Below are 70,701 nucleotides of genomic sequence, written 5' to 3' on the forward strand. Positions count from 1 at the left end.
AAAGAGAACTGGATAAATTCTTGGAGGTTAAGTCCATTAATGGCTATTAGCCAGGATGGGTAAGGAATGGTGTCCCTAGTCTCTGTTTGGCATAGTGTGGAGATGGATGGCAGGAGAGAGATCATTTGATCATTGCCTGTTAGGTTCACTCCCTCTGGGGCACCTGGCATTGGCCGCTGTCAGTAGACAGGATACTGGGCTAGATGGACCTTTGATCTGACTCACTACAGCCATTCTTATGTTCCTATGTAGGCAGAGGCCTATTCATGAAATCCCTTAATGTGGGAGAGCTGGTGCACAGGTGGAAACCTCACAGAACTTGACAGGAAGGACCCAGTGACCTGGAAGTCCAAGACAAACTGCAGAAAAAACTGAGAGTCTCTGGATTAAGTTTAGAAGTGTGAGCAACAAGGGTGATGTCATGGTGGGAGTCTGATATAAACCACCAGACCAGGGGGATGAGGTGGACGAGGCTGTCTTCCGGCAACTAACAGAAGTTACTAGATCACAGGCCCTGGTTCTCAGGTGGGACTTCAGTCACTCCAGTATCTGCTGAGAGAGCAATACAACGGTGCATAGACAATCCAGGAAGTTTTTGGCAAATAAATGTAGAGGACAATTTCCTGGTGCAAGTGCTGGAGGAACCAACTAGGGGCAGAGCTCTTCTAGACCTGCTGTTCTCAAACTGAGAAGAATTAGTAGGGGAAGCAAAAGTGGATGGGAACCTGGGAGGCAGTGACCATGAGATGGTCGAGTTCAGGATCCTGACACAAGGAAGACAGGAGAGCAGCAGAATATGGACCCTGCACTTCAGAAAAGTAGACTTTGACTCCCCCAGGGAGCTGATGGGCAGGATCCCCATGGAAAATAACATGAGAGGGAAAGGAGTCCAGGAGAGCTGGCTGTATTTTAAAGAATCCTTATTGAGGTTGCAGGAAAAAAACATCTCAATGTGTAGGAGGAATAGTAAATATGGCAGGCAACCAGCTTGGCTTAACAGTGAAATCCATGCTGATCTTATATGCAAAAAAGAAGCTTACAAGAAGTGGAAGACTGGACAAATGACTAGGGAGGAGTATAAAAATATTGCTCAGGCATGCAGGAATGAAATCAGGAAGGCCAAATCACACTTGGAGCTGCAGCTAGCCAGAGATGTTATGAGTAACAAGAAGGGTTTCTTCAGGTACCTTAGCAACAAGAAGAAAGTCAAGGGAAGTGTGGGCCCCTTACTGAATGAAGGAGGAAATCTAGTGACAGAGGATTTGGAAAAAGCTAATATACTCAATGATTTTTTTGCCTCTGTCTTCACAGACAAGGTCAGCTCCCAGGCTGCTGCACTGGGCACCACAGTATGGGGAGAAGGTGACCAGCCCTCTGTGGAGAAAGAAGTGGTTCAGGACTATTTAGAAAAACTGGATGAGCACAAGTCCATGGGGCCAGATGCGCTGCATCCAAGGGTGCTAATGGAGTTGGTGGAAGTGATTGCAGAGCCATTGGCCATTATCTTTGAAAACTCATGGCAAACAGGGGAGGTCCCAGATGACTGGAAAAAGGCTAATGTAGTGCCCATCTTTAAAAAAGGGAAGAAGGAGGATCCAGGGAACTACAGGCCAGTCAGCCTCACCTCAGTCCCTGGAAAAATCATGGAGCAGTTCCTCAAGGAATCAATTCTGAAGCACTTAGGGGAGAGGAAAGTGATCAGGAACAGTTAGCATGGATTCACCAAGGGCAAGTCATGCCTGACTAACCTAATTGCCTTCTATGAGGAGATAACTGGCTCTGTGGATGAGGGGAAAGGAGTGGATGTGTTATTCCTTGACTTTAGCAAAGATTTTGATACGGTCTCCCACAGTATTCTTGCCAGCAAGTTAAAGACGTATGGGCTGGATGAATGGACTGTAAGGTGGACAGAAAGCTGGCTAGATCGTCAGGCTCAGCAGGTAGTGATCAACGGCTCCATGTCTAGTTGGCAGCCGGTTTCAAGTGGAGTGCCCCAAGGGTCGGTCCTGGGGCCGGTTTTGTTCAATATCTTCATTAATGATCTGGAGGATGGTGTGGACTGCATCCTTAGCAAGTTTGCAGATGACACTAACTTGGAGGAGTGGTAGATATGCTGGAGGGTAGGGATAGGATACAGAGGGACCTCAACAAATTAGAGGACTGGGCCAAAAGAAATCTGACAAGGTTCAACAAGGACAAGTGCAGAGTCCTGCACTTAGGACAAAAGAATCCCATTCACCGTTACAGACTAGGGACCGAATGGCTAGGAAGCAGTTCTGCTGAAAAGGTCCTAGGGGTTATAGTGGACAAGAAGCTGGATATGAGTCAACAGTGTGTCCTTGTTGCCAAGAAGGCTAACGGCATTTTGGGCTGTATAAGTAGGGGCATTGCCAGCAGATCGAGGGATGTGATCATTCCCCTCTATTCGACATTGGTGAGGCCTCCTCTGGAGTAGTGTGTCCAGTTTTGGGCCCCACTAGAAGGATGTGGAAAAATTGGAAAGAGTCCAGCGGAGGGCAACAAAAATGATTAGGGGGCTGGAGCACATGACTTATGAGGAGAGGCTGAGGGAACTGTGATTGTTTAGTCTGCAGAAGAGAAGAATGAGGGGGGATTTGATAGCTGCTTTCAACTACCTGAAAGGGGGTTCCAAAGAGGATGGATCTAGACTGTTCTCAGTGATACCTGATGACAGAACAAGGAGTAATGGTCTCAAGCTGCAGTGGGGGAGGTTTAGGTTGGATATTAGGAAAAACGTTTTCACTCAGAGAGTGGTGATTCACTGGAATGGGTTACCTAGGGAGGTGGTGGAATCTCCTTCCTTAGAGGTTTTTAAGGTCAGGCTTGACAAAGCCCTGGCTGGGATGATTTAGTTGGGAATTGATCCTGTTTTGAGCAGGGGGTTGGACTAGATGACCTCCTGAGGTCCCTTCCAACCCTGATATTCTATGATTCTATGACAGAGGTATCCATCCTTCTGCAGCCCTCATCTGCCTTCACAGCTGCAGAGAACTGACAAGTCCTTGCATACGCCTGTTCTGCCCTTGTCTTGAGAAGTTTGGACCGTGCTTCGTCTGGAATCTCACCTCAGAGCTGTTCACTGAAGGTGGCCCTACTAGGAGGACAAGACTCTGGACGACATAGTTCTGGGGGAAACATAAGCCTCTCCATCACAACAAAGTTATGGTCCAAAGGCAGGACCAAAGTGGAACACCTTTAACAGGAGAGGCTGAAGGATCCCAACATCAGATTACCTGTAGCTCAGTGGTTAACGCCCTTCTGAACGGTGGGAGACACATGGCTCAAATACTTTCTCCCCCTCTGGCAGAGAGGTGGGATTGAACTTACCCACATTCCAGCTGAGTGCTTTAATGACTGGGCTACAAGTTATAAGATGGGCACCACCACCTCCTCCTCTGGACAGATGGTTGAATGGGACTCAAACTGTAGGAGTGCTGCCAGGACCAGGCCTCACATGGAAGAGCGCAGCTGGATATCGATCTCCCCCTCAGTCCATGACTCACTCTGGGGCTTAGGTGGGAGATCGATACCTACACGCCTAGAATGGGGCAGCAGTGTGCATGGCTGGAGGCAGAAACATAGATGCTGGGACACTTTTATCCTGATAACAGTCACTGAACCAGTTTAGGAGCCTACAGGGTTTGGCAGGAGTTTTGTGGGTTGCGGTAGAACCAAAGCTGGGACTTAGATGTCTCAGGCCATGTCTACACTGGCAAGTTAAAGTGCTCTAACTTGCTGACTCAGGGCTGTGAAATATCACACACACACACACACTCCCGAGTACAGCAAGTTTCAGTGCTAGTGTGGACAGGCCCCGAGAGCTGGGACAACCATGTTGCAGCTGCAGCAATCAGAGCCAGAAGGACCAGAAAAGCAGCCCAGAGTGCCGGAGGCAGAGCAGAAGCAGGGCTGAAGCCAGGTGCAGTGAGCAGCTGGGTAGAGTGAGGGGGGACCCTAGGTAGTAGATAGGTAGATGTCCCCAGCCAAGAGGCGTTGCAGGCCAGATTGTAACCCTGATGGGGAGGGGCTGACTCTGGGAAGAAGGGTCCTGCCACCTAGAGCCTGAAGGCGTATGGCCACTGTCAGATCAAGTGTCCAACCTGCAGCATCCCTGCAGCACAGCCACGGTCTGGGCAGGAGGCCTGGGACATGTGAGGAACAGACTGTGAACTGCCCTTACCTTCCAGAGATGCTGTTTGTGGTTCCCTCTATAGAGCAGGATGATGTGTTTTCCTTTAACCTTTCCCATTTTTTTCCTAATTTTTTAAAATTGATTGCGGTTTAATAAATTCTCTTTGCTTTTAACTGTAATGTAATGATGAGTGAGTCAGGGAAGCATCAAGTGCAGAGAGAGCACCACGCAGTGGGGACACCCCAGCCCCTGCCCTACGTGACCACAACAAAGTTGGGGGTTGAGCCCCCCAGGAATAGTGGGTGCAGCCTTGGTGGGGTTACAAGGATTCTGCCACACAGGAGAGTGGAAGGGGAGCCCTCCAGGTCAGGCAGGCATCTGGGTAAAGGAAGTGGTAGCAAGGGCACAGATCCTTTTGCTAGTCCATTTCACCGGGGTAGTGTATAAGCCAGGAAAGTTCCTCACAATAGCGGGACCATTCCGCCGCTTACACTTAGGAGAAGCAGCAATGGGAGGATGAGAGAAACAAACTATGGGTAGAGGGGTGGGGAAGGACGAGGTAACAGGAAATCTCTCCTACAGAGAGTCTTTCTTAATATGGCTGTGAGCTTTAGTAGCTGTTGATTCAGCAGCTTTGAGGTATCTGAACAAAAGCGGAAACAGAAGTGCAAGGGCTCAAATTAATTTGTATCTGGTCTCTTTAGAAAGCTCACAGTGTAGGACCCTGATCCTGCCAAGAGCCAATGTTTCCATCATGTCAAAGGATCTAATGTGTGTAAAGCTACTTTGCACTGAAGTCTTGGCAAGATCTGGGTCTAGGTTAGGAGAAGCTGCAATGGGAAAATGAGAGAAACAAATGGAGGTTGGGGGAGGGAGTGGATGGTCAGGGTGTGGAGGAGGATGAATGTTTCCCACAGATAATATTTCTCAGGATGGCTGTGAGGTTTAGTGGCTGTTGATTCAGCAGCTTTGAGGTATCTGAATGAAAGAGGAAACAGAAGTGCAAGGGCTCAGATTAATTTGTATCTGTTCTCTTCAGAAACATCTGAGTGTAATGTGCATCCCTCTGTAATAATTAGAACATTATTATGTTAGTTAATGGTGATGATACCATTGTAAATGTCATAGAATTAAATCTCATTGATCCTTTTATTCCCTCCAGACCTTCTGCCATGTGAAATGGAGAAGAATAGTGGGAGATGTCTGGCATGTGGCACCACATATGAAGGGTGGGGTTTCAGGGGGTGTTTTTATTTAAATTAAGAGAAAATTCTCATGGAAACATCTTCATTAAAGAAACGTGAATACCAACTGAAAGACACTAATAACCTGAAACACTGTCACCGACCAGCACCCAAACACCTTATCTCAGCCTAGATGAGTCCCAGATATTTATTAAAGTTCTCTGTATGTGTCTGTCCCTCTCTGTCTTTTTCTGGCTCATAAATAAACACTGTTATATCAATGAAAATATTCAAGGATATTTAAAGCTGAATCCAAGAATCACCTCCATGAGCATTGGTTTGGTTGTGGTGGCTTTCTTAGTAGAGACATATTATTAGGCTGGAAGATCAAGGAATTCCCAAGCATGTTTACCGCGGGGATCACATGGTCGCCAAAAGCTTTGGTGGTGTGATATAGTCACCACTGATGAACATAAACTGAATATCCAACCTGGCCAGATTAAGAACTAAGCAAGAGATTGATCTGGCTGATGCTCGGTTTGCAAGGATTTGCCAAGGCGATACGTCAGTTAAGAGTGGGGATGTCATTAGAAAGACGAAAGCATGAAATCCCATCTTCTCCCTCTCACCCGCCAGACATCCCACCAGCTGAATTGGAGAGAAAAAGGAGCTCGTCAGATCACACAGACATGGTGAGACTCCAGAGGGAGATTTTCTTTATAGGAAGAGAAAATTCCCATGGAAACATTGTCATGAACGTGTAGATAAAGTAACAAGTCAAACACCCCCTTCTAACAAGAAACACATCATGCACAGAGGAGGTCTCCAACTGCAGTCACATAAACAATCCTGACATCAACCTCATTACTCAGTTCATGCCCACGACAAGGAACAGAAACATTTTCATTGTCCAGCATCCAGGCACCCTTAACTCTGCCCAGGAATTCTATGAGGCTTTCACATGCCTGTTGGGTATTAAATCCAGAGGAACGAGTAGAGTGAGGGAGTCTTCCCGTGGTTCTTCTCCAGCGTCCCTCCTTTCCCTTGGGCTGGGCTTTTTTGTTGACCTTTCTCTTCATGCTGTTCACGTCTTCATGAGTTGGGGAACAGCTTTCCCTCCAATGCAGACACTGCCTCTCTTCTCTCTGGCCTGGGGAGGGGCTACCTCACACAATGCCACCTCCTCCTTCGTAGTCCATCTGCCTGGAATGGCTCCTCCTCAATGCCCAGGCTTTCTCAGAGATCCAGAGAGGCCTGGGCCACTTCCAGCTTTTGAGGCCCCTAGCCATAATAAAAGATTTTGTCAGGGACGAGAAGAGAAAGCATGATTATCAGCATCTTGTGGAATGTTACTCGGAATTTCAGAACAACTAATTTGAAGAAAGAATTGCATTTGCACAAGTTGTGAAACATAGAATTCCAAAAAATTAACAATTGTCTAAATTTTAGGCCTTCTTTGAGCTTGAGGCTCAGGCCAAATGGCCCTCCTGGCCCCTCCTCTGATTGGCCCTGCCAATGCAGCATCTTCCCCTTTTCACCCAGGACAAGGCAGGGAGGACCTGCTGTGGGGAGGGGGATTCCCACGTGGGTTAAATCTGTTTCCAGCCTCCTCTCAACTCCTCTCCTGCAGATTCAGTCTCTTTCCTCCATTTCTCTCTACTGATTGGTTTCTGGGAGTGAAACTGAGGAATCAGTCAAGTGCCCAGGAGCTCCCTGGGATCCAGGCCTGTCCCAGCTAGAACAGGGGCTGCTGGGGAGTGTGAGAAATGGTCCCAGCCTCCCCCAGGCTGAGCTCTGCCCCTAACGCTCTGATTGTCTCTTTCTCTCCCCAGCAAATGTGACTCTGGATCCAGACACGGCTCATCCCATTCCTAATTATCCACAGGAGGATACTGTCATTTAAAAAATGGCATTCACTCTAAACTCCGGGTTAGCCATGCAAAGGTATTATTATGATTCCTAATTATCCACAGGAGAATTTTATATTCTGATGAGAAGATGTAAAAGTAATTATTATTTTTGACATTTACTATAGTTCACAAAAAACACAAGAACAAGGGTCTCTTCCAAATCATTGCAGTATTCAGGTAATTTGGGGCACCTGGGTATTTTCATCTGCTAGTCTGACACTTCTATTTTAGCAGGAATGTGGCTGTTTCTTTAAGAGGAGACTAATCTGCCCACATCAGAACAGCTGAAATGATAACAACCTCTCATTTTCTCTAGTACAGGGATCGGTAACCAGGGGCGGCTCTAAACACCAGCGCGCCAAGCAGGCGCTTGGGGCGGCCGTTTCCCGGGGGGGCGGCATTTGGCTCCGGTTGAGCTCCCGCCGGCATGCCTGCGGCAGGTCCACCGGAGCCCGGGACAAGCGGACCTGCAGGCATGACTGCGGCGGGTCCCGTCTTCCCGCGGCTCCGGTTGAGCTCCCGCAGGCATGACTGCGGCAGGTCCGCTGGTCCCGGGCTCCGGTGGACCTGCCGCAGGCATGCCGGCGGGAGCTCCACCGGAGCTGCGGGAAGAGGGGACCCGCCGCGGGACCGGGGAAGGGCGGCGCAGCGCTCCGCGCTGCTTGGGGCAGCCTACTGTCTAGAGCCGCCCCTGTCGGTAACCTTCTGCATGCGGCTCACCAGGGTAAGCACTCTGGCTGGCCGGGCTGGTTTGTTTACCTGCCGCGTTGGCAGTTTCAGCCGATCGCGGCTCCCACTGGCCACGGGTTGCTGCTCCAGGCCAACGGGGGCTGTAGGAAGCGGCGCAGGATGAGGGATGTTCTGGCCGCTGCTTCCCGCAGCCCCCATTGGCCTGGAGTGGCAAACTTCAGCCAGTGGGAGGCGTGATCACCTGAACCTGCCAAAACAAACTGGCCCGGCCTGCCAGGGTGCTTACCCTGGCAAGCCGAATGCCAAAGGTTGCCAATCCCTGCTTTAGTACTTGCAGTTTCAAACTCAGCAGCGCTCAGCTGAAAGAAAGAACACATTTACCAGTTCAGAAGAAAAAGGATTTCTTAAAAAGCCTTTAAGGAAAGGCTACAATAAAACTCTGCAGGTGCATAGGGGAAGCTGCTGTTTTAGAGAATGTAGGGATAGTAAAAGAAAGTCTTTGAACGGTGAAAACGCCTGTAACAGCCAAGCCAGAGCAATAATCAGGCTAAAATAAATCCTTTAAATAAATTTATTGAGGGTAAGTAGCAGGCTATTTTAAAGGGCCATCTTATTGTTAAGGTGAATAGTAAGACAGCTCAAGTAGTAGAGTTGCTGGCACAATGCCTTCAGACCAGAATGGCCGTGGATTTCAATCCCATGGTAAAACATGGCCTGGCACCCTGTGCTAATGCTTGCACTGAAGGAGAGGTGCTGTTCCTCTTTTAGATCAAATATTAAATCTAATTCTTCAACTATTGGCTCCTGGCCAAATGGGAGTTAAAGGTTACACAGGAACCCATTTCAATACTGCTTACATTTAAAAGGAGAGTGATGTAATGTTAACAGTCATCAGACTCCATGAATTAAATATGTTTTAAGCACTCAGCCTGCCTACCTCTTAATGTGCAAAGTCCACATCAAGAAGCAGGATTTTGTTGTTGCTTTTGTTTTTAATGTGATGCTAATCCCAAATCCTTCAACTTTCTCAAACTACAAGACTTGTCAGTTTTAAGGTACTTTTCGCATTCACATGTTTATGTTAATTCTTTCATAAAATGCCACATTAATATAGTTACTAAGCTCAATGTTTAGCTTTTGGATCTATTCAATTATGCTGTTAAATAACACCTTTTGAAGCTTTTTATACTCTTGCTGTGTAGTCATATAGAAGTAAAGTGACAAGTTTATACAAAGTTTTAACTTTCCCTGTTATCATTAGTTGAGATAATGCAATATATTTTCAATTCCTTGCAGGTTCTCACCTCAGCCACTACTGGCAACCAGTGCACTTGTAGTGAAGGTGTTTGTTAATAATTCAAATGAAGTACTGAAGTTTGTTTGTGAAAATAAACTCACAGACAGTTTTCCAAACATTTTTATAGCTCTATGCATTCTTTTAACTTTGCCAGTTTCCATAGCTAGTGGGGAACGTAGCTTCTTAAAGTTAAAATTGATAGAAACATATCATTGTTCAACAATGGTGCAAGAGAGACTTGTTGGACTTGCTGCAATGTCAATAGAGCATGAAATAGCTGGAAAACTGGATCTAAAAGAACTAGTGCCTGAATTTTCAAAACTTAAAGCAAGAAAAGTCATGTTTTAAGAGCACAGAGTGTTTTTTATTCAGAGTGTTTTGTAAATATAGGTTAAAGTTAATTGAATAGTTTTCTTATTTCTTTCTATATTGGATGTGGTGATAATGGCAGTTAAAGCAGGATAGCGTAAGGGATGATTTTGGATTTGTAATCATAAAAATTATAATTAACATTTTTAATGCATTTTTTTTAAATTGGACTGAAATATAATCTAGCTGTCACGTACAAATCTATTCTGAAAATGTCATGTCTCTATTTGATCTCAGAAACATTGGTTGGACAGACGGATGGACGGACAAACTGAATAATTAAGCCTCTGTTTTAAAAAAAAAACACTTAAAAACATTGAAAGGAAAAAGGGCAGAATGTTTCCCAGTTTACAAAAAAACCTCATCCTAGATCTGCCCTTGGAGTCTGGGGGGGGGAGGGCACTGACTGCATGGTTTTCCTAGGGTGCCAGTTGCTAGCAGCTAGTCTAGGGGCGCTCCGGCCTTTTGGTAGCATTATCCAGTGGGGTCATCAGGGCTGGCTCCAGACACCAGCCTACCAAGCATGTGCTTGGGGCAGTACTTTGGGACAGGGCGGCGCTCGGCATTTGTTTTCATTTTTTTTGGTTTGGCCGGGCAGTGCTGGGGGGGAAGGGGCGGGATTTGGGCTGTGCGACTCGCCGCTGGGGTGGGGGTGGGGACTTGGGCGGTGTGGCGCTCGGGGAGGGGTTCGGTGGGGCAGCGCTCGTTGGGGTGGGGTGGCACTCTTTTTGTTTGCTTGGGGCGGCATAAATGTTAGAGCCGGCCCTGGTCAGAACTCAGGATTCCTTAATACTATTCTCTAATTTCTCTTTTCAGCTTCAGACTGAGTCTTGTCCATACAGATGGTCAGAGCTTCAGTCTTCTAATATGACAGTAATAAAAAATTAGGTTCACCCTAAATTCCAGTTTAGCACTGCAAAGGTATAATTAATATTATTTCTAACTATCCACTGGAGAATTTTTATTCTGGTAACATCATGTAAAAAGTAATTATTATTAGTGACAGTTCACACAAAAGCAAGAACAAGTCTCTTCAAAATCACTCTTGTATTCAGGGCATTTGGAGTGCTGGAATATTTGAATCTTCTGGTACTGACAGTTCTACCTCAGCAGCAATGTGACTGTTTCTTTAAGGGGAGAGTCTAAATTACACAGAGCGTTTGAAATTACCCCATTTACAAAATCCCCTGTTACTTTCACTTTCAAACTCAGTAAATGCTGCAAGAGGAAAGCACATTTATCAGTGTGGAACAACAGACTTAAAAAAAAAACTTGCTAGAAAAGGCTGTGATCAAACTGCAGCTATTTTATATCCAGAAGTAGTAGCTGGGCATCTTGAGAAAATGAAATAATTGTTTTTTAAGGTCTATCTGGACAAAGCATGAGGATTTCAGAAGGACAGACCACACCTTAAACACCATGAAACGTCTCAGAAGGATCAATCAGGTAGGTGAACTCTGTCTGTTTGACTTTATAATATTCAGGGCTTTTTCTTGGACAGATTGTTATTAACACAAAGATTTGATAATCCCATGAGAATTTGTTTTGCTCTTTATGGAAACAGTACCTCATATGTGCATTCAAAATACATACCCTCAAACTGCATTTCAGATCAGTTTCCTAGCACTGCTGGATTTTTACAGTACATTCAATAAGTAATTTGTTTCCTCTTTTACTGTGTTTCACTCAAAAACCCTGGGCCCAATCCAGTTTTTAGTGATGTTAAAGGGAGATTTGTAACAAAGTAACTTCCTGTATTTAGAATATAGGAAGAAACATAGGGCTGCAAATTCAACTGCAGTCAGTATAGCTTCCTGGCCTACCTTTTGTCAGTAGTTTTCAACCCGACTCTGGGGCTGAGTCCCTTTGCGTCTGATACTTTAAAGGAAAAAAGGTCAAATTTTGTCCAGAATCAATGGAAACAAATTACAGCCTTTATTCATTTTGAGATCAGTGGGAATTAAGCATGTGCCTAAAATGAAGCACCCTTTGAAATGTATTGCGGAATATCTTGGTATTGGTCTTCTGTATGCATGTCAAGTGATCAACAACCACTGAGTGATCAGTTTGTACACACTGCATGGTTATCCTGTGATAAATTAATGTTGCCTCCTATCTTTGTGGCCACAGAGCTGTAGAAGGGTGGCCAGCAGGGGTGATTTTGATGGTCCTGGGTTTAGGGAAGATTTGATGGCATAATGGCAAGAAAGGCCCATGTTACAAACTATGAGACAGGTTATTCCCTGTGTGAAAAGCGGTCAGTGGGGAGAATTCATGAGGGTATCTCTGGACATGATTTAAAAAGGGGGAAATATTTTTCATCAAAAAATTGTATGATTTTTGTTTGTTTGATATGAAATGTTTATGGCTCTTTCCTTTTTATAAAAAACAGCTTGAAGTCATTTGGAAAAAATGGACACACACACTTTAATGTTGCGGGGAGTGGGTTTGGGAACTTTCCCATTTTCTCGCTCACTCCCTTTTTTTTTTTTTTAAAGAAATGATGCAGGAGAAACATAATAGCAATAATAAAAATAAATCTTTTCATTCCTTTTAGTTTAAACTGGTCATTTTGAAATTTACTTGAAATAAAATTCATGTTGAAATATTTATTTTTAAATTAAATCTCAAAAAACTTTTGTGGTTATTTCTGCATTGTTCTGCATTTTTTTTCATTTATTGTATAATGACATATATTGAACTATTCAAATGTTCTCAGTTCTCTCATAATTTTATCATGAGTCTTGACATATTTGATACTTTCCTTAAAACCCCACCTGTTCTTGTCCTGTGATTAGGAGAGAATTTCAGTTTTAATTTTTAAAGAAAGTTTCTAGCCCTTGTGATTGCAGGAAAAAAGCTTGAGAATATGAAGTGAGTGTGACCTAAAATCTCACATAGCAAAAGGCAACTTAAAAAAAAAAAACAACACATGTATTTTTTTTGCCTGTGTGGAAGAACAGAGCTCCATGAGTGAGGGGATCTCCTACGTGGGCAGAGATCTGGATTTTGTTACATGTTTTGTACAGTGCCTCACTCAATGGGGTCCTGATCAGTGACTACATGCTATGGCAATAAAAACCAAGTATCATAACATGTTCTGTTCCTATCTATTTCCCACCTGCTGTGTTTTATGTACAGCATATTCAATGTTACCTATTACACTGGCTTATTGTTTCCCATGATGGGAACAGAAAAACTGTCGGGGGGGGGGGCGGAGTTATGGGATTGTTGTGAAGAGAAAATTCTAAAGCTGTTGTTTTAATGTTTTAATTACAAAAAGGAAATCTCCTAACACCTGTGATTTTAGGGTCAGATTATTAAAACCTCTCGGTCTTGGTCTAACCTTGCTGCCCCTGTTAGTCATTTCAAGTTTTCCCGTTGACTTCAGTGGGGCACAATTAGTCCAGTGCTCAGTGATTTTCAAAATCCTGCCCTTAATTCTCTTAATTCATATTCAGGGGAGTTTGTTCTCTCTCTCTTTGGGGGGGCGGGTACATGGGACATTAATCTCATTTGACACTGATCTGATCTTTTATGTGCAGACTACGGGATGACTGCTGTCACTGCATAATATGCAAATGAGTTCACATAAAAATGCATTTATCCCTATTTTTATTTAATGGATCCTTTGCAATCTTCTGTTCCTCAAACTCTAATATCCAGCTTATCCTAATCACTGCAGCCTACTCATTAAGTTATACTGTTGTTATGTTCTTTTTACTTTTCCTGTTGTGTGGCTCTAGATGACGTTTCAATGAAGATGAAGGTTCTTTCATTCAGCTCAGGATTCAGCTCCTCTCTGCTTGGCTTTATTATTTATCTGATAACTGTTTATGTTCTCAAGTTGGAACCAGGTAGGAATCCTCACGGCCTCTGCTGCTTCCTAGAGGTTTTTGTTTAGCCCCAGGCCTGCAGTGCCTTACAAATGGGCTGAACTTTATGCACTGTGAGCAGTCCCAGTGAAGTCAATGGAAGTAATCCCAGTGTGTAAATGTGAGCACAGAGCAGGAGCAGGACCTTACTTGAATTTTTTTTTTAGCTGTGTTTCTTTTGTTGCTGGACTACATGATCTGACCTTCGGGTAATTTGCAGTCTGTTTTTACAAAATACATGTATGAACAGATTGCCAAGAAGGCCCAGCTCATTGGATGGACACTCTCTTTTACTGCGGAGTAATACAAACCTAAAGCATTAAAATGATTAGGTTTTATATTGATAAAAAGAGCCCATCACTCTCTCTTTAGTTGCAAATACAAAGGTGAATGGACCAATAGCAGTTTGGTTGGTTGGTTTTGTTTGGTTTGTTTTAAAATCACCTCCTGCCTCCCTAGGCCTTCAGGACTAATAATACTTCAACATACCTTATCTCAGGGTACGTCCAGACTACCTGACAGATCCCTGAAGGAGCGTGCAGGGCGCTGCCCAGAGGGCTGCCCACAAGGCTGTGGGGAAGGGGGAACAGTGAGGGAGACGTCAGGGGCCAGCCTCCCCGGCAGGGAGCTCGGGGTGCGCAGGACGGTCCCGCGGGCCATAGTTTTCCCACCTCTGATCTACATCCTTCTTGGTTTCTTGTTATAATTTTGCACAGCTCCGCTAATGAACTTCTTGAATGCAACACGTTCATCTTTGGTGACTTCTCATGTGTCCAGTACTTCCATTCCTTCAATTGATATGCTCATTAGTTCATTCACATGACCAGGCAGAAGATGACTTCTTTCAGAACACACAATTCTATTCAATGATGAAAAAGAACGCTTAACTGTAGCTTTTGTGACTGGGAGTAGCAAGAGATGAATTCCTACTTCTTTCATCCGAGGAAACATAGCACAAAGATCAGGTTGAGCCACTAGTGATGATAAAAAAAGAAGTTGAAGTCAAATCTTCATTCATTTGTCGTATGATATTCCACTCTGTGTTAAAATTCTCTATTCTGTCCTGAGCACATGGTAGCCCCATTGCTGGTAGTGCCTCACTCCACTCAACTGTCGGTGTTTTATAGGACAGGCATCTGTAAAAGCTACATAGAGGTTGAGTAGAATCTAGAAGTCACTGTTGTACATTTTTAAGAATCAAGTTTGGGTGCTTCAGTTGTCTTAACAAACACTTTGTGTCCTCTTCACTTAAGGATTCAATATAAATGCCTTCATTAGTCAACTTCTGGATGGAAGTCTTTGCTTCTTCCAGTACTTTTCAATGGATAGCTCTCTGGTTGATCCAAATGTAGCTTCTGTTGCTGGACAAAGATCTACTACTGTTGTAGCAGATGCCTGGATCGCATTGTTTAATGACCCAAGTGGTTTAACAGTAGACTTACATGAAAGAGAACGGCAATAGTCTTCTCTGAACATAGTAGCAAAAGTAATCCACCAGCCTCACTACTTAGATCCATCCCATCTTGGTAGATACTGTCTAAAGCCAGTAATAACGGCTGGAGTAATTTTAAGACAACAGCCAAGGATCGCTCATGAGAAAGCCAGAAGGTTTTCCCAGGTTGGAGTAATTTGAACTTCAGTCCCAGTGTATCATCTATATTTTTTCCAAGATATTCAGTGTTTTTGGATTCTTGCTGAAAAAAAGAATATAATGAAGACATTAAATTTATAGCTTTTTTAATGTCTTTTGAAGAGTCTGTAGCTTGTACTAGTGCTAGTAGCACAGATGGCCTCTGCAGTGTGAATAGGAAAGCTTAGGGTTACACTTTTCTCTGCGCAAAGCTTGTACTCCACCATATCTTCCAGAGAAGTTTGCAGCTCCATCAAATGCACAAGCAGCCATCTGTTTGGATCCAACTGACAAGCATTTAATTATTCATAATATGCTCAAATGTCCCTCAGAATCCATACAGTGTCACATGCCCTAAATGCTCCAGGGAAGACACCTGGTAATGATGGTTTGCCTGTTGAGTTTTGCAAGGTCTTTTGGACCCGTTTTGGGACTGATTTGGTCCAGGCTTTTCAGGAGAAGGTCAGAGAGACAATATTACCACTTGTTGTTTGTGGAGAAATTCTCACCCTTTTGCTTAAGAAGGGGTACCTTGGGGAGGTAAAGGATTGGAGATCTGTGTCCCTGCATTGCTCCAGCTATAAACTTTTCTCAAAGGCCTTGGCAGACAGACTGAAAACTGTGATTGGGTTGGTTGTGTACCATGACCAGACCCATTGTATCTTCAATTGATCCACTTCTAACAACCTTTGCCTATTGTGGGATTTAATTTTGTCTAAAAAATATTCGATTTGCACATTGGTTGGTTTCCCTTGATCGGGAGACAGCTTTTGATCAATGCAGGGAGCATTCCATGAACTGTTGGGCTTGATCAGATGCAGTATTCAGAACATTATTGAAAGTTACCTAGAACCAGAGAAATGCAATTAAGTTGAGTGCTGCAGGGTCTTGTTTTGTTTTGCCAGTAATGTATCGTGTTCATAATTTTCCATTTTCTCTGTATCCAGGTTGTCTTCAATCATTGTGACTGTGTTACACTCAATAATTTTTTTTATTTTATTCCCCCGCCCCGTCATCTAGATCAAGTTACACAGAGATGAAGGGTCTTTCAATCTGTCACAGCTCCAGAGCCAGCTCCTCTCTACTTGATTTTATCATTTTCTTCATGACATTTTATATTCACAATCTGGAATCAGGTAGGAATGTCCTTAGCTTTTGCTGCTTCTTACAGAATTTTTTCATTTGCATGATTTCTAAATTGTGATGGGTTCCCTCCTTGGGACTGTCACTTGATGTGCTGAGATACCATTGAACCTAATATTTCTGCCAGCCTGGGCACCCCTTGCCTCTGTCTTGCCAAGCCAGACCCTCCAGGCCTCCTCCAGCACAGGCACAGAGATAGGGCCGCACCCCTCTGCAGAATACGGACACTGAGATCAACTCATCTCTGAAAAGGCTCAGTTAAAAGGGACTTGCCTCAGCACACCAGTGCAGAGCCCCAATGGGACCTGAACCCCAGAGAAATTCATTTTACACTGTATAAAGTTTTATATGTATAAGTTCATATTGTTTGCCCTCTTTCTCGAAGTGAAGAGAGATATGCACAGACTGTTTGCCCCCCAGGTAACAATGATTTACACTGGCTTTATTAATAAACAAAAGTGATTTTATTAAGTACAAAAGGTAGGATTTAAGTGATCATAAGAGGCAACAGATAGAACAAAGTAAGTTACTAAGCAAAATAAAACAAACACACCAGGCTAAGCTTAATACACTAAGAAACTGGTTACATGTAATATCTCACCCTCAAAGATAAGCTTCCAATAAGCTGCTTTCACGGACTAGACTCATTTCTATTCTGGCCCAATCTGTTCAGTCTCTGTCAGTTCCAGCAGGCATCTTGGGTGGTAAGCAGGGGTGTCCTCATGATTCCCTCTTTATCCAGCCTCATACCCTTTTATAGATTTGGCAAAAGGCAGGAATCCTTTGTCTCATTCGTTAAACTTTCCCCCCACTTTGTGGAAAAATATAAAATCCAAGATGGATTCCAGCATCAGCCGACAGACATGTGTCTTGGCAGGGACCCATAGACACTGACTCTGTGGGTGCTGCGGGGCTGGAGCACCCGTAGGGAAAAATTAGCAGATGCTCCACACCCACTGGCAGCCAAGCTCCCCCCACCCCTACCTTGCCTCCTCCCATCTTCCCCCACGTGCCTGTTCCTCCCTCTCCCTCCAAGCGCTTCTCCCACCACCTAACAGCTGTTTGGTGGCACTTAGGACTTTTCAGGAGGAAGGGGGAGGAGTGGGGACACAGCAGGCTTGGGGGAGGAGGCAGAGAAGAGGCAGGGCAGAGGTGGGGACTTGGTGGGAGGGGGCAGGCTGGGGTGAGAAAAGGCAGGGTGGGCAGGGACTTTGTGGAAGGGGGTAGAATTGGGGTGGGGTGAGGGCGATGCAGGGGCAGGGCCATGGGGAGTTAGGCACCCACAGGGCAGAGGGGAAGTCGGCACCTATGCAGGGATCCCCATGACCCCTCCTCCTCACAGGCGTCCCACAGGCTTACAGGAAAACAAATCCATAGACATCCCATCGTTTCTTGCTTAAGAGTCATCAAGTTCCTGAAGTACCTTAATGGCCCTCACTTGGCATAACTACATTAGTAACAGTAACATCGGTTTACACTTCATAGAAATGATACATGCATACAAATAAGATGAACACATTCAGGAGTTTATAACCTTTCCAAAGATATGTCACATAACTGGAAATGCTTTATTCAAACTATGTCATGTTGAATTCATAAGCATATTTCCATAAATAATATGGAGTGTAACGTAACAACAATAACCCTATTTAACTACATTATACAAAAATCAGCACAAATTCCCAAGCGTATCAACATCAGTAAAAATAAATGATTTGCTATGTGCTGGGCAACATCTTGTTCTGGATTGAGTTGACCTTCAAATTGGTGTGTGCATGCACCCTTTCACTTAATACAGCTGTAAAAGAGAGTAAAGTAGCCATACCTAAAACAAGGCTGAGTAGATTCTGTGCAGAGACTAGGGCTATGTCCACACTACAGACCTTAGAGCGGCACAGCTGTAGCACTGCATAATTAAACCACCCCTAATGAGCGGCGGAGGAGACATTCTCTTGTTGACACAGTTCTGTCTACACCGGCACTTTTATCGGTGACACTTATGTCGATCAGGGGGGTGACCTGCCCGACAAAAGTGCTAGTGTAGACCACACCTAGTACTGTGGATGTGCTGGGAGTGTGGAGGAGGTGGCAAAGACAGGGAGGAGGTTTTCCACTGGGTATTGTGACCCAGTGAGTGTGGGAGTGTGAGATTTGAGAGGGGGAACACACAGAACTGACAGCGGACAAGAACAGAGAGAGAGAGGCGGAGACAAAAAAAAGCAAAGAAGCCAAGCAGGAGCCTGTGACCACAGTGTGATGCTGGAAAAAGCTGCAGAGAGAACTTCTGAGTCTGTTGGCTAGAAAGGCTTGGGGGCTGTAAGCTGCAAAACTGCTCCTTTCGCTTTTGGTTCCTCCTGCATTTGGAGAAGGAGGACTTGGTACATTCCTTGTCAATAAAAAAGATTGCAGCAAAGAGAGTATGATGCTGTATCAACGTCAGCTTCTAACAGGTTCCAAAATTGGACTAGCTGCTGAGGTTGAAAGGGGGTAACAATACAGTAAAATGTCTCCCCAGACCTTCAGGATTAATATCTACACCCCATCCATCCAGTTTCTTAATATGGCCCTTCCTGTGTGTCCTCAACATGCCCATTTTCTTCTCAAAAACCTAATCAGCTTGGACTGTGCAGGTGCAGATTCCATAGGAGCCAGAGGGCAAAGGAGTTCTAGTATTTAAGACTCTTCATTGAAGGTCTCCTGGCCACCTATCTATCTCCCATTTTTAAACTGAGGGGAGAGGCAGGGAGGGACATATTAGCTCAAACATCCCAGCTGACTTCACAGAGCTCATGAGCAAGGTACTCCCTGTGAGCATCAAGTCAAGCAAGTGGTTAGCTGTAGGAAACCTTTTCTTTTGCTCTGTTGATGCCAGTTGAGCAGTCTCAGAGTGAAACAGGGGTTCTGTGGAAAGGCCAGTAATGAGGTCCTATAACAGAAGACTGTATCATCCACAAAAGGAGGCAGAAATGAAGTAGCACAGTCTGGCATCTCTTAATATTTAAGTGCTTTGTTTGGCAGCCTTAGCTCCTGATTGAGTAAAGCAGGGATTCTCAGACTAGTGGTCATGATGACCCCTCGGGGGTTGTGAGGTTATTACATGGGGATCGTGTGCTGTCAGTCTCCACGCCAAGCCCCACTTTGCCTCCAGCATTTATAATAGTGTTTAAATACTAGTGTTTAAAAGTTGTGTTTTTAATTTATAAGGGAGGTCACACTCAGAGGCTTGCTGTGTGAAATGGGTCACCAGTACAAAAGTGTGAGAACCACTGGAGTAAAGCATTTAAGCTTATGCTTAAAGTTAAACACATGCAGAAGTTTCCTTCTTGAAAAAAGATTCTTTCCTGAATGGTACCCTAATAATGTTCTTTAACTTAGTTTATATGTTTTTATAACATTCAAAAAACTTAAACTGTTTCAAACAGAACAACAATTTGAAAGGTTTGCAAATGCAAGTTAATTCTGTCTGGAGCTGCTTGTAAGGATAATGGCAGAAAGTATTTCAGCTTCCATTAAAACTAATATAAATTATGGTTATCCAAATGCACTGTTGGTTGTAAAATTCATATATAAATTCAGGACACATCTTAGTCAATGACAGAGCTCTTCAATAGAGGTACAAATTGGGAATACGCACAAAGAGATTCTAATTTATGAATTTTCATGGGTGAATACCCACTTCATTGGATGCATCATGCATCCAACGAAGTGGGTATTCACCCACGAAAGCTCATGCTCCAATACATCTGTTAGTCTATAAGGTGCCACAGGATTCTTTGCTGCTTTTGCAGATCCAGACTAACATGGCTACCCCTCTGATACTTAATTTATTAATGTAATTGTTTAAAAGGGAATATGATGTACATTCACTTTATTTGTTTTATCTTCTTTGTGCCTTTGGCAGCTCGGTTCACAGTGATTGGACCTGATCAGCCTGTCACTGCCATTGTGGGTGAGGACACTGTGTTACTCTGTCACCTGTCCCCCAAGATGAGCGCTGAGAACATGGAGGTGAGATGGTTCCGGTCTGAGTTCACTTGGTTTGTGCACCTGTATCAGCATGGGAAGGATGAGTATGAGCAGCAGATGCCAGAATATCATGAAAGGACAGAGCTTTTGAAAGCTGGCATCATGGATGGGAACGTTGCCTTGAGGATTGTGAATGTCAGACCCTCTGATGAAGGAGAGTACCGCTGTTTTGTTCAAGATGGTGTATTTCATGAAGAAGCAGTATTGGAACTGATGGTAGAAGGTCAGTAAAATGTGTCTGTAAAAGTCCACAAAAGTACTTAGGCACCTAACTTCCCATGTCAGACACCGAAGTCTAAAATTCAGGTGCCCCATAAATCCTCCAATTAGTCATTAAATGAGATCCTAAATTAGTCATTGGGCCAGAGAGAGAGAGAGTGAGAATAATTTGTAGGCCGATGATCAGGGCTCTCACATGTTAGAAGGAGACCCAAGGTCTAATCCTCCTGCTCCAATGACTGCGAATGATTATTTGTCCTAAGTGAAACGGTTTCATCAGGAGAGAATGAGAGAGCCCCACATCAGAATATCACAGAGACCAGTGGTCAGAGCACACTCATGGGCAGTAGGAGGCCCCTGTTCACATCCTTCCCCCCCCCCCTCCATTAAGCAGAGGGGGTAGTTGCTGAAGATGTGGAACACCCCTGGTTCAAGTGCTCTAAAAAGTGGAACGAACATTCTATGGGAGGTACCAGCTCCAGTGCAGATTGTAAAATGTGGCTTAGGTGACTGACTCCAGGAGAGTGTGCCAGGCTGTGAGTCACAAGCAGAGATAGTGGCCTCAATCCAGCCTGGGTTCAGGCTCTGAAATCTGGCACAGAGGACCGCTAGGATATACCACTCTTATCAACATCTGTTCTGGGCTGTTTTAGGCAGCTTCCTCCCCAGATGCTGGATTTTGTGGGTCCCATTCTCAGGCACTGATCTTTCCCCTAACTCAGGCTTTGTGGATTCCAGTGGTTTTCTAAGCGTCTTAAAAGTTAGGCCATTTGGTGCTTGGTGTTGCAACACCAATTCTCTTTGTGGAGTTGGGCCTTAGCGTTTATCATTTTGTTACCCGTAAATCCCCTTTCACTTCCATGTTTCCCCTGTCTGCAGTGCCGGTGTTTGTGCCTTGAAACATTTCAGCCTCTTTACGGGCTTTCTATCCAAATAAGGGAATGGACAATATCCCTAGACATTAGGGAGTTGCTCATCCTCAAAAGACAGAGACACCCACAAATAGTGGGTTTCTTTTTATCCCAGGGGTGAGGGAGATCCTCACTGGGTATTTAGCAATAGCAGCAGCTGGTTCTTAGTTACTGGCCCAAGCTCAGTTTCTTTCAGAAGCCAAATTCTGTCCCTCCTTTAGAATTCAGGAAGAAAATGGAAAATGCCCAACGTGTTTCCTATAGCAATGAGTTAGGTCTCTGAGTCACTTCATACAAAACAGCCAGAAGAGGAGATGATGGTGCCTAAGCCAGCCAATGGGAAATGTCAACCACAGAGGTGTGCCCTAAGCCCCGGCCCCACACTGACAGATGGACGGCTAAGTGCAGGCTGCAGGGAGGTTCCCATCTCAGCTGGTGATCCATGAGTGGGAAACCAGAAGCCAGACAGCACAGGCGCCTAAGTCATTTCTTCAGGGCTGGACTAATGCTGGGGCTTTCGGGGCTGCAGCCCAGGGCCCCAGGCTGAGGGAGGCCCTGCAAAAAGATCTCCGGGCTGCCAAAGTCCAGATCAGTTTGCAGGGGCCACTAAAGCCCCTGTGTTATCCAGCCCTGCCTGGCGGGGGGATGGAGGAGGCTCCACGCACTGCCATTCCTCCCCCTCTGCTGGGCTGGAGCTGCGAGCACTGGCTCACAGCAATCAGGGAGGGAAGCTCTGTCCATGTGCTGCCCTCGCCTGCAGGTGCCTCCCCCCATCTCTCATTGGTCGGGAACCTCATCCAATGGGAGCTGCACGGGCGGAGTCTGTAGGCAAGAGCAGCATGTGGAGCCACCTGCCCCACCCTCTGGGGCCGCAGCCAGGAACATGCCGGCAGCTTCTGGGAGCGGCGCGGGCCAGGACAGGCAGGGAACCTGCCTCAGCCCTGCTGTGCCGCCAAAGGGGAGCTGCCTGAGGTAAGCGTCCTGCATCCCAACCCTCTGCCCCAGCCCTGAGCCCCCTCCAGCACCCCAACTCCCACTCAGACCCCAACCTCCTGCCCTGAACCCCCTCCTGCACCCCAACCCTCTGCCCCAGCCTGGAGTCCCTTCCTGCACTCTGAACCCTTCATTTTGGCCCCACCCCAGAGCCTAGGGGAAGCCCTGAGCCTCTGCCCCCCATGTTCTCATGTTGTTTTAAATTAGGAAGAAGACTTGTATACAGGGAGGGGCCCCAGAAAATCTGATAACTCTTCTGAGGGCCCGGGGCTAATCCGGCCCGGCATTTCTTGCAGGAATTAATTACAGTAACTCCTCACTTAACATTGTCCCAGTTAACGTTGTTTCATTGTTATGTTGCTGCTCTATTAGAGAAAATGCTCGTTTAAAGTTGCACAATGCTCCCTTTCCCTTATAATGTCTTTTGGCAGCTGCCTGCTTTGTCCTCTGCTTGCAGGACTCCCCGGAAGAGCAGCCCCTCCTTGGGGGTATTAGAACCATGGGGGGCTAGAAGCCCCCCCATCAGCGCCTCTAAATTCTCTGTAAGGTATGCGGCTCAGCAGCTGCACAGCAGCAGTTCAGGTGGCCCTCCCCCCACTGCCATGCTGCTCCTGCCCTCTTCCTTGCAGCTGGTCTCAGGAGCTTCCTGCTTGCTGAGGGGTGGGGGGGATGGGAGGAGGGGTGCTGATGTCAAGATGTCCCCCTGCTCCTGTCCTCCCACTCTGTACCCCCTCTCCACAAAGTGGAGGAGGGGGACAGGGCTCTGGGACAGAATGGAGGGAGCTTGCTGGAAGCCAATGCTTCCTGTCTGAACTTCTTTAAAGGCAGCATGCTTGCAGTGGGGTCAGTGTACTTAAAGGGGCAATGCACATCTCTCTCTCTCTCTCACTCATGCGTGCATCCCCCAGAACTTTGGAAAGTCAGTACCTGTGCAGCCATGCATATGCTGCCAGGAGGAGGGAGTGGTGCACTCCAGCTGGATAGTGTGGGCTCATCATCATGTTCAATTTTTGCAGGGAAGTGTTTTTCAGCCACAGCCCTGCATCTATTGTGTTTCCTCCCTCCTGCCTCAGTCCATGCTGCCTTGTAGTGTGGAGGCTACATTAACAGCAGGGTGTTGACCCTTGAGGGCTCAGCCAAATGCTAGTTCATCATTCAGCACTAAGGCATTCCCTGGGAAATATCCCACCCTCTGACTCCTCCACCTCAACCAAGTTTCACATCGTTCATGCTGTGTAAAATATTAAACTGTTTGTTTAAAATTGTTTAAAACTTATACTGTATATGTATTGTGATAAACTCAGGACAGACAGTTGCAAGGGGGGGGGGTAGGAGTCAGTCCCAGACGGTTAAAAGGCCCTCCTCCTTATCAACTGGGAGGCAACTACAGGTCAATCAGGTTCAGCTGAGAAAGGGTGACCAAGGTAGCAAATTAGAATCAGCTGAGGGGGAGCTACCTGAGGGTAATTAGGATCAGCTGATTCCAACTTGGGGCTGCCTGAGACCTTTTTAAATCCCTCCCTGGGAGGAAGGGGGGGGGGAGCAGAGAGAAGGAGCCTGGCTGCCAGGAGTGTTGGAGCAGCAAGGCAGCGAGCCTCACCAGGAGGAGAGGCAGGACGCTCTCCCACAAGGCAGGGTAAAAATACTTTAAACAAGACTGGTGGAGAGACGGGGAGCAGACTTCCCCTGAGTCCTAAGGGGGATTGCGTTACCCAAGCCTGTCTCACCAGGGCTAAAAATAGCAGAGGCTGAGGAGACTGAGAAGGTACTTTGCCACAGTATATAATGGCTTTTGTCTGGCAAAAAAAAAAAGTCCCTGGAATCTCCCCTCCCCCCAAATTTACATTAATTCTTATGGGAAATTGGATTAGCTTAACATCATTTTGCCTAAAGTTGCATTTTACAGGAACAGAACTACAACATTAAGTGAGGAGTTACTGTAGGTGCCTGCCCCACTCCACGCAAAATAACCAGAGGAGGAGGTGCCCACCTTATAACTTTTAGTCCAGTGGTTAGAGCACTCAGCTAGGCTGTGGAAAACCCAGCTTCAATTCCTCTTTCTGCAGGGTGGAGAAAGGAATCAAACAGGGTCACCCATCTCTAAGGAGCGTGCTCTAAACACTGAGCTATGGGAAATTCTAATGTGAGGCTCCCTCAGTCTCTGCTGTTGAAGTTGTTCCAGGTTGGATAAATAATGAAAGAGTGACTGGAGCAGGGGGACTGGACCCAGGGTTTCCTACCTCCTGGGGGGTGCACTAACCTCTGGCTAATGGATCCTGTCTCTCTGGCCCAGCAACTATTTAAATATTTGTACATAATAGAACAGTCATTGGAAAGGAGAGAGAGAGGCAAGATTTTTCTGTGTCATAATCCTTCACTTTATCTGTTCATGCTAAGAAGTTAGAGGTTAAATACTCAATGCCACTCTTCACTGCAGGTATAAGTTGATCTCGGGTGGGACAGTAGTGAAAAAAACACATTTTCCTCACCTCAATTACAATCAAAACAAAATCTTTGTTCAGTGAGAGTTACAATTGCACCAGGACCCACTGCACCAGCTTGAACACCTCTGGTGAAAAGGGGTGTGCGAGGTCAGCCACAGCTTTTGGACTTGAATTAATTCATGGAAGACATATTGCCTCTGTGATCCAGGAGGTCAGACTGGATGATCACAGTGGTCCTCTCTGGTCTTAAAAATCTATTGAATCAGTGAACAAAAAACCTTCAAAGCCTAGAAATCAGAAATCTTTTGCATTCCTTGCCAACTTCACATCACCTACTAAGCTGCTGATTACACATTCCCATGCTCTGTAAGACTTTCACTTCCATCTCTGAGGCCGCAGGACTGCAAAATGCTTAACAAGTACTTAAGTCTCATTAAAGTCAAGTTTCCTGTTTCTACGAATATCCGTCATAAAGTGTATTCAATCAATTTACTGAAAATGTAAACTTTTGTACGCTAGGCTGTATATGTATATCATTAACACTGATTCATTTTACTCTAGCTTCAGGCTCTGCACCTCAAATCTCTGTTGAGGGTTATCAGGATGGAGGGATCCGAATGGTGTGTCAGTTGGCTGGATGGTACCCAGAGCCCGAGGTGCTGTGGCGAGATCGCAGTGGGCAGCTTTTATCTTCCTCGACTAAAACAAAATCCAAAGATGGACGTGGGCTCTTTGAAATAAAAAGTTCTATCATTATAACAGAAAATTCAAACCAGAATTTATCCTGTTCTATAAGGAACTCTTACTTCAGCCTAGAAAAGGAACCCTCAACTTTTTATATATCAGGTGAGTTACCACCAAAACCAAACACTGATATCCCAAACTGGGGAGGGGGGAGAAGAAATAAAATCTAGGTTGCTAAATAATACAAAAGTTAAAATATTTCCTCACCAAAAACTACATTAAGTTAAGGTTCAGAACACAATTTAGGTTAAAATACATTCCAGGGATACAGTAATTATCCCAGAAACAAGCAGTTTTGACACAGGAAATTCAGAATTAAGGTTAAATTTAAAAGAAATCCAAATGTATTTCTGCCTAGAAATGCTCTATGGGTATGATTGTAATAAAAAACAAGATGGTTGGTATTTGAAATCCCATATAAGAATAAACTGGTCTTTTATTTACATCTCTTTTTATAAATGTATGTTTAAGCTGAAATTCGATTTCTTTTTCTCGTACAGCCATCACAGGGCAGTGTTAAGGTATATTGGGGGTCCTACTGATTGGTTGGACTTTCCACCTCCTGGTGGTCTGCTGGATCAAGGACTAGGCTTCTTGCCCCAATGACTATGGAGAGGGAGATGTGATATGCTGTGATCTCTTCAACATGGAGGAAATTTGTGACTGTTGAGACTCTGGCTCATGAAGGGTCAGAAGCAAGGCAGGGCCAAGAAAGTCTGGAGCCCTGGGAACAGTCATGTGAGTGTGTCACTCACTACAAGGTCCACGTTTTAATATGAAATTTGGTTTCTCACCCTCTAGCAAACTTCACACAGGGAAGGGTGTTGCCATAACAACAAAATGTTGTGGGCCTGATCCAAAGCCCATTAAAGACGTTAATAGGATTTGGATCAGTTCCTACACACCCATTTAGCAGATCAGCTGCTATCCCAGCTGAAGTGAAGAGTATTTTAATATTTATCTGCCCTCCATTCATTATTTATTTCCACTCTTAAATCATCAGCTTTTCTTTTACTATGGAAGTTTCTTGCTGTTACAAAAGTTTTAATTTTACTTAAATATAAGATTTCTGTTGGGAAATGTAATGATTATCTACAATTTCTCTTCCTACATGTTTTAACTGTAGCATTAATTTCATGAAAAGAAGGAGGCACTTTCCCCTGAGTTGGCTCCTGGGTTGGATCTCAGGGGTTCAGAAGCCCGGTTATCCAACAGCATGAAGACTGTGCAAAAGGACAACCAGAATTAAAATATAAACAGACAAACCCACTATTCATACACATTGTCAGAGAAAAACAAAGTTTTTACTTTTTTGTTGGGTGCAGCAAAGTCAGATATTTTATTTTTAAGCAATTGCATAGAGGGAGAGAGTGCACTAGGACATGGGGGGGGTTTAGGCAGGTCTTTTTATAGGTAAACAATTACAGCAGCATTTACACCTTTTGTTACATACAATAATGAGCAACAGCTGCATTTTGTTTATACATAGGTCATTCTGATATTTTATTTTTTACATTTATTTAGACTTTAGTCTACATTTTATACTTATTTGCACAAGGTCGCAACAACTTCTCACACAGTTCTTTCCCATTCGCCTCACACAATCCTCGCTTCTACAAATCAGCTAGCCTGACTCTTGCTCACAGAGGTGACTGTTTTCATTGAAATCCCCTTCAAATCCCTGTCAGTTCTTGCTCTACTTCCACACACACACCTTTTGTACTTCTAGTACAACTAACGTTTTTAAACCTTCATTTGCATTAAGCTTTGGATTTTAGATTAAATGCTTTAACCTTAGGGGTTTTGATTGGATGCAATGACAATGCATTATTAGCATGGGCATGAAAGGTATTACTATTATGTTTTTTTACAATAACAATAACATAATTTAAAACCAAATAACAAAAAAAGCAATAACTTTTTTACAGTAATAATATGATGGGGTTGTTGTACAGTTTTAGTTACAAAGCACAATACGTTATACTTAGTACGTAAAGTAGACACTTTATAAGCTATATGAAAGGCATTTTTTTTACTTGATAAATATTTTGAAGCATATGAATTTGCTTTTGTAATTTAGAGATTTTTTTTGAACATTTGGTAACAGTGAATGCAAATTTTGAAATTGATTAGGCACTAAACTAGTTCAATTAAAGGGTATTCGAAACCTAAGGGCTACTTATAAGATTTTATTTGCAGGCCAGTAAATAATATGATTGCCTGCAGCAGAAGTGAGATTAAAATGTGTATGTTGCAACATGATGGTTTTAACACACACATAGCTATTATTAGCTTGAAAAAGTAGGTGTTCTGTTAGGGTAGGGTTTTTTTGTTTTTTTTTGAGCAAATATTGTTATGAACAGTGACAACTATTTTTGGCTTCAGTTTACGTATACACTGAAGCTGCGGAGGTTTTAACGGCCAAAATGTTTATTGACATTTTTATTTAAATGTTGGGTGTTATTCCAGGAGCACTAACAACAAATTGGCTAGGCATACCAGGTGGTTTAATTTTTTAGATATTACGGTGACTAATTCAGTCCCATATGCATCCTCCCCATGGACCCGGCAGGGTTCGGTATGTGGGAGCCCATACGCCTCCTATATGCTTGGGAGGAGCACTGTGAGTATATACAACTTTATTTTGAAAAATTGTAAGTATGTTTTTATGGCTACACATTAGATGGCATTTTTGAGGTATTTGTAAGGGCAGTAGGCTATGCCTCGTGCTCGAGATTACTCCGAATGGTCATTAGCTGGTCATTTAGGAAATTTTGAATTTTGAACATGCCAAATTTCACTGCAATTTTTTTTACTCTTAGTGATTTTTAATACAATTTTTGTTAATAGCTTTTGGTTATTAACTAAGAGTAAAAATAACATGTAATTTACCAACTTTAGCTTGCACCTAGGTCAGCTGTGCTCCAGTAATAAGACCAGTGCCCTTTGCTAGTTGCCCCAATTTTTTTTTGTTTTTCGCTTTTAAAAATATTTTAAATTGCTGCTGCACTATTGGCCCCATTTCATAAAGATTTGTTTACATCCCCCCTTCTTTTTTTTTTTTTTTTTTAAAAGAGGAACTAACCCAGGCTGTTTGTTGTGCTCATTTAATGGCAGCTTTATGTGAGCAACTTGGGTATGTAGAGGTGATTTGGAAACTGGATAAGGGCAATGTAAATTTGACAGTTTTTAGTGTAGTATTAATTACAGTTTATTGATATTTTAATACTTTTTTTGGTGGTGTACTATATTACATTTGTTGATTGTACAACTTTATATACTTTTGGGGGCATTAATGTTAATGTATAAGATGGGGGTATATTGCAATAGAGCTACATTATCAGTCACTGGAATAATTTTAATACAGGTAAAATTTGTGGTGGCAGAACAAACTTTTTGGGTATTTGTTTAATTATTTACTAATTGGGTGACCAAATAATAATAAGGGCCTTTTAAATTTAACACATTGCAAACTTTAGAGACAGCCATCATATTTATATTACTATAGATTTTATTAATTTTAATTACAAATTTTGGGGTTTATTTGTAGTGATATTATATACTTATTTATTATTATTTTTTTTTACTTAATTGTTTGCTTACATGGGATATTTTGAACCTTAAAAATATTTTTTTAACAATATTTAAATAAATTACTAAAGTGTGAAGGCCTTGGCCATTGGTTTTATTGAATATATGGCATTGTTTGTATTTGGATGTATTACAGGGGTAATAGTGTAATGGAGGAGATGGCAGGGGCAGTGGCAACAAGGTGCCTTTGGTACTTGTTGTTTAAAATTTAACTAGGGAGAGCAATACGTGCTGAAGGACTTATTTAAACCACAGGGCACAGCCTGTAGAATAAACCCCAAAATTCAATTAATACCACATTTTTAAGCATGGGTTCCATACGGGTTTTTTTGACAGTGTATACTTTTTTGTTTTTTTATTAGGGTTAGTTTTTAATTTTTTTTGTAGGCAGGAATTTTTGGAGTTTGGTGGTTTTAATGGAGTGAGTTGTTTTTTGTTTGTATGTTTTTGAAACAGTTGTGGTTTAGCATCATAGAGGGGAGAGGTTACTAGCACATCAGCCTGTAATGGTTTTGCTTTTTTTAGAAAAATTTAAAGGCACAGTAGATTTGTCAGTGGACAAGGGAGAGGTTACTAGCACTTTACCTTGTTGGTTTTTTTTTTCCTGTTTAGAAGGCACAGCAGAGCTAGAAGGAGAAATAGGCTAATTATAAGTAGGAGAATTTTTCTGAGGTGGAGGGGTTTTTTTTTGTTTTTTTTTTTGCAGTGAGAATCATGGGTCCAGGCAGTCAGTCCTTGGCACTTTACGGCAGTGTTGGTGGTTAACAGGACTTGGAAAGGGCCCTTCCAGCGTGGAGCCAGGGCAGTCTTTTGCTGATAGACCTTTTACATAGATTTAATTTTTTAGTTCCAAGGAGTGGCAGGGCCGCTAGGGTTTTTTGATAGCACTTTTTTACCTGTGAGAAAAGAAACCTGACACATTTCATTAATGCCTGGCAGTGTTTTGCAAATCTTATAGCTGCTTGGGTACATTCAGGCCCCCCCTTTTCTTGGTTGTCAGCCAAGTCTTAGCTGTGAGCAGTGTCTTTGAATGGGGCCAGCATTTTATTTTTGGGCTGAGCTTGCTAGCTTTTTTTTTTTTTTTTAGTTAATTTGTTTTGGGGTTTTTTGGCTTTTTTTAACCTACAAAGGAAACCTTTTTTACTTTTTACTTATACATTTTTTTAAATCAATGAACACATACACATTGCCATTATACAGTACATTAGTTTTATTATTTAATGTATGCCACATATATTTTTTCAGTAAAATAACTTCATTACAGAGCTTTGGAGCAACAAGCCAGGACAAGCACATCCACATTTGAGGAGTCCACTCAGTACAACCTTTGGTGTTTAATAGCTTTCCTTTTTTTTCAGCCCTCTGGCTAGAAATTTGAGGTAGCCAGAAGGATCCCATGTGCTATATGGGGAGTGGGTTAACCTTTCATGTCCTTGCTTTGAAAGACTGTTGGTGTGCAAATTTTAACAACAATTTTTTAATTAAAAGATTTGGCCAATGAAGTTTTTTTTTTAATGCAAATGTATTAGACTTTAGTATATTATATTTTTTTCATTTATTCAAACACTTCGTATTTCAAGTTGAATAAAACAAGTATTTGCTTTTTGATTTAACTCTTTTATTTAATTTTGAACTAGACTATTTTATGAAAATATTAAACAGAACAATTTTGGCCACGAGTCAAACACCACAAGACAGGACATAAAACACAGAACATAATTCCTATTGTGCCAGTAAATGCATGGTACGTTGAATGCTGTTCAGCTGGCATCCGTTTTTTTGTTGGTTTTTTTTTATTATTTGAAAGACAAAAGAACAGAAGTTTACCCCTCCTGAGCAGTCAGTTATTGCTTAAAATATTTTTTTATATACAAATACTCTTGTTGATTTTAGGCAAAACAGAGGAATTACCCATATTTTACTGTATTTGTCAGTTCTTGCTCTACTTCCACAACATGCTCCGCCATGTGCACACATACAAAACACCTTCAATGAAAATTGGATTCAAAAGTTAGGAAATACCAGAATTCAGGTTCCATGTGCGTTCTAAATTCGGACCCCCTTTTTTTATGCACTATGATACAGTTTCTAATGCCATGATCACATACTATTTCCCCTTGCCTCCAAAAGGGCCACTGAACTGCCATACCCATGAGACCTTCCTTTCTCTTCCTGGAATTCCCTGCCTCGTTCTTTCCACACTTTCCAACTTTTGAAAGAAATGAGGCCCGGGTCCTACAAGCAACACCCTCCTTCACTGCACAACCCAGATTCATCCCCAGAGCAGGTGCCTCCAGTGCACTGAATGAGGCAAGAGTTCTGATGTGGGGGAGGGGGAAATAGCATGTGATCATTTAATTAAAGATTGTGTCATAAGGCATATGCACAAAGGGACCAAATTAAGGTTAACATAAGAATGGCCATATTGGGTCAGACTAAAGGTCCATCTAGCCCAGTATCCTGTCTTCTGACATTGGCCAGTGCCAGGTGCCCCAGAGGGAATGAACAGAACAGGGAATCATCAAGTGATCCATCCTCTGTTGCTCATTCCCAGCTTCTGTCAAACAGAGGCTAAGGACACCATTCCTGCCCATCCTGGCTAATAGCCATTGATGGACCTATCCTTCATGAATTTATCTAGTTCTTTTTTCAACCCTGTTATGGTCTTGGCCTTCACAACATCTTCTGACAAGGAGTTCCACAGGTTGACTGTGCGTTGTGTGAAGAAATACTTCCTTTTATTTGTTTTAAACTTGTTGCCTATTAATTTCATTTGGTGACTCCTAGTTCTTGTGTTATGAGAAATAGTAAACAACACTTATCTACTTTCTCTACACCAGTAATAATTTTATAAACCTCAATCATATCTCCCCTTAGCAGTCTCTTTTCCAAGCTGAAAAGTCCTTGTCTTATTAATCTCTCCACATACGGAAACTGTTCCATACTCCTAATAATTTTTATTGCCCTTTCCTGAACCTTTTCCAATTCCAATCTATCTTTTTTGAGATGGCGTGACCTCATCTGCATGCAGTATTCAAGATGTGGGCATACCATGGATTTATATAGAGGCAATATGATATTTTCAGTCTATTATCTGTCCCTTTCTTAATTATTCCCAACATTACGTTCGCTTTTTCGACTGCCGCTGCACATTAAGTGGCTGTTTTCAGAGAACTATCCGCAATGACTCCAAGATCTCTTTCTTGAGTGGTAACAGCTCATTTAGACCCCATCATTTTATATGTATAGTTGAGATTATGCTTTCCAATGTGCATTACTTTGCATTTATCAACATTAAATTTCATCTGCCATTTTGTTGCCCAGTCACCCAGTTTTGGTAGCTCTTTGCAGTCTGCCTGGGGCTTAACTATCTTTAGTAATTTTGTATCATCTGCAAATTTGGTACTTCACTGTTTACCCCTTTTTCCAGATCATTTATGAATATGTTGAATAGGACTGCTCCTAAACAGACCCCTGGGGGACACCACTGTTGACCTCTCTTCATTCTGAAAGCTGGTTGCACTGTCTCTTTGTCCAACCAGCCTCAGATGTAACCCCACACTCCAGCTCCTTGTCAGATTTGACTCCCCTTCCTCTTCCTCATTCCCCTACTGGTTCCCAGTCCCAGTCTCCTTGTCAGGCCTTGTTCTAGTCTGTCCCTTTGCTCCCGTTCCTCATCTGGTCTCAGTTCTCACGTTCAGTCCTCCCATTTCCCACACTAGTTCCCAGTCTTCTTACCCAGTATCCAGCTCCACCTCATTCCCAGTCAGTTTTTCTCTCACTCCAGAACCAGCCTCACCAAGCACTTTGTTCTAATCTATTCCTTAACCACCTTCCAGGTCTAGCTCCCCTCCCTCCCCGTCTTATATTCAAGTCAGTCACCTACCTCCGTTCTGCCTAGACACCAGCAGAGTGAGCACTGAGAGCACAGGAGAGACAGGCCCCCTGCTGTCCATTCTAGTGCCCAACCCCACACCAGCTTGGAGTAGCAATTGCAGGGAAAGCTCAGCTTTGCCCTTTTATCCTTGACCTGGAGTGTGGGGATGTCACTTGTGAAGTCTGGTCAGTAGTAAGGGCTGTGAGGGGATGGAGCATGCTCTGTAAGGACAAAACCTTCAGAGAATTTAGCGGCTAAACTCTAAGAACTCTGAGTGTGCACAAATGAAAATTTTTCAGAGGCTTATCACTTGGCCAATTATTGGATGGATTTTCACAGGGAAAAGGCACATCCCTGACACAAAGGTCACACCCTGCTGAATATCAAGTTTCTGCTCAAAAGCCTGGGGCACTAAAGCTTCTCCTAGAAAAGGTCATCAGACTTTTTTTTTTTTTTTTTTTTAGAATGTCAAAACAATGTTATTCTCTGACCTCATTCTTAAGGCTAGTCTACACTTACGAGCCGGGTCGACGCGGTGAGTTCGACTTCTCGGAGTTCGAACTATCGCGGCTAATCTGGACGCGAGAGTTCGAACTCGAAGCGATAGTTCGACTCGTACTCCACCACTGCAAAAGGCGGTGGCGGAGTCGACCTTGGAGCCGCGGACTTCGATTCCGCGGCGTCTGGACGGGTGAGTAGTTCGAACTAGGGTACTTCGAATTCAGCTACGCTATTCATGTCGCTGAATTTGCGTACCCTAGTTCGACCCCGCTTCTTAGTGTGGACCAGCCCTTAGGAACAGTGGAACCATTTTGGCTGAAACTTGTTTAAAAAAAAAATCCGCCTGAGGCAGATACTCAGCATGGAACTTTTCTGCCCAGATGGCTAAAGTTTGGCAAAGTAGTGAGCAACTGAAAAGAAGGTCCTATAATGGGAAGGCTGGAGCCACCTTAATAACAGGTCATGTGACCAGGTCCACCTATATATGCTGTCAGAGGCGGGGGGGTGACGTGGGTCACGTGAAGCCCTCGCATCAGCGTGGCATGGCCCATGCAGGCCCCTCCCCTTTTCCCCCGTGGCCCATGCTCCCCCCCTCCCACTTTTCTGGTGGTGCCCTCCAGGCCCTTTTTTCTACTGGTGCCTCTGTGTGCTGGAGAGAGGAAGACGGAGACAGGGAGAGGCTGGTAGCATGTCACAAAGTATTGAATGGTGTATTAAATACTATCAAAAGTGTGTGAGCAGAACCTCTCTTTAAAATTGGTTTCTGCCAATTTTTATCTTTCAGGGAGCATTTTTCCCCACACTTGTTTCATACAAACCCTGATGTAATACATTTTTCTAGAATAAAAGTACACATTATTTGTCATTCCAAACTGTAGTATGGTGTTTATTATTTCCAAACTAATTTGGACTTTATGTTTCAGATTTCTTTTTCCCAAGAATGTCTCCTTGGCCGGTGGTTTGCAGTGTGACTCTGGTGATTTTGTTGGTGTTCATCAGCCTTACTCTTTTTCTCTTCAAATTAAGAGGTAAAGCTCTAATGGGGAAAATGCAGTGTAATCAGAATGAGATTTTCTCCTTAGAAAGACCATTTAGAGTTTTCTACATGGAAAAGTTACATCAGCTTAAAGTGTGAAATTAAATGGATTTTGTTAAACCAAGGCAAACCTCTGTGTGGACACATCTATTTAAGTGGAGTTTATTTCAGGTTAACTTAAACCTGTTCCTATTCATCTTAAAATAAGCCTAACACTTGGTTTGCAGCAGTTTAATTAGATTGTCAATGGAGCCTGAGGGAGTTAGGTTCCCAACTCCCCCTGTAATTCAGTGTAGTTCGGGTTTTTAAGTACCCTTGGCTCAAACGAAAATCCTTGTCTTATGGAATTTCTGCTGTTTAATTCTAGTGTGTTCAAAAGATTATTACAGTATTAAGGAATGGCTTGTTATTTTTGTTATTATGGAAGGCTCAATCCAGGAATGCTAGTACACAGTCTTCCAAGTTTTTCTTTCTTTTTACTTTGTTTTAGTGTATGAGCAAATGTTCAGTCTTGGGGAAGACAGGCTGTGTAGTTGTTGTTGTTAGTTTCGGGTTCTGCAAAGTTTCAGGAAGAGGGAGCTGAACAAGAAACAGGAGAGTTTGCTCATTGTCTTGATCTCAAGTTAGTCAATTCTTGAGGTATTAATTCTTGAGATTCTGTAGGAACCAAATGTCACGGATCCACACTTCAGCTCTTAAACAGTCTCTTGGAGGAACCTCTTCAGTCTGCCACACATCCAAAGGATCTCACTCTTTCTTCACAGTAAGCCTCATGGCCTGATCACCTCCTTAACTGAACCTCTGGACTCCAGCACTCGGGTTTTCACACCAAGAGCTCTCTCCAGCTAGTCTACACTTAGATTCCTGAACAGAGGCTTGTATGCTCTTCAGGGACTTATGTGCCACAGCAAGTTTTTGCAGTGACACGAAACAGCCCTTTCAAAACAGAGTAGGATTTATTAGTCAACTGGCATCAATTCTTGGTGTTCCCTGGGAACCAAGCCCTGGTGTTCGGTGAAGTTCTTGAGAGACAGTATTGCCTGTGTGCTGTTTGTGACCATCACTGTTCTAGGACAGGTCTATGTGTGTAAATAAATCAAATTACACTTAGAAAGTACCCAATTTCTCCTCCACTGGGCACCTAACCTGCAAGTTCCTGGAGAGCTGCAATGGCTTGGTAGAGCAGTGTCATTATTATTATTATACAAGGACTCATAATGAAAAGATCCTTTTAAATCTAGAGTCACTGAAAAAGTCCTCGCATAATTTTATTTATATTTTCTTTTTTAGGGAAACATCTTGACACTATCAGTAAGTTCCATTTTCTCCTGGTAGAACCAATGATATGCTCTGAAAGATTTTTGAATGAATGTGACAATGTCAACTTGAAAATCATAAGTAATATTAATTGCATAACTTGTTATATCGGTAATGGGTCGGAAGCCAGTATTGGACTTGTCTCTTCAGGAGGCAGCATGGAGTGGGTGACCAGGGGGACTGTGCACTTGATGCCCATGGCAAAAATGACTCCAGGCCAGCTCCATAAAAAGAACTTCCGAGAGGGGCTGGTGGCAGCCCAGGATCAAAGTGAGGATGTGGTCACCTGGGTCAGGATTCTGTGCACTGAGTGCCCACAGCCCAGGCACATAGGTGAGGCATGTGAGTTATAAGTGTGACCTTTCATTCAGCTCGAGGCTGGCATAAAAACCACTGAGAGTTTTGGGCTGCCTTCTGCTTTCCTTATAGAGCTGCACCTGGTCAGACCCCTAATGCAGCTACACCAGTGTGAAAAGTGACATGCACTGGTGTGGCTTATCCTGTGTCCAATCCCTAGGATTGTACTGATGTAAAACAATGCACAGTAGACAGGCCAATAGATCAATGATTGGGGGGCAGGCAGTGGTTAATTCCACCCAGGAGAAGCTTTTACAGGATGTCCTTTTTATTTCTGTTTGTTATTTAGGTAAACTTCAAGTAGATCTAGGTAAGGGCATTTTGGTTTGGTTTTGTTTCTCTCTCTGATGCAGCCTTTTCTGTGATAATGAATCCTATTGATGCTGAATTTGTCTGGCTTAATTCTCATCCCTATCTATGTGTTTGCTTCCAGAGTGGAGGAGATCCCTAAGCAATGCAGGTAATTACAACTCAGATTTAATCAATGGGAAATCCTGCTCCCTTTGACTGCACACAAAAAAACAAGGAAGAAAGTGTAGTATAATATTGTCCCTGTTCAGAGAAGACAGAGTCCTGAGGTTCAAATGAGGGAGAGGAAAGGACTAACGCAACATGCCCTCCTTACACATTTCTCCCATATTTCTGCTCCAAGTGACTGAGCAGTTATTGTCCGTTAGGATCCCAGCCCTGGTGTCAGGTACAGGAACAAGGGTGACCAGTCTCCAGAGTTCAAACCAAGGAGTAACTCTACTCAGACTTCAAATTCTGTATCTTTTGTCTTCGTTCCTTTTTCCTCTCTCCACCAAATCCCAACTTTCTGCTGTTTTTAACCATCTTTGCCACCTTCTCCTTCATGGAGTAAATTCCAAACCCTCTTTCTCCTCTCCCCACCCCTAACATGCGTCTCTTGGAGAAGGTACTTGCTTCTAAATCAAAATCCCAATTTTAAAAACTGAAATCTGGACTGATCATTCTCATTGGCTGGCCCTGATGACTAGCTACAGAATTTTAGTTAGGGATCTATTGAATCTTGTCATTATCTACAGAGCTCAGATATGTGGCAGGATGGAGCAGGCATCATGCTGGCATCAACCAGAGATCCAAACTCCAAGGTTTTAAAATGAAGTGGGGGAGGGCACATCAGGGAAAAGGTAATTGTGACCATGTGAATGATATGAGTGGAAATCTGCTGGGGCTTCCCTATGATTCCCGGGTCTCTAGTCGCCATCAGGGGAAGAGCAGGATGAGAAACATTTGGAGTCTCAGTCTCGGATCAGAAAATCTTCTTGCTCTATCACCTCCCTCAAGAGTGACTCTCCCCTGTACTGTGCTGACATCTCAGAGCTGCTCCCCATTCTGAGCAGGGTACATCCTGGAAGGAGATTCTCTGAGTCACTCCCCAGCTGGGGCAGATTCTGTCATTGACGCCATCAAACCCTCCCCCAGGACTGAGCTCTGCCCCTAACGCTCTGATTCTCTCTCCCCCCAGTGAATGTGACTCTGGATCCAGACACGGCTCATCCCGACCTCGTCCTGTCTGAGGGAGGGAAATGTGTGAGATGGGGAGACACGTGGCAGCGACTGTCCAACAACCCTGAGAGATTTAACTATTGGGAATGTGTGCTGGGCTGTGAGGGATTCACCTCAGGGAGACATTGCTGGGAGGTGGAGGTGGGGGGTGGGGGATGCTGGGCTGTGGGTGTGGCCAGAGAGTCTGTGAGGAGGAAGGGAGGGATCAGCCTCAGCCCTGAGGGGGGGATCTGGGCTGTGGAGTGGGATTGGTGGAAGGATCAGTTCCGGGCTCTCACCTCCCCTGTGACCCCCCTGCCCGTGAGCCGGGCCCCCAGCAGGATCCAGGTTTGTCTGGACTGTGACCGGGGGCAGGTGACATTTATCGATGCTGGTGACGAGGCCTCGATCTTCACTTTCCCGCCGGGCTCCATCCCTGGGGAGAGAATCCGACCCTGGCTCTGGCTGGGGTCACTGGGATCCCAGCTCAGACTGTGTCCCTGAGACACGCAGCAGAGGAGGGAATCGGAAATCAGCCTCTCTAGCCTCATGGACCCCAGTCTCTATGATCTTGGAGGACTCCCATCTGCCCAGCCTCTGGTGCCTCATCTCTATGGCCCCTGAAGCACCTCCCCCTCCCTGCAGTCCCAGGAGACAGAGGGGGAAGAACCCCTGGGGTTGCAGGGAGACATGCTGGATGGGGGTAGCACTAACAGCTGAGCAGGAGACAGGCAGATGTGGGGGTGGCAGGGACACAGAATTAATCAATCAGGGTTGGGGGAGCTGGGGAGAAGCTGGAAGCTCCGCAGCAGCAAGGAGCATTTTGTGCAGATCTGTGGATTAGATCTCACTGACGCAGCAAGAGGGGAAAGGATAATGAATGGAGGGGAATGAATGGAGCAGCCAAGAGGGATGATCTGTGACAGGGAGGGGAGGAGAGTGAAAGAGACACAGGAAAATAAAATAAACAGGGATCACAAGTGAGGGCTAGAAAAATGCTGAGTAGAAAAGGACAGTGAGGGAGGAGAACGAAAGGGAACGTGAGCAGGATGGAGAGATTTATTAGTGAAAGTGAGACTGTGACTCATTAATTCCCTATATTAATTCCTGGACATTGGTGCTATTTTAGTGCCATTAAGCAAACTGCTCTGAGTAGCTGTGTGGATCTCCTTACAATATGCTGTGGTCATTAAACTCTCTTAGCTCCTTTTACTTTCCTGCTTTCCACCTACTTACTGTAAAATAAAAACATTACAAACAATTCTTCTTGTTTCCTTCACCTTAATGTCCCAGCTCTAATTGTTGTGTGCAGCTCAAGAACATGAGGTCCAACCTCAGGGCAGTTACAAAGCAGAGCACAAACCTCACACGGGTTGGAATCCTGTGGCACCTTATAGACTAACAGACGTTTTGCAGCATGAGCTTTCGTGGGTGAATACCCACTTCTTCGGATGCAAGTCCACTTCTTCGGATGCTTGCATCCGAAGAAGTGGGTATTCACCCACGAAAGCTCATGCTGCAAAACGTCTGTTAGCCTATAAGGTGCCACAGGATTCTTTGCTGCTTCTACAGAACCAGACTAACACGGCTACCCCTCTGATACCTCACACGGGTTGTGAGTTCTGTGTTTAGATTTCACTCGCCAGGTATCAAGTGTGATCCCCTCAAGCACTAAAACTGCCTTAACATGGGCAGTGGGCGCAGGGCCGGCTCTAGGTACCAGCCCTCCAAGAATGTGCTTGGGGCGGCACTTTCTAAGGGGCGGCAACCCCCCCCCCTTTTCTTTTTCTTTTTTGCTTGGAGTGGCAAAAAGCCACTCACCCTGTCAGCGCACAAGCCAGGATCCGCGCCCCCTGCCCAGCCTAGTGGCGCCCTGCACAGCCCACTCAGGTGGGGAAATGCCGCGCTGCCCTGGGGAGACTCAGAGCGACAGCGGCTGCAGGACCCCTCCCCCCTTCCTGCATCCCAGGCCCCGCTTCCCTCCCTCCCACTCTCCGGGAGCCCCTCTCACCACCGCCGCAGCCCGTGCTTGGCTCCAGTGCCTGGGCTGTGGCAGTGAGAGGGGCTCCGAGAGTGTGTGAGGAGCTGGGGAGGGAGGGAAGCGGGGTCCCCTGGAGCCAAGCCCGGGGGTTCACCTCGGCCACCAACAGCTCTGCGAAGCCCAGGGAGGGGGCCGTGTTCTCTGTGTCGCCCCGCAGCTGCACTGCCACCTGGGGGCCGTGTTCTCTGTTCCGCTCCGCGCTGCCCAGCAGCTCCACCCGCATGGGGACGGAGTCGCGGCTGGGCCAGAGCTCAGGCGCTATGCGCTGGTAGCAGAGCCTATGTTTGGGGGGGGGGAGCCTAGAACATGGGAGGCTGGGGTGAAAGTGGGGGTGAGACAGAGCACAGAGCTGTGGGGGGGGGGGGAGCGCACTGCTGGGTGAGGGGAGCCCAGGGATGGGGTGGCGGGGGGTAACCAAAATTTTTTTTTGCTTGGGGTGGCAAAAAACCTAGAGCCGGCCTTGGGTGGGCAAAGCTTCCCCTGAGGGAGGCTAGGTCCCTGTCCCACTTCTTGCATCCACATTCCACCCCCACTTCACCCCAGGCCCTGCCCCCTCCCTGCTCAGCCGCCACCACTCTCTGCGTCACTCTCCTGCCAGTGTGAGGGCAAGCTTGGACACAGCAGTGGGGGGGTCATAGGCACCAACTTTCCCCACCACCGGTGGGTGCTTGTACTGCCCCTGGCCCTGCCCTGATTCCACCCTTTCCCTTCCCCTGCACCACCCCCATTTCTTCCCCTTCCCCAAATCCCCACCCCAGCCCTGCCTCTTCCCCAAGCACACCATGTTCTCCCACCTCCCTCCCAGCACTTGCCACTCGAAACAGCTGTTTCACAGCACAAGCGTTCTGAGCTGGGGGAAAAAGAGGGCATATGGCGCGCTCAGGGGAGGAGGTGGAGCAGAGGCAGAGGTGAGCTGGGGCAGGGCGGGGAGCTGCCGGTACCGGAGTGCAGAGCACTCACCAATTTTTCCCTGGAGCACCCATGGAGTCGGCGCCTATGGGTCTCACAGGGAAGTGGAGTAGAGGAGGGACATAATGAGCGATGTTTGGGGGGTCTCACAGGCAAGGGGATGGAGGAGAGGAGGAACACAGTGAGTGATGGGCAGAGGCATCTCGCGGGTAGGCGGGTGGATGAGAGGAGGGGCAAGGTGTGTGGGGCGGTCTTGCAGGGATGGTGGAGGAGAGCAGGGACATGGAGAGCAGTGGAGGAGGATCTCAGGGGAGGGGTGGAGGTGAGGAGGCACACAGCGAGCAGCATGTGGGTGTTTCACAGGGGCAAGTGGTGAGTAAGGATATTGCGAGTGGCAGGTGGAGGGGGTCTCATGGGGGTGAGGAGGAATGTGGCAGGCAGGGCCCTCTGCATGAGATACCCATGTGGAAAGTTGGGGGTAGTTAATTCAGATAGGAAAGCAAGACGTGATATGGATAGTATCTGATACCACCACTGGTAGCTAAACCTGATGGCTAAATCTGAAAGATGGCTGTTTTTCACACAACCCCTGGCGAGGAGCTATGAAAATTTGGGGGGCTGGGGAACCAAGATTGGAGAGGCACCTGCCCACCGCAAATAATGCCCCCATTTGGAAGGGAAAATAAGTAAACTTGTCAGAATGAAGGACAGCGCTGAAATGTATCTTAATGAAAATATTTACCAAAGAGAAAAGGCTTTGAAATAGGGTTGCCACCTCTGAGGTACAAAAAATCAGGACGTCCTCAGCCCATAAGCCTGGCAGCATCTACTGAACACCTTACAGATGTCCCAGGGCAACTACCTCCAAAAAGCATGCGCTTCAGTGTTCGTAGAATGGGAGAATTAGTTACAGACATTGGGTTTATTATTTTTAATTAAAAGGTATGAAAAGTTCATAATATTGGAAGTCCAAAATGGTATTAATTGTCATTGGAACATACGGCCATTTTGGAGATCTAACAATCAATCAATGACTGCAATTTCAGCTTGCAAACTAAGGCCTGTATCTAGAAAAAAAATGTTACTGTGTCCTTAGCTGTATTCAGTGCAATTGTCATTGATACCGATGTCATGTGTGTCTAGATAGCCAAACACAAATAACCAGTGTTACCAACTCTTACAATTTTACCATGGGGTGCCAGCATTTGGTGTTTTTATTCTGAAAACACAAGCTTCTGGGGTCAAATGATTGCTCAAGAATCAGAGTTTTCACTAAGTATAGCAATAAAAAAATGTAACTTGTGGTTTTGGAAAAAAAGTGAAAAAATGAATCTCATGCATCCCTAAAGGCTCAGAAACAAAAAATAAAAAGAACCCCAAATATATCTGGTTTTAAATCATAATTCTTTGGTGCATGATGTACCATATGATTTATTGGGGTTATCACTACTGTATATCTATGTTTAGTCAAAATTACAGTAGAAATTTGCCTCTGAGAGAGATTTCATACAAGAGAGTCAGTGCCATCCCTACGCATACACAAAGTATGCAGCTGCATGCCCCAGAGGGAGTGAACCTAACAGGTAATGATCAAGTGAGCTCTCTCCTGCCATCCATCTCCACCTTCTGACAAACAGAGGCTAGGGACACCATCCCTTACCCATCATGACTAATAGCCATTAATGGACTTAACCTCCATGCATTTATCTGTTTCCTAGAGACTGGCTCCATGGGGTCCCTCACAAACTGGAGACGGTTACTGTGGGTTTGTCTTTACTATAGCTTATGTACATACTCCACAAACTGAGCATTTGAGCTTGTTCCAGAATCTGGGATGAGCCTATGTTGTGAAAACTGAAATGCTCAAAATAGCACATGCATGTGAATGGACACAGAGTGCTAAAATTAAATTAACACAGGGGTTCTCAAACTAGGGGTTGGGACCCCTCAGGGGGTCACCATATTATTACCAGGGGTCGCGAGCTGTCAGCCTCCACCTCAAACCCCGCTTTGCCTCCAGCATTTATAATAGTGTTAAAGATATTAAAAAGTGTTTTCAATTTATAAGGGGGGGGTCACACTCAGAGGTTTGCTATGTTAAAGGGGTCACCAGTACAAAAGTTTGAGAACCGCTGAATTAACCCCTCTAAAGCCTCAGGGAATGCAAGGGGGGCGGGTCTCCCTTGGTAGGGTTGGGAAAGAGATAGGTGGTGTAGGATATTGCTCTTCTCATGTGATCCCTCCCCCAGTGGCTAATTTTAAATGAAGCTACCCTCCCCTGACATGAATCTCCCTATGGCACTGAAATTAAATGTAAATTATAATTTGGCATTTGAGAAGTGAAAGGGATGGTAGTCCTAATGGAAAAGCTAACAGCTTGGCTCTTCTGCAAGCCTCAAACTGCTGAATGAGCTTTAGGGTAGGGAAGGCTGTGCCTCCCAAACAGCCTGGCCCTGCCCCCTATCTGAACCCCACCCACTTCCTGCCCCCCAGCTGCCCACCCCCCCTCAGAATCCCCGACCCATCCTGCTCCTTGCCCCCTCACCGTCCCCCAGAGAAACCACCCAACCACCATCCTGGGACCCCAACCCTGCTCCCTGTCCCCTGACTGCCCCGACCCCATCCACCTCCTCGCTGAGTCCTGACAGACCAGGAGTGGGTGGGAAGCACTCGATGGAGGGGATCTAGGGGGACGGGGCAGAGCAGGGGCAGGAGCAGGTGGAGTGGGGTGAAGTGGGGGCTTGGCCTTGGGGAGGGGGGCAGACCTGGAATGGGGCATCCACTAGGAAAAGCAAAAGTCAGCACCTATGGTGCGTGAGGTGGTACCGGCAGTGACAGCAGTGAAGGCAGCTGGGTGGGCATGTGCAAGCCTTGGCCATGCTGGAAGACCACACCCAGCAGGGCAGCTCGCTGAGCACCAGCCAGCGCAGGCGCAGCACCGCCCTAATGTCAGGTGGACGGAGTCCACATGGGCGCAGCTTGCACATGCAGGCACCAGTGGGGGCCCATTGACAGTTCTGCCCTGGGGCTCGGAATTGCTGTTGTTAGGCTGGGGGGGGACTCTGCTCATGTCCTGCTTGGGGCCCACAGCACAGCTCTTTTTGCGTTCCCATAGCTTGTCCTCGGTGTCCGTTTCCCTTTCTGTTCACTGTGCTGTGTTAGATCAATGATGACACGCATTTAGGGGGCTTCCCTTGGGTAACTGATAGAGATTTATGGTTTGAATTCTCACTGGCACAGCACTGCCAACCCCAGGCATTTAAAAATCTTAAATCAGGCCAGCCCCTCAAAATAATGAGTTTTAATAATAATAAATAGTAAATAGAAGCATTCTTTTATTTGCCTTTTGGTGTCTACAGGGCCGGCTCTAGGTTTTTTTGCCACCCCAAGCAAAAGAAAATTTGGCTGCCCCCCCAACCCCAACCCTGAGCTCCCCCTCCCTGCCCCTGCTGCCCCAGCACTGGGCTCTCTCTTCCCCCCCCCCCACCCACACACTGCCACCCCGGCCCGGGGCGCCCCACCAAACATGGGATCCGCTACCAGCACATGGCAGCCGAGCCCTGGCCCAGCTGTGACTCCATCCCCATGCGGGTGGAGCTGCTGGGCAGCATGGAGCGGAAGTACTTTCAGGTGGTGGTGCGGCTGCAGGGAGGCATGGAGAACACGGGTCCCTCCCTCGGCTTCGTGGCGCTGCTGGTGTCTGAGGTGGATCAGTTTGTGCTCACCGCCCTCACCCCCGACATGCTGGCGGCCGAGGACCTGGAGAGCCCCCAGGTCCTGCTGATCTTCAGCCTCACGGTGCCCTGGCCCAGGCCCGGCGGGCAGGAAGGTGAGGATCTCCGGCTGCAGGGCTACGGGCTCAGCACTGACGAGCCCAGCCGGCCACTCACCTCCTCACACACTCCGGGAGCCTCTCTCGCCGCTGCCACAGCCCGGGCTCGGCTCCAGGGGACCCCGCTTCCCTCCCCTGCCCCGGCTTCTCACACACTCTGGGCAGGGCCGCCCAGAAGATTCAGGGGGCCTGGGGCAAAGCAATTTCAGGGGCCCCTTCCATTAAAAAAAGTTGCAATACTATAGTAACGTATTTGGAAATGTAAAAAATAACTAGTGAAATACATTCAAAACTTAATTTGTAATAATTTGAAAATACACTATTTAAAAACATTTAATGCTTTAATAGTATGTATACATTTGCAGTTACATAATGGGCTGTTGCTGGGTGATGGTGATGGTTGGTGCCAATGGGCTGCCGCTGCCTGGGGGTGGTGCTGCTGTTGCCCAGGGCTGGGTGGGAAGCTGGGTTGGAGGGTGCCTGGCTCACAGGGGCTGGGCTCAGTGCTCTGCAGAGATGGGGTCGGGGGCTAGGTTCGGAGCTGGGGGTCAGGGCTGTGAGGGGGATGATGTTGGGGGGTGGCCGGCTCAGAGGGGCTGGGCTCACAGCTGGGGGTCATGGCTGTGGGGGATGGGGTTGGGGGGGTGCCCAGCTCAGAGGGGCAGGGCTCAGAGCTGGGGGTCAGGGCTGTGGGGGATGGGGTCGGGGGGTTGCCCGGCTCAGAGGGGCTGGGCTCGGAGCTGGGAGGGATGGGGTCGGGGGGGCCAGCTCCGGCCCCGGCCCCGGCCCCGGCCCCTTACCATGCCGCCTACCCCTTCTCCCAGACATGTCTCTAGCTGGGCCTGAGTTCCCACCGCTTGGCTGCAGCTCGCAGCCCCGCCCCCTTACCAGCTGAGACACCGGGGGATGGGGGAAGACGGAGGTCGGGGGAGCCTCTGACATACTCGTGGGAGTCCCTGCATGGGCTGGGGCCTGGGGAAAATTGCCCCACTTGCTTTCCCCCCCAGGCGGTGCTGACTCTGGGAGCCCTTCTCATCGCCACCACAGCCTGGGCTCAAGGGGCTCCCAGAATGTGTGAGGAGCCAGGGAGGCAGGGAGGCAGGGCCCGGGATTCAGGGAGGAAGGAGGGGTCCTGCTGCTGCTGCCACTCTGAGTCTCCCCAGGGTGGCGCAGTGTTTCCCCGAGTGGGCTGTGCAGGGCGCCGCTGGGCTGGGCAGGGGGTGCGGATCCTGGCTCGTGCACTGACAGGGCGAGTGGCTGCGCCAGGGCCGGCTCCTGGCAATGCCGCCTCAAGCAAGAAAATAAAAATAAAAAGGTGGGAGGAGGAGTGCTGCCACTTAGTAAGTGCTGCCCCAAGCACATGCTTGGGGGGCTGGTGCCTAAAGCTGGCCCTGGGTGTCTCAGAGCTTTAGACTGCACTGTGGTGAAATTTTTAAGTGTTTCTCTGCAACAAAGAGAACTAGATACTTCCTTTGTTTAGAAAACAATAGCCAAGAGTCTCACCTCCTCACATGCTTCCAGGAGCTGGGGCTTCATCAAACACAACAAATATCACAAGACTCATGATAAAATCATGAAAGTTGGTGATGCTGCAGCCCCTTTCCACTGAGACAAGCAGCGTTAGTGTAAATGAGAATTGGGTCTTGAAAACACTGATTCCAGTTTAACCAAGGTTTTAGCTCTGAGATTTTATTATCACAAGCTTGGAAGAATTCGCTTTTATTCATAAGTGTTGGCAAACGTTGCTTTTGCTGTCTACGCACAGAGCAATGAAAAATATTTCAATTGATAATAAATGATAATTACAGATATGCAAAGTAAGAACAAGGCTGCTTGAGAAGTTATTTGAGTTTGACTGAAGGACAGTGACTCTGCATCTTTTGACAGGTGATGCGACCATCTGTGTTTTCATGGTTATAAAGCTTCAACTTTTTTGAATCTCAGTGTCTGCTGACATTAAATCATTGGGGTCTGACTTGCTATTGATGCATCCCCCCATAATTTCCCACAACTGTGAAAACTGAAATTGAGAACAATTGGAAGGAAATGCTAAACCCCAGATTTATGTGCAATTGTGAACATTTAACTCAATAAATATTGCAAAAAAATGCTTAAAACTGGCAGTGACATAAATTTAATATATCAATGAATTCTGGGTGTCTCTCCTCAGACACACACACACACACTCTGCTCCTTCGAGAGCACCGCGATAAGGGGATGCCCCCCAGCCACAGGGCCCTGGGGCACATGTCACACAAACGCCCGCAGGCTGCAATGTTCCCGGGGGCTCCTCCCCTCCCAGCAGCAGCCGAGTCAGTCCCAGGAAGGGAAACACCCGGCGGCTGCTGCAGGAGCTGCCAAGGCAGAGCCCGGCCGGCCTCACGCGGCTTCTCTCCTGCAGCGAATGTCGCCTGTTCTGGGGCTGCCCCTGGGGGCGGGGCTTCTGCTTTTTTTGGCTGCTTGCTTTTTAATTTCCCTCCTGAGAGCGTGATTGGCTCCCGGTTACCCAATCGGCTTTAAAAAAGCTTTGAAGACTCATTACTGCGTCCGTGCGATGGTTATTTTTTTGTGTTCGGGATCCTCGAGCCGCCCCCCGGTCGCGTTCCCCGCTCCTCCGGCAGCGCCATGTGGCTGCTGCGAGTCTCTGCCTCCAGTGCAGGAGTTTTGTTCGTTTGCTGCAGGGGCTGCTGGCTGCCCCACTCCTGCACCCCACCCACGTGGATGCCCCTGGTTGGGGGGGGGTGTTGTGGTTTGGAGGGGGGGGGTCGACTAGCTGTAGCTGCAGTGGGGCAGCATCAATTTACCTGCCGTTGTCCTGCTTGCCTGGTAGTTGCAGTGCATCAGTGAGGGGGAGACACAGGCTGTGTGTGGGAGGGGAAGGTAGAGGATGGATTTGGGGACTTGGCCCAGCTTGACTGGGGATGGGGGGGTGGCTCCACTAGTCTGGTGGAGAGGGGAGGGGAGTGGCACCCCCTGTCCTGTGCTAATTATTGGTCAGTCTTTGGGCATCTGCGGTGCACCAGCCAGGGATGGGGTCTATTGGGGGTCTGCTGTGGTTGTGTAATAGCTCTGTATGTGGGGATGCTTTATAAATATGGAATTAGGAAAGCTGTCCTCCCAACCCCCATAGAGAATATCCTGCCCCTAGGAGGAGAGTTTGGGGTTTACTGGTATCAGGGCCGGTGCAACCTATTAGGCAACCTAGGGCGCTAGAATTTGGGAGGCGGCATTTTCTTTGACGGCAGCTGGATCTTCGGCTGCCCCGCTCACTGCTGGCCTTTAAGCAGAGGGAGCTGAGGAGGGTCACCTGCAGCAAGTAAGGGGGGGCGGCATGCAGGGGAACTCACTGCCCGAGCTCTCCCCTCCCCCCTGAGCATGCTGTTGCTGCTTCACTTCTCCCGCCTCCCAGGCTTGCAGTGCCTAAGCTGATTGGCCTAAGCTACCTCATGGCTCCCCGGGTCAGAGAGGGGAGCTGCCATGGGGGGGATGCCTCAGTGTGGAAGGCAGGTGGGGAGCTGCTGTGGGGAGGTGCCTCAGGGCAGGGGTGGGGTGGGAAACTGCCGCAGGGCTCAGGGAGGGGGTAGAGCAGAGGTGAGCTGGAGTGGGAAGCTGCCGCATGGCTCCCCAGGGGGAGGAGCTGCCGTGGGGGGGTGCCTCAGGGCAGTGAGAGGGGTGCCTCAGGGCGGTGGGGGGGGGAGCTGCTGCAGGGCTCGGGGATGAGGGAGGGTGCAAGGTAGAAGTTTCGCCTAGGGCGTGAAACATCCTTGCACCAGCCCTGACTGGGATGTGTCACTCTCCAGCCTGTGCAGCTCCTGGCCACAGGTATCTGGTTAACGCCACCAGCCGCTCCATCCTGACCACAGAGAATGGTGGAAGATGTGGAACAGGAGACAGCCTCACCCCAGCCAAGGAAGAACCATTAATAGAAACCTTCCTACCCCGATGCAAAGGGAGCAGGAGGTGGCAGCCCTGGAGGGAGAGCCTCTCCCTAAATACAGAAACAAGGAGAACCATCCAGGAAAGAACCCCCCTCAGCCCAAGGCAAAGGGATGTGACAGCCCTGAGGGAGAGACCTCTCCATTCATGTCTCTGAATTTAATATTTCAGACATTTAGAAATATTCACCAGAACCCACATGGTCAGAGTTAAGGGTGTTTGGATGCTGGGCCATGAGAAGGTTTCTGTTTACTGGTGTATCCCAGATCTGGTTATGTGCTACCGGACTGTTGTAAGGGGAATCCAAGTATCTGAGCCTCAAGACTCTGGCACCAGAACAGAGCCCATCCACTGCTCCAATCTTGGGGCCTGTAGGCACATTCTTTAGGACTCTCTCCCTATCTGAGGTGTGAAACCCACTGCCTAACCCCCTGGTGCAGAGCTGACCCTCCAGACTCCCGCATGCTTAAACACACCGTCTCCCAGAACTCCACGCCAAGGTGAGAGCTTTCCGGTTTTCAGCTGAACTCTCTCTGGAGGCACGCAGTAGTTGTGAAGCATTTCATACATAGAAAGAGACTCTTTGCACACATCCAACACACTATTGCTCTTTCACTTAACCAGATAAAGCACAAGAGAGTTCAGATCACGTAGCACAAAATGACCAACCTAACTGCAGTGCCCCTCACTAGCTCACCCTTCCCTTAGGAGTCCTGGGGCCATTTCAGCTCAGGAAAAGCAGGAAGGGCCCCCCAGCCTCATGAACCTGCTTCATGCTGGGGGACTTTGCTCTCTCCTTCTGAGTTGGAGACAAAGGCCTGGTCTAAACTACGAGTTTAGGTCAAATATAGCAGCGTTAAATCGAATTAACCCTGCTCCCGTCCACACAATGAAGCTATTTACTTCAACATAAAGGGCTCTTAAAATTGATTTCTGTACTCCTCTCCGACGAGGGGAGTAGCACTGAAATCGACATTGCCAGTTCGAATTAGGGTTAGTGTGGACAAAATTTGACAGTATTGGCCTCACAGTGCACCATTGTGACTGCTCTAGACAGCAATCTGAACTCAGATGTACTGGCCAGGTAGACAGGAAAAGCCTTGCGAATTTTTAAATTTTATTTCCTGTTTGCCCAGCGTGGAGAGCACAGGTGACCATGCAGAGCTTATCAGCACAGGTAACTATGCTGTCTGAGAATCGAAAAAGAGCACCAGCATGGACTGTATGGGAGGTACTTGATCTGGTCACTATATGGGGAGATGATTCCGTGCTAGCAGAACTACATTGTAAAAGATGAAATGCCAAAACAATTGAAAAAATCTCCAAAGGCTTGATGGAGAGAGGCCACAATAGGAACTCATATCAGTGCTGCGTGAAAGTTAAGGAGCTCAGACAAGCGTACCAGAAAACTATAGAAGCAACAGAAGGTCTGGGGCAGAGCCGCAGACATGCCATTTCTATGCGGAGCTGCATGCAATTCTGGGGGGGGGGGGCAGCCACCAATACCCTACCCCTGACTGGGGATTTTGATAAGGGGTTACTCTCAGCTATGCCGAGGATTCTGTGGACAGGGAGCTTAGGGGGAGGAGGAGGAGGAGTATGAGCTTGCAGAGAGCACACAACACTCCATTCTCCCCAACAGCCAGGAGCTTTTTCTCACCCTGACTGAAGTACCCTCCCAATCCTCCCAAGGCGGTATCCCAGACAATGAAGCCATGGAAGGGACCTCTGGTGAGTGTACCTTTGTAAATATAAAACATGATTTAAAAGCAAGCGTTTTTTAATGATTAATTTGCCCTGAGGACTTGGGATGCATTCGCGGCCAGTACAGCTACTGGAAAAGTCTCTTAACGTGTCTGGGGATGGAGCAGAAATCCTCCAGGGACATCTCCATGAAGCTCTCCTGGAAGTATTCCAAAAGCCTTTGCAGAAGGTTTCTGGGCACTGCAGCCTTATTCCATCCTCTTTGGTAGGATACTTGAGCATGCCATGCTAGTAGCAAGTAATCTGGTATCATTGCATGACAAAGCCTGGCAGCGTATGGTCCCGGTGTTTGCTGGCATTCAAGCAACATCTGTTCTTTATGTCGCTGTGTTATCTTCAGGAGAGTGATATCATTCATGGTAACCTGGTTGAAATATGGGAATTTAATTAAGGGGACAGAGGTGGCCATTCCTACTGGGCTGTTTGTGGCTGAAAAGAAATCCTTCCCTGCAGTTAGCCAAGCGGTGGGGGATGCGGGGGCGAAAGCATTGGTGCTGAGCTTTTTGCGTTTGGCTAGCAGGGATCTTCCCTGATACAAGCCACACGATGGGGGGAGGGGTAAAGCGATCATCCCACAGAATTGGAGGAGGGGGGGTTAGTTTGGTTTCTGCAGGGATCTTCCCTGATACCAGCCACGTGGTGGAGGGAGGGGTAAATGATCATCCCAGAGAATTGGATGGGGGCGGGGGGGTTAGTTTGGTTTCTGCTGCTGCACATTAACAGGAAAACCGCAGTACTCAATGGGCTTTGCTTGGTATGGGAAAGGAGGGCACTGCTTTTTATGAAGGTTGCAGAAGCCGAAAGACAATGGCTTACCATGGCTGCATGCAAGCCGAATTCTGTTGCCCGGCCCTGCATCTGTGATCTCTAACACCAAAGCCTCAGGCACACAATATTAAGATGCAAAATGCGACCTTGTACTGAAATCACATATGCTATGTAATGTGAATAGTGTTGTTCACCATGAAAGAGTATAACCATTGTTCTGTAAAATATATCTTTTAAAACAGTTCTCTCCCTTTTTTCCCTCCCTCCCGCAGCTGCAAATTTTTCAAGCCTTCCTCCTCCGTCCTGAAGGCTATCTCAGATAAGGTGGCAAAAAAAACGCACACGAGATGACATGTTCTTGGAAATCATGCAATCGACCTGCAATGAAAGAGCTCATCTGAATGAATGTAAGGACACAGTATCAAAGTACAGGAAAGATGCCAGTGAATGTGAGGACAGGAGGGACCAACATGAGGACAGGAGGGATGAACGTGAAGAGATGAGAGGTGGTGGCAGGAAGATCAGAGGAGGCGGGATGCAATACTGGGGCTGCTGCATGAGCAAATGGACATGCTCCGGTGTCTGGTGGAGTTTCTGGAATGGCAGCAGGATCACAGAGTGCCGCTGCAGCCCTGTATAACTGCCCTCCTCCCCAAATTCCATAGCCTCACCCAGACGTGTAAGAACACGGGAGGTGGGGGCTGGAGGCCGTGCACCCTGCCACTCCACCCCAGTGGACATCCCAAGCAAAAGGCTGTCATTATTTTGAACTTTTGAAGTGGCCTGTTCCTCCCCTCCTCCCAAACCCCACCCGGGGACCTTGTCAGTTCTCTTCCTATGTTTATAATCAATTATTAAAGAATACATGATTTTTAAATGATAGTGACTTTATTTCCTTAGAGAGCAAGCTGTGATCAAAGGTGGGAGCGTCGGTTGCTGACAGGGAATGAGTCAATCAAGGGGGTGGGATTTCATCAAGGAGAAACAAACAGAACTTTCACACCGTACCCTGGCTAGTGATGAAACTGATTTTCAAAGCTTCTCTGATGCACAGCGCTTGCTGCTGTGCTCTTCTAATCGCCCTGGTGTCTGGCTGCGAGTAATCAGTGGCCAGGCGATTTGCCTCAGCCTCCCACCCCACCATAAAGGTCTCCCCCTTACTCTCACAGAGATTGTGGAGCACACAGCAAGCAGCAATAACAAAGGGGACATTGGTTTGGTTGAGGTCTGAGCGAGTCAGTAATGTGCGCCAGCGCGCCTTTAAATGGCCAAATGCACATTCTACCACCATTCTGCACTTGCTCAGCCTGTAGTTGAACAGCTCCTGACTACTGTGCAGGCTGCCTGTGTATGGCTTCATGAGCCATGGCATCAAGGGGTAGGCTGGGTCCCCAAGGATAACTATAGGCATCTCAATATCACCAGTGGTTATCTTCTGGTCTGGGAAGTAAATCCCTTGCTGCAGCCGTTTAAACAGATTAGTGCTCCTGAAGACGCACGCATCATGAACCCTTCCCGGCCATCCCACGTTGATGTTGGTGAAACGTCCCTTGTGATCCACCAGTGCTTGCAGCACCATTGAAAAGTACCTCTTGCGGTTTATGTACTGGATGCCCTTGTGCTCCGGTTCCAAGATAGGGATATGGGTTCCATCTATCACTCCCCCACAGTTAGGGAATCCCATTGCAGCAATGCCATCCGCTATGACCTGCATGTTTCCCAGAGTCACAACCTTTCGTAGCAGCAGCTCAGTGATTGCTTTGGCTACTTGCATCACAGCAGCCCCCACAGTAGATTTGCTCACTCCAAATTGATTCCTGACTGACTGGTAGCTGTCTGGCATTGCAAGCTTTCACAGGGCTATTGCCACTCACGTCTCAACTGTGAGGGCTGCTCTCATCTTGGTATTCTGGTGCTTCAACGAAGGGGAAAACAAGTCACAAAGTTCCATGAAAGTGCCATTATGCATGCGAAAGTTTCGCAGCCACTGGGAATTGTCCCACATCTGCAACACTATGCTCCCACCAATCTCTGCTTGTTTTCTGGGCCCAGAATCAGCGTTCCACAGCTATAACCTGCCCCATTAACAACATGATCTCCAAAGCGCTGGGGCCCATGGTTTGAGAGAATTCTGTGTCCATGTCCTCATCACTCTCGTCACTGCGCTTCATCACCGCCTCTTCCTCGCCTGGTTTTGCAGGTTCTGGTTCAGCATAAACTGCACAAGAATATGCGAGGTGTTTCCAATGTTCATGACTGCTGTCTTGAGCTGAGCGGGCTCCATGCTTGCCATGGTATGGCATCTACACAGTTCATCCAGGAAAAAGGCACAAAATGGTTGTCTGCCGTTGCTTTCATGGAGGGAGGGGGGAGGCTGTACCCAGAACCACCCGCAACAATGTGTTTTGCCCCATCAGGCATTGGGTTTCACGTTTCCCTAAGTTTTATTCTAAGTATTGTTTATTAGGTTTTGCTTTTAAGTTTAAGTTAGTTAAGTAAACCCTAAGTAGCATTAGCTTTCTAAGCACTGCATCCCTCACTCAAGAATCGAAACCTGAACCACAAGCCTGGTCCTGTGTCTCTTACCACCAGGTTATCAAGGAAGGGTGTGAGTATATTAACCAAAGCTTTGTTGCATATAATACTATATTATCACATGTATCTTCTGAATAGCAGTAATGCAATTGTAACTTTGTAACTCTGGGTATTTTACCATTTACTTACTATTACTGATTTTAATAAAAAATCTTTAAGGCTAGTTCTGTCTCAGTGTGAGCTTCCTGTCATACCCCTGAGGGTCCTTTCTAAATTCTGTGGCGCCTGATTCGGGACAAGAACTTTTATCTTCTAATCAAACAAACTGGCGAGCCTAGACCCCATACTATTAATATTAAGAATTAATTATTATCAATATTGATAATTAGTTATCATTAATATTATTAATTAAACTTAAATAAAATAAGAAAATAAAATTGATAAATTAAATTATTATCAGTGCACCCTAAATCAGATTCCCCGCCTAGAGAGCTGGCTTTTGTGAATCGTGCTGTAAGGTGCCTGTGATGCCCATGCATTATTATAGGAGTTCAGGCACCTGATTCAGCTTTCCAGAGTTGCAGACTGTGATTTTCTAGTTGCCTACAAATGAAGCCCTGTGATGCTCAGCACTGCAACATCAAGTCATGGATCACACCCTGTGCAACCAGCCTCCTCTCCACAGAACACAGCTGAGCAATTCCTGATTGACGTGGGTGTGCACAGGACAGAGACAGAGCATAGGCTGGAGAGTGACACATCCCAGTAAACCCAAACTCTCCTCCTAGGGGAACAGTATTTCCTGGGTGCTGAGGGGACACAACCAAGTCAGAAAGCAAATCCCAGGACTGTGTCCTCAACAACTGCAGCTGGGACAGTAAACTGGAACAAACATGAAGAATTGTTTGTAATGTTTTATTTACAGTAAGTAACTAAAGGTGGTAAGCAAATGGAGCTGAGAAGGAGCCCTAATAACCACAGCATGGAAAGGAGATTCCCCAGCTACTGAGAACAGTTTTCTTAATGGCACAACAACAGGACAGTCATCCAGGAATAAATATAGGGAATTAATGAGTTACAGTGTCACTTTCAGGAACTTTTAATAAATCTCTGTCCCTCTAATGTTCCCTTTCCTTCCATACTGTTCCTTTCCACTCATTTTTCTAACTCTCACTTCTGATCCCTGTTTATTTTTCTGTCTCTCTCCCACCCTCCTCCCCTCCCTGTCACTGATCTTCCCCCATGGCCGCACCCTTCTTTCCCCTAATTTTATCCCTTCCCCTCTTGCTGCCTCCAGCTGGTTCCCCTGCCAGGGATATTTTCCTGTCCCTCTTTTCATTTCTGTTTTCCATCATTTCTGATCGACTCTCCCTTTATTTTTGTTTTATTTTCATTCACATTTTTCTTCTTGCGTCTAAATCCCTCTTTTTAAACCCGCCCTGTGCCTGCCTCTCCCAGTGCTCCCAACCTCAGGAATTTAAAAGAAAATCAAGAGAATGACACAATGATGATTTTTTTAAGGTTATATAATGTTTTTGGTCAATCTGCACCCATCTATCCATCCCCCCACCTTTTTTGTGACAGTTACAGGGTTACCAGCTCTCCTGTAGTTACAGGGGAAGGAGACTTGGAACCCTGTGGCAGGAGCTCTGGCTGGGAAACACCAGTGAGATCTAATCCCACAGATCTGTACAAACTGCTCCCCACTGCTGCTTCTCCCCAACCCCCCAAACCCTGATTGATTCATGCTGTGTCGCTGCACCCCCACCTCCGCCTGTCCCCAGCCCGGCTGTTAGTTCTGCCCCCCCTGCCCAGCCCCCGCATCTGCCCCCACAGGGCCCCTCTGATCCTTATGCAGCCTCAGGGGTTCTTCATCCCTGCTCCTTCCATCCCTAGGGCTGCAGGGAAGGGGAAGGGTCTCCACAGGGCATAGAGATGAGGTGCCAGGGGCTGGGTAGATGGGAGTCCTCCAAGGTCATAGAGACTGAGGCTAGAGAGGCTGATTTCTGGTTCTCTAGTGGGATATTTCAGCCCATCTCAGGGACACAGTCTGAGCCGGGATTCCCCCACCCCGAGCCAGGGTCGGATTCTCTCCCCAGGGATGGAGCCCGGCGGGAAAGTGAAGATCGGGGCCTCATCACCAGCATCGATAAATGTCACCTGCCCCTGGTCACAGTCCAGACAAACCCGGATCCTGCTGGGGGCCCGGCTCAGGGGCAGGGGGGTCACAGGGGAGGTGAGAGCCTGGAACTGACCTTCCCAGTATGCCACAGCCCAGATCCCCCCCTCAGGGCGAAGGCTGATCTGTCCCTTCCTGCCCACAGACCCTCTGGCCACCCCCATGGCCCAGAATCCCCACCCCCACCTCCCCTCCACCTCCCAGCAATGTCTCCTGAGGTGAATCCCTCACAGCCCAGCACACAGGGCAAATAGTCAAATCTCTCGGGTTGTTGGGCAGTTGCTGCCGTGTGTCTCCCCATCTCACACTGTTCTGATCCTCAGACAGGACGAGTTGGGGATGAGCCGTGTCTGGATCCAGAGTCACAGTCGCTGGGAGAGAGAGAATCAGAGCATTAGGGCAGAGCTCAGCCCTGGGGAGGCTGCAGGTCTGGCTCCAGGCACCAGCCGAGCAAGCTAGTGCTTGGGGCAGCAGATTCCAAGGGTGGCATTCTGTCCTATCCTTTCCTTTTTTGCTCTTTGCCGCTTCCGCCACCCGTGCAGGTTTTTTTTGTTTTTGGTTTGCTGCTCCTGCCGCCCTGTAGGGGGCAGCGGCATGGAGGAGGATACCCCACTGCTGGCTGGCAGGTTTGTTCTCCCCCTCCCCTTCGCCACTCCGGCCCCCATGCAGGTTTTTTTTTTTGCTTGGGGTGGCAAAATAGCCAGAGCCGGACCTGGGAGGCTGGGACCATTTCTCACACTCCCAGCAGCCCCGCCCTGGCTGGGACAGGTCTGGATCCCAGGGAGCTGCCTCTGTCCTGGGCACCTGAGACTGAGCAGAGATGTCACTGCAGCTCCTCAGTCTTTATAATGGGACCCACTTCACTAGTTTTTCATTTGCTTGCTGAGGCTTCAGCTCTCTGCTCCCTCTGCTGGGGCTGCTCCATTCCCAGCACCAGAGACCCAGCAAGGAAGGTTTTAGTGAGGAGGGAGCAGAGGAGGCAGGTACCAGCTTTGATCTCCAGAGGGAAGCTCCCTTCCCTAAATGCAGCCTCCACTCCCCAGCCACAGTAGGAAGAGCCAGTTAAGAAAAGAGAGTAGGAAATGGCATTGGGTGGGGTAGCCTCCATTCAGGGCCAACTCTAGCCATTCTAGAGCCCTACCCAGCCCCCTACACACATCCCCACTGTGGGTGGTGGACCCCCAGGCCTCTGCAGGGTGCAGGCTGGCTTTTGGGGCAGAGGAGAAGTGCCTCCCAGCACTCACCGGTGGTGCGTGAATGCAGGCCCGACATGCAGTAGTCCTCAGGGGAGTGGGGGCAAGGCTGGGACGGAGCAAGAGAGGAAGGAGCGGGGTGGGGGCAGAGCAGGGGTGGGGGCCATGGGAAAGAGGCAGGACAGGGGCAGAGCAGAGGCTGGAGCAGAACTCAGCTGCCTAGGGCACCAGGAAATTTTGTGCCCCAAATTTCCTAGTGCCCTATGCAGCTGCATACTTTGTGTATGGGTAGGAATGGCCCTGCCTCCATTCCCGGGCCAGGGAACAGAGAGGAAGGTGCAGCATTGGGGAAGAGCTGCTTAACATCAGAGAGTAGGAAGTGGCATTAGGTGGAGTAGCCCCATCCCCAGTCTAGAAAGAAGAGAGGAGCTGGCAGCATCACAGGGAGAACATCTCTCCAATCCAGGAAGCAGGGACCAGCTCCAATGGGGGAGCCCAGCCCTGCCCAGAGGAAAGGCAGGATGTTGGAGGAGAGTGAGGGGGAGACCCCCGGCACTGGGGTAAAGCAGAGGGATGTGTCAGCCCTCAGGGCAGAGAGCTCTGTTCACAGGCTGCTCAGGGAGAGATTTTCTGTTCAGCAGTGTGGGGATGAACTCAGCACTAAGGTTGGTGTCAGGAGTGTTTGTGTGACTTCTCCTCGCTGTTCAGTGTCTTGTTTTTAGGGTTGTGTATGTCCTGGTTGGTATTGGTTTGGTTACTTTAGCTACAATCTCATGAAGATGTTTTCTGATCATTGAAAGACAATCTCCAGCTGCAATCTCACCCTGTCTGAATGTTCCTAGGGATCCTCCTCTTTTCATCTCTAGTGCAGATGGCAGAGTGTCTGGAGGGGGGAAGGAGAAAGGAGATGAGATTTCAGCCTTTCATATTTATAACAGTGTCCCCACTCACAATTCATAGAATTGTCTTAATTATGACAGTGAAACACACCAAGAAACACTCAGATATTTAATATAAAAAGGTCTGAAACCGTTTCTTTCCTCTCTCATTCAGGCATCTCCCAGCAATGGAACCAACGTCCCTGCAGCCTCACGACCATCCCAGGACAGACAATCTGTAAGTGAGATTTACTTTTTCCCTCCTCATCCCCTCCCTCCCTTCAGACTCCAGCTGGTTTGTCTCATTCACTTACTGCCTTTTGTCATAACCTAGACCCAGAGCCTGCAAAGACTTTGGCATAAAAGTAACTTTACCCACTTGGGTCCCTTTGACACTAATGGGATGTTGACAGTTTGCGAAATCCTGGCTCTAATTGTGAGTCATTGGGTCTGTTTACTCAGTGTCTCCACAGAGAGCAGCACGATGGGGCCTCGTCCTCCACAGGCAGAAACAGAAATAAAAGTAAAATCATTTTATAAATGTGGAAATTGAGGTGGTGGAAGGTTGAGTTAATGGGATAGATTTACCCTGTACCGGCAAAAGGAGAGAGGAGGGGCCATTTGTGACTCTGCTGTTCAGTGGCTGCAGGGGCCGTGCAGACCTTGGCACAGGTGGAGGAAGTTCTGAAGCCAGCCAGAGCTACATCCCTGTGACAATGGCCTCAATGTCTTGGCCACTGTGCAGAGTGTCAGAGGCCCAGCTTTACACTGCCCACCTCCTCTATCCTCATCCACCCCTCCCTCTTCCACCCGCCCTCACCACCTCACCCCATTCCCAGCCCTCTCAGGAACATGCTTTGTGCCTGCAGCTGCTGGGAAGGAGGCACCAGAGGCCCCTGTGCTGGAGGGATCCCTGATTGTGGGGAAGGGTTTCCTATAGCCCATTTGGCAGAAACTAGCTGCAAACGGGACCTGAGCACAGTGATGGGCTGGATCCACCTTTTTTGAAATGTGCCCCAAGGCTGGTGATGGGCTAGTAGACAGGGAGGGCTCTGAGTTATAGAGAGTTCTTTGCCATGTGTCTGGCTGTTGGGTCTTGCCAAAATGCTCGGTATTCAACTGGAATCGGGAAGGAATTTTCTCCAAAATCAGATTGGCAGAGAGCCTGGAGGATTTCTGCCTTCCTTTATGTGTGGGGCATGGGTCACTTGCAGATTTAAACTCGGTCAGTGGTGGATTCTCTGTAACCTGAAATCTTTAAATCATGATTTGAGGACTCCAGTAACTCAGCCAGAGGTTAGGGTCTATTGTAGGGGGTGGGGGAGGTTCTGTGGCCTGCAATGTGCAGGAGGTCAGAATGGATGATCATGATGGTCCATTTTGGCCTTAAAGTCCATGAGTCTGAGTCATTTCTTTTTTTAACAGTAATTGTCATGGCAAGACATATTTTTGGTAGAAATAAAGGTTTGAATTAATCAACCTGAGTGACTTGGACCCCAAGTGCGTGACATTCTCACCCAACAATTAAATAGAAGCATCACTTAATTGTGAACCAATTGGCCAGAGACACTCTCCTCCTCACTCTCAGAGGCTCATCCCAATTTCCATTCCCAGATCCCTTCTAGATACCTTTGAACTTCCCCAGAATCTGCATTAGCACAATCGTTTTCTGGGAGAAATCACTGACTCGCTTCTTCCAGTTCAGGAGAAATCTCCTCTGGCTGCTGGAACTTCCCTTCTCACACCTGGAGGGAAACAATTTCACGTGATTATATTTTACTGTGTGACTCATTATAAGTTCTGGCTAGTGAGTCGCTGCTCTAATGGGCCTGAAGTTAGAATTCCTTGACTTCTCCCAGCCTCAGAGCAGGTGCAACACAGCCCAGGGCCGTACAACCTTCCCTTCAAGGACTCATGAATATTCTTCAACTCTGGTCTGAGAGACCAGCTCTGGGGATAAAAGGGGAATTGAGTCTCTATGGACAATTCACTCCTTGGCCTCCATGCTCTGAGGGACAGGAGGTTCCCAGGTGAAGTGCTGTAGAAATCTGTCCTCTAGGAACTAGACTGAGACACCAACTCCCCCCTCCCCAGCTCATTCCACACAGGTCTCCAAACAGTCCTCAGGCGGGAAAGACTCTTGACCACTGCTGGCCTGGGCTGAATGGTAACCAGGGCCCCAGCAGTGACAGGCCCATATTCCATCTCCACTATCCTCAAGAGGCCAGTCCCCCAGGAAGGTGACATCTCTGGGAAATACTTGAGGTCAGTCCTTCCCACTGACTGGAGAATTCCAGTATTTTCTCTACAAGGGTGAGAAGCTCAGGATGAAGTCGATCAGAGAGATTTTTATCCTATTTTGCTGTAGAGCCCTGAGGAGATGCAGTACTAACATCACCACCAAGCTCTTTCCCAGTGTTGTGAAGTGTGAAGGAGAGTGAGAGAGCCATGTACCTGCTGAAGGCACTTCTAATATCCTAGAAGAGAGAGAGACAAAAGAATTTCATTCCCCCTCTAACACACACATGTGATTCCAGGGAAGGGATTTTGCAAATATGGGGAAGGGAGGCCCTTCCCTGGCCTAGGGTCATGGATTCCCTGAGCTGATGGGGCTTTTCCATCTCTAATATCTCTATGTCTGTGACTTTGCAAAGAATAATAGTTATTCACATCAGCAATACACACACCAAGTTTCACCATGGTCTCCACTGCTGGACTCCAGTGCTTAGGATTCAGGGGCCCTCCTTCCCTCTGTGGGGTCTGCATGTTTCTAATGACAGGTGCCAGTTTCTAATTGTCCCTGGGGGTGTTCAACCCATGCCCCACCCCCACTCCAAACCTTCCCCCAAGGCCACCCCCCAGCCCAACTCGTCCCACTCCGACTCCTACTCCACCCCCACCCCGGAGCAATCCTCCACGCCCTCCCCACAGCCTCTCCTTCACACAATGGAACAGCTGATCACAGCAGGAAGGGGAGGAGTTGATCAGCAGGGTAGCCAGCACTGAGCAGAGGAAGCTGGCCGCCCTGGAGCACCCACCTCTGTTTCTTATATCTATATATCTAGAGAGCGAGAGAGAGAGAGATTCCTATCTCATAGAGCTCGAAGGGACCCCAAGGTCATCAAGTCCAGCCCCTGCCTTCACTAGCAGGACCAAATACTGATTTTGCCCTAGATCACTAAGTGGCCCCCTCAAGAATTGAACTCACAACCCTGGGTTTAGTAGGCCAATGCTCAAACCACTGAGCTATCCCATTCAGTCTCACCTGCAGAAATTCACTTGCTGACTGCTGACACTTCCTCCATCTCACGGATCAGCTCACTGAGATGGGAAATTTGCTCAGAGAGTTTACTGACATTTTCATTCTGGATCCTCACAATCTCTCATCCAGCTTCTCCAGCTGCGCCAGCTGGAATCTCTCTTGTTTCTCCAGAAATTGACGCAGTTGCTGAAATTCAGACACAATCTTCTGCCTCTCGGTTTGTGTTTGTTTCTATATGAAAATAGGGCAAGGGCTGGTCAGAGACATGGATGGAGCCTGGGGACTTTTCATGGAGAGCTGAGCTTGAAAATCCAAAGATTTCTGATGTTTGACTCTACCCTGTGTGTACTAGGCAGGGGATTCTCTCGCACCTTCCCCTTTGGTCCCTGTATCCCTCTGAAAGGGATGTTTCCATGCCTGTCATGGTCAGCATATTCTGTTATTTATGGTCTGTGGAAATTCAGACCCAGAGCAGCAGGAGGCAGGACTCAGCACTACACTGACAGGGACGCCAGGGGAGAAAAGAGAAACAAACATTTAACAAAATGACCAGACACAGCGGACAGCACTTCACGGGGACATTCAGTTCACTTGGGGAAGATTTTTGTGAAAGCCACAAGGGCTAGACATTAACTCATCCACTGAAATGGAAGCTTGGGGCTTGTCTACACATAGATCTAACCCAGCAATCCCTGATCATGGAGACACATACAAGATCACATTCACCGAGGCTACAGAGGAATCTTCCTCCAAACAGACCTCCCACTGCCAGTCCCTGCAGGTTAACAACAATAGGCACCTACCAGATACTCCTGGCTTTTTGCCTCTTCAGTCGCTTTCAATCCCAGCACCTTTTCTCTCTTCCTCAGAGTCTTCAAATGGGCCTGGATTCTTTCCTGAAGAAACAAAAATGATTTGGGAAGTTTCATCTGGATAATTGAGAGGTGCTTGGAAGTGGGTGTTTTTCCACCCAAAACCCACAATGACTGTGGTTCTAATCGCTGTGACATCAGAACCACCAAGGAGATGAAACCTCATTAATAGAGACTGGGAACATGTCATATTCAGACTTGTTATCAATTCCAGTTCAGTCTTTTTAGTAATTAGACAGAGATCTCAATTATAACCAAGATTTGCTGGTATTTGTGAATTCATTAATGGTACAGAGCATAACAGGACACTGAAGTCACATGCGAATCAATAAACCTGTGTTTGAAAAGGTTTATCAAGAAAGTGATACAAATCCCAGAAGCCACCAGGGTTTAAATACAGGCTGAATTTCATCCCTGAAGTCCCTGGGACTGCACTGGCTGGACCGAACTGGGCTAAGTACCAAGGCAAACGCCACAGGACGCCGGGAGGCCATTTGTCTGGCTGGAAGCTGCGCAGTCCCAGTTTTGGGGAGCACTATCCCTGTCCGGTTGGGACTCAGCACTGGACATGGCCTTGTTCAGATAAATGAGGAGGAGGAGGAGACCATGCCGGATTTGCATCTTGTGCGCCATGATGCGGTGTCCCCCCACTGACCCTGGTGGCTGGGCAGCTGTGGGAGCTCCAGCTCCAAGCTCCTCCCCCACATCACCCGCAGGGACTTAGAGCTGCAGGGGCCCCCACAGCCCGGTGGCAGACTAGTGCTGTGAGGTCACTCTGCCACCTGAAAACAGCCAGGAGCTGTTGGGTTCTCTCTCTGTTCACAGTGGCTTGGAGCTCCTATTTGCCATGGGCATCGGGGGCACCGCCACATTTAATGTTTAGGTGCCCTGCCATCCAGCGCCCTTCCTCCCACAGACCCTCTCACTGCCCAGAGCCCCTCCACAAACCCTCCCAAAGACCCCCTCTCCCACACCCTGCCCCCTGGGCGCACTCACCAGCCCTGCTGGAAGGTGACTGTGCCCACCACTGGGCAGAGCGAGGAGCACTCCAATAGGGTTGCATGGTGCTGTCTCCCCCTTAGCTTGCCCCCCCTCTGCCAGGACCCAGGAGCAGGAAATCTTGAATTTTTAGGTGCCCCTAGAATGATGATGCCCCATGGGAAAACCTGAGGATGCAGAAGGACACCATTGGCGGGAGGAGGGGGCACCTCTATGCAAAATGATGCAGGTGGGGGCACGCTGAGAAAGACGGGGGCATGCCCAAGTAGGCAGGTGTGGGGAAGTCCTGTATTTTGGGGATGGATCTGTGGCCACCTGAATTAGACATGCAGGGTGGTATAAAGAACAGTTGGGGTTTGCCCCAGTGCTGTCCTAACCCCTTTCAGTGGCAATGCGCTCTGGGTAGGTCCCCCACTGTCCCATTTCCTAGTAAAGATCCCGGAAGCAGTGCATTCTTGGATATTTCAAAAGGCTTCATTTGGGGTTGATGAAGCCACTGTGGCTGGTCCTTGCCCATGTAACCCCGCATGGAGCAGCACAGGAGTTCAGGATCCCAGTGAGAAACCTCCTCTCCCTCCTAATGGACAAACTTCTTCATGGGAGAGTTGTTGCTGAGTTGGCAGCGTGGCCCAGTGGTTAGGGCCCTGGACTGGGACAAGCGAAAGCTGGTTTCTCTGCTGAGCTCAGCCACTGACATGCTGCATGACCCTGGGTAACTCACTGCCCTGCTTTGTGCCTCAGTTTCCCTTCCCATCCTTTGTTTGTCTTGACCATCTTGACTGTAAACTGCTCAGCGCAGGGATTGTCCCTCGCTGTGTTTTGTGCAGAGCCCAGATCTCATCTGGGGTCTGTAAGGGCTACCGTGAGGCAAATATAGGTACTAATAATATGTTCTAAGATATAAATCAGTAAGAGCAAAAACCGTTTGCAGCTTCCCCTTCTCCAGTCTGAAGGCAGCACTGTCACACAGACCCACCTGCAGCTCTTCTGATGTAAACCTCACTGATTCTTAGCACCTTCCATTGTATAAAAAGTTCCCTCATTTCACAAGTGGAAGCTGGGTTTGAAAAGGGTTCAGGACCTCAGAGAAAAGTTTCCCGCTTCAGTTATCTTTAAAGATTTAAGTTTTCCCTTATTTGCCACACTGCCAGATTATTACTTTTGTTATGGCATCTCCCATGAAGGCTTTACAGAGCTGAATGATGCGTCACACCTGTGACATGCAACTTTCAGCAAAATTAACCTGCAATTAAAATACAAAGTTATTGCCCATTAAACTTGACAGCAGTTCCCTACCTTGTACTCCTGGGCAGCCTCCTCTATGGGAACCGCCGTGTGCGCTCTGTGAGCCCGGGACAGATGGCAAACCAGACAGATGGAAGTTTGATCCTCTTCACAGAACAGTTTCAGAGTCTCCTGGTGTTCCCCACACCCTCTCTCCTCCTGCTTCTTTTGCTGCCTGTAAACTCAGCCATTTGGCTATTTCTACCAAGTTTGCCAGCTGCCTGTTCAGCCTGAGGTTTCTTTGTTGCACAGTTTCTCTGCCCTGGGGGCAGGAGATGGCTATATCGGATCCTTCCCAGCACTGGGCGATGCAGGCTCGGCAGAAATTGTGCCCACACTCTACTATCACAGGGTCCTTAAATACTCCAGACAGACGGGGCACGTAGCTTCCTCCTGGAGACTTTCCACGGCATTCTCTGTGGCCATGGCTCCCTCTGGACAGTGTCACAGGGTTAGTTTCACTTTCCTGAGCTCAGAAATATGCCCCCGGCCCCGCCTGCAGCAGCAACTGGGTGTTTCCCTTCCTGGAACTGACTCAGGCTGTTTGCTGAGCTTCACCCAGCTGGCTGGTAACATTCCAACCCGGTGACAGGTTTCAGAGTAGCAGCCGTGTTGTATCAGCAAAATAAAGAAGGAGTTCTTGTGGCACCTTAGAGGCTAACAAATTTATTTGGGCATAAGCTTTTGTGCAAAATGTAGCAATAAGGCTCTGATCCTGCAATCAGCCCCCTGGACTGTTTTGAAGGGTCAGTTGGGCTTCACATGGACATCACCATCGGCCTCTCCTGATGAGCTGACAGAACTGTGTGTCTAAGGAGTGATATTTAGGCTTGGCAGAATTAATTTGATTTAATATAAGATTAATCTCGATAAGTAGTTTATCTAGTTAAACTCACAGTTGCCCATTTTGATCAATTTAAATGTTCACAGTTGTGGGAAATTGTGGGGGGAGGGTCAGACAATATTTTAATCAGACAATAATTATTTAGTGACAGTGAATGTGAGATTCAAAACATTAAAACTTTATAACTGTTAAAACACAAATTGTCAACATCACCTCTCAAAATATACTTGGTCAATCTCCTTATCTCAAACTCTAGTAAGTTCTCAAGCAGCATTTTTCTTACTGTGCCTATTTGTAAATTTCACTTATTATCAATGGAAATATTTTTTATCAGTTTGTGTGCGTCCAGTGAAATCAGCCTTTAGAGACATCTACTGATAAAATCTAATCCTTCCAAGTCCAGGGATATTCAATTCACAGGCCAAAAATATGGTTAAGTCGGAATCAGTTTTTCCAAAGGCCTGTTTCTAACATACACTAAGGCTGCTCTGGCTCTGTGTAAATCAGTGTTGCCAGCATTTCATGATTTAATAATGAGTCTCGTGAACACAAGAATGGCCATACTGGGTCAGACCAATGTTCCATCTAGCCCAGTGTCCTGTCTTCTGACAGTAACCAAAGCCAGGTGCCCCAGAGGGAATGAACAGAACAGGTAATCATCACGTGATCCGTCCCTGTCGCCATAAACAGCCTCTGGCCAACAGAGGCTAGGGACACTTCAGAGCATGGTTTTGCCTGATATTTGGTGTGTTTGTTAAAACCCCAGCTCCTGGAAGCATGTGATGAAGTGAGACTCTTGGCTTCCATTTCCTAAACAAAGCAAGTTTCTGGTTCTTTTGGTTGCAAAGGAAAACTTAAAATGTGATCTGTGTGCAGCTGAAAAGGCTGAGAAGCCAGAAGACAAATCGTAAGAACTCAACATTTATTATCTTGTTTATTTTTATGTCTCATAAAAGGTATCACATCATTTTGGGGCACTGAACCTGCCCCATTTAATCCCACAGATCTGTACAAACCGCTCCTGCTGCTGCTTCTCCCCAACCCCCAAACCCTGATTGATTCGCACTGTGTCCCTGCACCCCACCTGCACCTGTCCCAGCCTGGCTGTTAGTCCTGCCCAGCCCTCACATCAGCCCTTCAGGGCCCCTCTGCAGCCCCAGGGGTTCTTCCTCCCATCTTTGAGACTGCAAGAAAGAGGAGGGGCTTCCACAGGTCATAGAGATGAGGAGCCAGGAGCTGGGTAAACAGGAGTCCTCCAAGGTCATAGAGACTGGGTTGTGTGAGGTTAGAAAGGTTAATGTCTGGTTCCCAATGAGATATTCCTGCCCAGTCCCGCTCAGGGACACAGTGTGAGCTGGGATCCCAGCCACACCCAGAGCCAGGGGTGGATTCTCTCCTCAGGGACGGAGCCCGGCGGAAAGTGAAGATCGGGCCTCGCCATCAACATCAATAAATGTCACCTGTCCCCAGTCACAGTCCAGACAAATCTGGATCCTGCTGGGGACTTGGCTCAGGGCAGGGGTCACAGGGGAGGTGAGAGCCCGGAGCTGACCCTCCCATAGCTCCACAGCCCAGATCCCCACCTCAGGGCTATGGCTGATCCGTCCCTTCCTCCCCACAGACTCTCTGGTCACCCCACAGCCCAGCCTCCCATCCACCACCTCCACCTCCCAGCAATGTCTCCCGAGCTGAATCCTCACAGCCCAGCACACAGGCCCAACAGTCAAATCTCTCAGGGTTGTTGGGTAGATTCTGCCGTGTGTCCTCCGTCTCACACTTTTCCGATCCTCAGACAGGACAAGTTGGGGATGAGCCGTGTCTGGATCCAGAGTCACATGCGCTGGGGAGAAAGAATCAGAGAGTTAGGGCAGAGCTCAGCCCTGGGGAGGCTGGGACCATTTTCTCACTTCCCAGCAGCCCTGTCCTGGCTGGGTCAGTCCTGGATCCCAGGAGCTGCCTCTGTCCTGGGCACCTGAGACTGAGCAGGGATGTCACTGCAGTTCTTCAGTCGGTGTAATGGGACCCACTTCATTCATTTTTAATTTGCTTGCTGAGGCTTCAGTCCCTGCTTCCTCTGCTGGGGCTGCTCCATTCCCAGCATCAGAGACACATCAAGGCAGGTTTTAGTGAGCAGGGGCGGCTCCAGGCCCCAGCACGCCATGCACGTGCTTGGGGCGGCATGCCATGGGGCGCCTGCCTGTCGCCGGAGGGCGGCAGGCAGGTTGCCTGCGGCATGCCTGCGGAGGGTCCGCTGTTCCCGCGGCTTCAGTGGAGCCGTGGGACCAGCAGACCCTCCGCAGGCATGCCTGCGGAGGTCCACCAAGGCAGCCTGCCTGCCGCCCTCCCCATGACTGGCAGAGCGCCCCCCCCCGTGGCATGCCACCGTGCTTGGGGCTGCGGACTGTCTAAAGCTGCCCCGGTGAGTGAGGAGTGAGCGGAGGAGGCAGATACCCGCTTTGAACCCCCGAGAGAAGCTCCCTCCCCTAAATGCAGCCTCCACTCCCAGGCCAGAGTAGGAAGAGCCAGTTAAGAAAAGACAGACAGAAATGTCATTTGGTGGGGTAGCCCCATCCCCAACCTACAGAGAAGGGAGGAGCTGACAGCCTCACAGGGAGAGCATCTCCCCACTCCAGGAAGCAGTAAGAACTCCAATGGGGGAGCCCAGCCCTGCCCAGAGGAAAGGCAAGATGTTGGAGAAGAGTGATGGGGAGACCCCTGCACTCAGGGGCAGCTCTAGGATTTGTGCCACCCCAAGAACGGCGGCACGGCGCAGGGGGCCTCTGGTGGTCGCAGGTCCCGCGGCTCCGGTGGACCTCCTGCAGACGTGCCTGCGGATGCTCCACCGGAGCCGCGGGACCAGCGGACCGTCTGCAGGCACGCCTGCGGGAGGTCCACCAGAGCCACCTGCCTCCCTCCCACAGGACGCCACCCCAGGCGTGCGCTTGGCGCGCTGGGGTCTGGAGCCGGTCCTGCCTGTACTGGGGTAAAGCAGAGGGATATGTCAGCCCTCCAGGCAGAGAGCTCTGCGCACAGGCTGCTCAGGGAGAGTGTTTCTGTTCAGCAGCCTGGGCATGAACTCAGCACTAAGGTTGGTGTCAGGCGTGTTTGTGTGACTTCAGCGTGGGAGCTCCTCACTGTTCAGTGTGCTGTTTTTAGGGCTCTGTGTGTCATGGTCCGTATTGGTTTGGTTGGTAACTTTATCTACAATCTCATGAAGACATTTTCTGATAATTTAAAGACAATCTCCAGCTGCAATCTCACCCTGTCTGAAAGTTCCTAGGGATTCTCCTCTTTTTGTCTCTAGTGCAGATGGCAGAGTGTCTGGAGGGGGGAAGGAGAAAGGAGACGAGAGTTCAGGCTTTCATATTCATAACAGCATCCCCACTCTTAACTCCTAGAACTGTGTTTTAATTATGACAGAGAAACACACCGAGAAGCACTCAGATATTTAATATAAAAGGGTCTGAAACCTATTTCCCCTCTCAATCAGGCATTTCCTAGCAATGGAGCCAGCATCCTGCAGCCGACCAAGGACAGACGCTCTGTAAGTGAAGAATTGTTTTTCCTCCTCATTCACTCCCACCCTTCAGACTCCAGTTGGTTTCTCTCATTCACTTTCTGCCCTTTGCCATAATCTAGACCCAGAGCCTGCAAAGACTTGGGAATAACACAGCTACCCCTCTGAAACCTTAAAGACATCAGACACCCAAAATGTACAGCCCAGGAGCAGTTAGCAAAGTCCAAAACCCCTATGCAGAGAACAAGGTCAAAGTGACCTAGACTTAATCCATAGCAATAAACCAATCAGAAGAGACCAATAATATGAAAATAGCTTGTATAGCAAAAGCCCTGCCAATTAAAAAGTTAATGAATGTTTATTGTAGTTATATAAGATACTTAATATTTGTAACAGTCAAAGATGATTGAAAAATCTAATATATAATTTGGATCTGTAAAGAGGAACCTGAACCTCACAGGAAATTCCCTGTGATGCATCTATGCCCCAGAAGAAGGTAACTGGCCAGTACATCTATAAGGTATGTCTGTAATTTCTTACTTGAATAATAATTGCAATGGCAAGGCATGCTTGTGGTACAAATAAAGGTTTGAATTAATCAACTGGAGTGTCTTGGACCCCAAGTACGTGGCATTCTCACCCAACAATTAAATAGATCCATCATCTAATTATCAACCAATTGGCCAGACCCATTCTATTCCCACAGTCTCAGCAGCTCATCCCACTTCCTCCTAGGTCCCTTCTCAGTACCTTTGAACTTCCTGAGAGTCTCCATTAGAGCAACAGTTTTCTGGGAGAAATCACTGAGTCTTAATTCTAATTTAGGAGAAATCTCCTCTGGCTGCTGGAACTTCCCCTTCGCAGACCTAGAGAGAAACAATTCCACATGATTATATTTCATTAATTGACTCATTATAAATTCTGGCTAGTGACTCACTATTCTAATGGGTCTAGAATTAGAATTCCTCTACTTCTCCCAGCCTGAGAGCAAGGCCGTGGCAGTGAACCCTTTCCGTCCCCCACAAAAAGTCCCATTATTCTTCTTCAGCTCTGGCCTGGAGAGACCAGCTCTGGGGACAAAAGGGGAATTGAGTCTCTATGGACAATTCACTCCTTTGCCGCCATGCTCTGAGGAACAGGAGGTTCCCAGATGAAGTGTAGAAATCTGTCCACTAGGAACGAGACTGAGACACTAATTCCCCCCTCCCCAGCTCATTCCACACAGGTCTCCAAACAGTCCTCAGGTGGGAACTGCTGCCCTGGGCTGAATAGTGACCAGTGCCCCAGCAGTGACAGGCCCATATTCCATCCTCACAATCCTCGGGCAGCCAGTCCTCCAGGGATCTGACATCTCTAGGAAATACTTGAGGTCAGTCCTTCCCACAGAATGGAAAATTCCAGAGTCTTCTATAAAAGGGTTAGAACCCCAGGATGAAGTTGATCAGAGAGATTTGTATCCAAAATATGACCTTCCCACACATTTTTCTGTAGAGTCCTGGGTAGAGAGCGTGGTAACATCATCTCCAAGCTCTTTCCCAGCATTGTGAAGTGTGAGGGAGAGAGAGAGCCACATACCTGCTCCAAGTGCTTCTGACATCCTAGAGGAGAGAAATAGAGAGGGAATTTCTGTCCCACCTGACACACTTCGAATTCCAGAAGAAGAGATATAGCAACTATGGGGAAAAGAGGCTGTGTACTGGCCCCAGGACTATGCATTTGCTGAGCTAATAAGGCTTTTCCACCTTTTACATCACAGTGTCTGTAACTTTTCAGAAATAATACTCATTCACATCTCTGCAATACACATTGAGTTACATGGTGATCTCTTACTGCTGGACTCCTGTGCCCATGTTTTAGGAGCAGTCTTGTCCCTGTGTTGGGATCTGGAGTATTTCTAACTCAGTCTCACCTGCAACAATTCAGTCACTGGCTTCTGACATTTCCCCTCCATCTCACTGATCAGGTTACCAAGACAGGAAATTTCCTCAGATACTTCACTGACACTTTCATTCTGTGTCTTCACAATCTCCTTGTCCAGCTTCTCCAGCTGGGCCAGCAGGAGTCGCTCTTGTTCCTCCAGGAACTGCCGGAGTTGCTGAAATTCAGAGACGA

General features: G+C 47.4%; 2 protein-coding genes, 1 long non-coding RNA gene and 1 pseudogene across 3 annotated transcripts; 1 reads left to right on the top strand and 3 right to left on the bottom strand.

Moving 5' to 3' along the window:
- Positions 1 to 10,798: 10,798 nt before the first annotated feature.
- Positions 10,799 to 38,733, top strand: LOC120383956 (butyrophilin subfamily 1 member A1-like). The gene is made up of 9 exons (XM_039502279.1): positions 10,799 to 11,049; positions 16,129 to 16,244; positions 20,153 to 20,500; positions 25,406 to 25,690; positions 34,481 to 34,585; positions 35,884 to 35,904; positions 36,557 to 36,577; positions 36,701 to 36,727; positions 37,757 to 38,733. Exons 2-9 carry the CDS (start codon positions 16,145 to 16,147, stop codon positions 38,278 to 38,280), a joined length of 1,431 nt encoding a protein of 476 aa, XP_039358213.1. The 5' UTR covers positions 10,799 to 11,049; positions 16,129 to 16,144; the 3' UTR covers positions 38,281 to 38,733.
- A 17,274-nt stretch (positions 38,734 to 56,007) lies between these two features.
- LOC120384014 lies at positions 56,008 to 59,501 on the bottom strand. Its single transcript, XR_005588602.1, has 3 exons — positions 59,441 to 59,501; positions 57,757 to 57,816; positions 56,008 to 56,111 (listed from the first exon to the last, which is right to left on the bottom strand). It is a non-coding gene; the product is annotated as an uncharacterized LOC120384014 (long non-coding RNA).
- Positions 59,502 to 60,165: 664 nt separating this feature from the next.
- On the bottom strand, positions 60,166 to 64,654 carry LOC120383507 (annotated as a pseudogene).
- A 1,542-nt stretch (positions 64,655 to 66,196) lies between these two features.
- Positions 66,197 to 70,650, bottom strand: LOC120383508 (tripartite motif-containing protein 15-like). Its single transcript, XM_039501679.1, has 6 exons — positions 70,499 to 70,650; positions 70,165 to 70,187; positions 69,340 to 69,455; positions 68,334 to 68,393; positions 66,848 to 66,912; positions 66,197 to 66,256 (listed from the first exon to the last, which is right to left on the bottom strand). The coding sequence occupies exons 1-6, from the start codon at positions 70,538 to 70,540 to the stop codon at positions 66,197 to 66,199; spliced, it is 366 nt and encodes a 121-aa protein (XP_039357613.1). The 5' UTR covers positions 70,541 to 70,650.
- Positions 70,651 to 70,701: the final 51 nt, after the last annotated feature.

This window comes from Mauremys reevesii, linkage group 15 (assembly GCF_016161935.1).
Source record: "Mauremys reevesii isolate NIE-2019 linkage group 15, ASM1616193v1, whole genome shotgun sequence".
In the NCBI taxonomy this organism is placed as follows: domain Eukaryota; kingdom Metazoa; phylum Chordata; order Testudines; family Geoemydidae; genus Mauremys; species Mauremys reevesii.

Bases quoted from the DNA above. Each gene is read 5' to 3' on its own strand.
- LOC120383956 (XM_039502279.1), top strand. From the start codon at position 16,145: ATGAAGGGTCTTTCAATCTGTCACAGCTCCAGAGCCAGCTCCTCTCTA. The intron at 20,501-25,405 runs GTCAGTAAAATG...ATTTTACTCTAG, and splicing joins ATTGGAACTGATGGTAGAAG to CTTCAGGCTCTGCACCTCAA. The intron at 25,691-34,480 runs GTGAGTTACCAC...TTTATGTTTCAG, and splicing joins CTCAACTTTTTATATATCAG to ATTTCTTTTTCCCAAGAATG.
- LOC120383508 (XM_039501679.1), bottom strand. From the start codon at position 70,540: ATGGAGGGGAAATGTCAGAAGCCAGTGACTGAATTGTTGCAG. The intron at 70,188-70,498 runs GTGAGACTGAGT...TCTCTCCTCTAG, and splicing joins CAGTGACTGAATTGTTGCAG to GATGTCAGAAGCACTTGGAG. The intron at 69,456-70,164 runs GTATGTGGCTCT...GTTTCTCTCTAG, and splicing joins GTCAGAAGCACTTGGAGCAG to GTCTGCGAAGGGGAAGTTCC.